The 72,089-nt window shown below is 35.4% G+C and overlaps 3 protein-coding genes across 3 annotated transcripts; 2 read left to right on the plus strand and 1 right to left on the minus strand.

The window, feature by feature from the left end:
- Positions 1-24,068: 24,068 nt before the first annotated feature.
- Positions 24,069-28,524, plus strand: LOC149164783 (expansin-A2-like). Its single transcript, XM_089429607.1, has 5 exons — positions 24,069-24,257; positions 24,405-24,455; positions 24,591-24,910; positions 25,039-25,280; positions 28,457-28,524. Exons 1-5 carry the CDS (start codon positions 24,069-24,071, stop codon positions 28,522-28,524), a joined length of 870 nt encoding a protein of 289 aa, XP_089285733.1.
- A 21,128-nt stretch (positions 28,525-49,652) lies between these two features.
- On the minus strand, positions 49,653-50,063 carry LOC149164784 (uncharacterized). Its single transcript, XM_089429608.1, has one exon. It carries the CDS (start codon positions 50,061-50,063, stop codon positions 49,653-49,655), a length of 411 nt encoding a protein of 136 aa, XP_089285734.1.
- Positions 50,064-63,247: 13,184 nt separating this feature from the next.
- Positions 63,248-64,839, plus strand: LOC149164785 (expansin-A2-like). Its single transcript, XM_089430983.1, has 4 exons — positions 63,248-63,284; positions 63,856-63,939; positions 64,084-64,402; positions 64,536-64,839. Exons 1-4 carry the CDS (start codon positions 63,263-63,265, stop codon positions 64,837-64,839), a joined length of 729 nt encoding a protein of 242 aa, XP_089287109.1. The 5' UTR covers positions 63,248-63,262.
- Positions 64,840-72,089: the final 7,250 nt, after the last annotated feature.

Raw genomic sequence — 72,089 nt, forward strand, 5'->3', positions numbered from 1 at the left:
ATTAATCTATCAAGCAAGAATTTCTATCCCTCTGTCTTTAGTCTTCTCAACAAAGGTCTCGTATTACCGATAAAGACACGACCAAATTAGTTGGCCTTTGCCTTACCTCCACTTTTTTTAGCTTTCAGGGTGAATTCTATGAACAAAATTGTGGTGTTGCGATGGGCTCCCTCCTCTCCCCACAAATTTCATCACAACTATTAAATAAACACAAATTTCATCACAATTATTAAATTAATAATTTTATTGATACATCCCCACAATCCTCCATAATCCTAATCCTCCTCCAACAGACAACTATACCTGCTGCTCCCATATGTTCATTGCTCGTCTATTCTATACAGCCATTACGATGGCATTAATTAATACATCCGCTCACAGTCCACCATTATCCTAGTACTCCTAAAACATACCACTACTCGCTGCTACCTATGTTTGTTGCTCGTTAATACTATACATCCATTAACGATCGGATATTTTAGTTAGGTTTTTCATCCCCTGCTCTACATTTATTCAAAATTTTGATCGTTGCAAAATTCGTCCTCTCACGAGCACCAATTCATTTATCTATCTATGTTGGAGCAAATTTCACATCATATAGTTACTTTATGTCCTCATCAAAAAACTTTCTTCCGCTTAGTACTCTCGCTTTATATTTCGACTTAGATGGGCTCTTTATCACCCCTGCTTTATCACCTCTTTATCACACGCTGAAATGACGTTTGAAACAATATACATTTCAGTAATGCTCGTCAAAATGTTCGATTATACCTCTAATCATTTATTTTCCTTTAAAACTAGAATATTTGCGGGCACAGTTTTGTCATGTAACAGGGATGGTTTGGTCAAGCAGCCATTTTGTACTCGGTGAACATAATTTACCCAACGCTAGACCATCGACAAGTTACACTCGTAGCCCACACTATATCGACCTTAACTGTGTTGACGGGTCCCTAAATTGAAAAGAAATGGTAGGAATGGCTTTAGTGTGATGTTTGTTTATGAATTTTAATCCATTAGAATTGAATTAGATGCAACTAATTTCTTGACCAATAAGAAAAGGCTCAGAACAAATCTATCCTGGATTTAACATAGATAGCGATATCCAGTCATTATGACGTAGCTGCTTGTTTTTGTTGGTAAACAACACTTCAACGTTGAGGACCGTTGAAACAGTTCACATATATGCTTTTGTATTTGCAAACACTGGCCGACTCCGTTAGATAAGAAAACAAATACCTCTACCTAGAAAAGAATACAATTTATAAAGACGATACGTAAATTCAAGCAATGATATGAATAAGCACATGAATTTTGTCATCAACGTACGTGAAACTAGCGTAAGATGAGAAGTATAAACCTTAATTGTCACCCACGGGCCACCGGCCTTTCCAGTAGTGTCGGTCATATTGTGGTCAGACTTTTGAAAATAAGAACCCCTAGTTCTAGTTCCAGTAGTGTCAGTCATATTTTGGTTAGACTTTTGAAAATAAGAAACCCTAGTTCTAGTAGTGTCGGTCATATTGTGGTCAGACTTTTGAAAATAAGAACCCCTTGGTCATCGCAATATTCTCCTGATTCTTGAATCCCGTGTGCAGATGTCATCGAAAGTTTGAATGAGCGGTGCATGGGCACGGCAAGTGCTATTTCAGGGACTATAGCATCATTAATGCACCAGATTGCCGTCACCCAGAGAGCCCATCGCATGCATGGATGCATGGATGCACATCTCATCACTCAGCTGCGGCAATGCCAGTTCCTGCCCGCGTCCGGCGCCGGTGTCCCTACCCGCCTCCGGGTGATATGCATGCGATCATCTTTCCGGTACGGTTCACAGTTTCAAATTCAGCGGTTCGATTTAATGTATCTGACCCACACAGCTCCATAATTCGTACTTCTATCACATCAGGTGTTATTACAGTTTGAATCTCAATGCCACCTAATCGTTTACGATTTCAAATTGGCAATGGTGCCCAATTTTTTGAAATTAATTGAAATCCTAAACGATTTCAATCTGGTGCGCAAATGTTTTGTTATCTCTGTTCTGGTATCTGCTCTCATAGCATCCTGGCCGAGGAGTGGAGCCTGTCTATACACAGAGGTTTCATCAACCACTTCCCCGGCAGAATTTTCTGCCTCTTGCTGAGATAGTCTGCATCAACTGGTTGGTGGATTAACTTCTGTTGATTTTCTCTCTGATTCTCGTCATTTTATTTTTGTTTGGGATAGTCGTAATTTGGTGGAGAAACGTAATGAATCGATACGCAACGCCCTTCACCAGGCCAAGACTCTGTACGCCCAGAGCCTGAATGGCGACTATAACATCTTGCACTACCTGCTCGGACGCACAGCTTCTACTCCGAGAGTTGCTGATTTCGTGGGTTATGTGGAGATCAAGATGACCAAAGACAACAGCGGCTGAGGACTCTACCCCACCCAAGAAATAAGAACCGAACAGCTCTTGCTGGTAAGCAACGTCTTATAAGAGCGTCACTATCGCCATGTTTCATGTGGACAATAGGCATAAAATGAACACCGTGTCTCAAGAAGATCTTGTGGTCGTCGTAGTCTATGATGTGAGGAAATCGCAGAGATTGCTCTGTCAAATTTATATTTTATTCGATTCCGCTATGCCTAGCAAGCTTCAAGTTCCTGCGATAGATCTGTTTAAGACGGACGATCAAATTCTTGCTGGCCAAAAAGTAAAAAATGAAATTTTGCAGGTGGATGTTAACCGTATTCAGGAAATTGTAAGACTGAACTCATTTGATGAAGGCGTAGAGACATTTGTTTCAAAATTGAAAATAAAAGAAGTCAGACTTGGCCTGCGAGAACGAAAATATACTAGACTCTGGTTGTCGCCATCCCTCGTTAACGATTCCTGCTTGCCGAACTTGAGCCAGCTGGTAGTCGAAAATGGAAATGCCATGTTTATACATGCTTCCAAGGACAAAAGACCATTGTTCCTTACTTTTGTACCTTCTTCCCCTGTTGTAGTGCCAAGCCAAGTGCAAGAACTGGGGTTTTAAGTGTAAGTGTAGGAGATGCATTCAGGAGCACTCTTTAAGGAAACCTTTGGACCCTATAATTACTGTAAGGTTTGAGCAATTGCATGAAAAAGAAAATGAATTGATTGTTGGAAGGTCTCATCAACTTTTGAACCACATGGGAACACGCAGAATTTGCAAATCTTTCCCCAAAAATAGAAGAGATCATCCAGAATTCCCATGTGTTGAAAATGGAAGAAGAGAAGCGGATTCTTGCATCATTTTCGTCTGCATAACTCCTATCCACAATGTTGAGAGGTTTATTTCCTTCCAGTGAGAAACTTATGGAGGCTATTCATAGCATCGTACTAAATATGGCCATGGCAGCAGGGAAGTTAAAGAATTTTTGGCGTTGGATGGCGGCTGAAAATGAAGCAATTAATGCACGAATTGCATCAGACCAAGCAAGGGAGGCATGCATTATTGTGTTTCGCAGAAAGAGTGAAGATGTTCTCAGTGCGCTCATCCGCATGCATTCAAACTGACTCGTGTTTTATGTTTTAGTAATAGTATACCCGCCATTGGCTTGCCACTGCAAGATCATTTTCCATGTGCAAGACGTACTACAGAGGCAGATTTTGTTTTTTGTATTCGAATTAATTTTAGTTAAACTATAAAGATATGCTAGTTAGTATTTGAGAAAGGTGAACAAAGTGCTTTTGTTGGCCGGAATATGAAAGCTCAATCGCATGAAAAAACTGGGGTCCAGAAGTAGTTTTGAATACAGCTAGAATGGTCTTAGACGTGTTCATCGTTGATGCCTGATTTTATATTGGAATTTTTTGGTATTGAAGCATCGACTTATATTGATTAATGACAAATTTCATTCGGTGTGTTTGCAGTGCAAACTCGCTCGCCCATCAATACATTCAAATCTTCTGGATTTCTTTAACATATCTAGCTTTCCAACTCACTACGTTAGTTATATATATATATATATATATATATATTTTTGCAATGAGGGGATAATTTTTAAATTTAAATGGTTATTGTAGAGTTTTTTTTCAAGGAATGAAAAAGTTTTTTTTTTTTTTAATGTACATGTTTGGTTAGGTTCAACTAGAGTCATTTATTTTATTTATTTATTTATTATTATTATTTTTTTAAGACAGAGATATTATTCGATGATAAAAAAGATAATAAAAAAAATTAGATATAACTGCGCATTCATAAAAATTACTTTGAGAAATTACATCAAGATCAGAAAATTAAGATAGACATATCCGATATCATTTGATGATAAAAAAAAAAAAATCACAGAAAAAATTAGATATGATTGTGCCTTCATAAAACTTATGTTGATAAATTACACCAAGATCAGAAAATTAAGTTAAATATATCCGATATTATTTGATGATAAAAAAAATAACATAAAAAATTAGATATGACTGTGCCTTCATGAAAATTACAATGAGAAATTACACCAAGATCAGGAAATTAAGATAGACAATCCTGCAATACAAACAGCATAGATATAACCAAAATCTACATCTTCATGTCAAAGCTTGGGTAATGGAGCCATCATAAATTTCTGAATGTTCCAACAGATAACTCTGAAACTTCTTTGGATAGTTTAACTATCGTTGGTTGAGTTCTTTGACAATGGATTTAAAAGACAGTAAATCAAAACAATGCATAGATTCTAAATGATTTGTAATAGTTTAAGTCAAATGCTCTCAATACTAATTTGAAAGATAGTCTATTTGGTTATTAGTTTAGAGTCACAAAAAAGGTGGACTTCCCTAATATTTTTTTCACTCCCTGCCTCCAGTAATGACCAAAGACCCAAATTTTCACCTTACTATTTAGAGTTAATAAGCAATTTCAAGTTTTTGGCCTTTAAGTTCACTTCACATTCCTTAGAATTTTTCAAAACCAATTATTATCTTGTAGTTATAAATATTATTGATGGAATTTTTTTCTATTTTGCAAATTTATTATTTCACGTGCCAATTTTAGATTAAATTTTAATAGTTTAATAATGTAAATAAGAAATTATTGGTATTTATAAATAAGAGTAAAAAAAATACCATTAATCAAATTCTTTCTTATTTTTCAGATTTATTATTTTTTGTAATGACTAATGTAAGTATGAATATGCAAATATATTTATATATCAAGAAAGAAATATATTTATATTTAAGAGTGAAAGAAATAAAAATGAAATGTATATAATTTAGATTTGAAGTTTGGCCTCCCACAGGACTCTATTATTGTATTTGACAATTCCATTTAAAATTGAAAGATTGGAAATGATATTTAGTCCAAATGAAATTGTAGTTTTCACCTGTGTATTTGGAAAAACTATCATATTTTGTTAAAAACATATATTAATATAGTCTTATAAATTAAATGATTGATAAATATTAATAGACATCAAACAACATAGACATAACCAAAATCTATATCTTGATGTCAAAAACTTCCGTTATAGAGCCATCACAAATTTCTCAATAACTGAATGTTCCAATAGGGAGCTCCAAAAAACACTGTATCTGAAAGATTTGTAAAAGAAGTCTAAGTCAAATGCTCTCAATATTGATTTGAAAGATAGTCCATTTCGTTATTAGTTGAAAGTCACCAAAAATCTAGACTTACCTAATATCTTTTCTTTTTTCTTTCACTACATCTAATAATGACCAAAGACCCGAAATTTCCACTTACTGTTAGTTGTTAGTTCCTCTCACATGAAGATCTCTCATCTGGATTAAACAAATTTTTCTTTAAAAATGGTATATCCTTAACAAACACCATCAAAGTACACCCAAAAACAACATGGTCTATATTCAAATATTCAAGATAACTCTCAATCTCGACTTTCTATATCTTACAATTAATAAGTAATTTGAGCTTTTCTGCCTTTAACTTCACTTCATATTCATATTCCTGGGTCATCTTGCAAAATGAATTATTATCTTATAAATATTATTGATGGGATTCTTTTCTATTTTTCAAATTTATTATTTTACTTAGTAATTTTAGATTAAATTTTAATTTTTTAATAATGTAAATAAAAATGCGGAAAAAGAAAGAGAGAAATATATTTATAATTAAAAGTAAAAATAAATATCATTAATTAAATTCTTTCATAATTTTGAGATTTATTATTTTACTTAGTGATTTTAGATTAAATTCTCATATTTTAATAATATAAATAAGAATGTGAAAATATATTTATATATCAGGACAAGAAGATATAAATGAAATGTATATAATTTAGATTTAAGTTTGGGGTCACACAACACTCTTATTGTATTTGAACATCAATCCATAATAAGTATTTAAAGATTTTATAATACATATCATGGTGTAAATTCATTTTAACTAAACATCTAGTAAGTAGGCTAGAAGGATCAAATCTCATGAGGCCCAAACCTCTTTTAGAGCACCCAATTTAAACATGCAATGCCAATAAATCTTTCTTGGAATTCACACTTCATTGTAATATCAACCTAGCATTGATTTTTTATAATACTTTTAATTAAAACTAATCAAATCTATTTTAATTTTTGTTTTTTTCATTTGGAGAATATTTTATTTTTATTTTAAAAGGAACATGTGCCAACTCTAGATTGAGCACTAAGGGAATTATACAATTGTTCATCTTGGCACAAAAATCATAAAAATGATTCTATTATTATTATTATTATTAAAGGAATTAACATATAACTTAAATATATATGCATTTAAATAAACAGGTAACAAAAACTTTTAAGGATTAAACCTCACTTTATCATGAAGATTTTTAATTTGTAAATAGATTTTGTTAGAATACTATGGACCAATACCATGGTTCATCAATATCATATCCCAAAAACCATAACTCATTTCATGACACTTGTTCACGTGACATTTTTATTTAATTAATCAATTCAATTAAAATGACAAAAATGCAATAATTTCTTTGAAGATCAATTTCAAATTTTGATTTGTGAACACTGCTAAGAATATTCTAGAATGTTTCATGGGGGTTAAATAATTATCATTTACCTAACAATTACTGATAATTAAAATGAAATTATGGAATACCTATTCCAAAATAATTTGAAGCATGGAGGTTAAATGTAGAAAATGAAGTCTTAGAAAACTAAAACTTAAGTGTTTCAAGTAATAGTTGAGATTTTAGGAGCTCTTTTTACTAATATAATTGATGAGTTTTGCAATTTTTTAATATTTACCATGTTAATAATTTTAGCTAGTGAACTATCTCATAGGATTTTGACGAGGAACACTGACTTCATTTAATAAATAATTGAGTTATATTTTTATTCAATAAAGATTTTATTATATAAATGAAGAATGATAGGAGAGGAGGGATAGTAGGTGGCTTCTGCTCCAACAATGGCCTCTGATGGCACCCACTAACTTGATCTTATAGGTCTCAGTACTGCCACTTTCTTCCATGTTTCAACGCAAGCCCCTACCTAACATACATCCATGTTTTGGTTCTCATTTCGAGGGAAGCATGGGTTAAGTATAACCCTCCCAATCAATGAATAATTAACCAAATCTAACCACATAGTATGATTAACAGACAAAGTTTAAGCTCCCTCGTAATGACCACACAATACAAGAGCCAATGCTACATGCATTTTATGGTAAATATTTTACTATGGAAGAAACACTAGGCGATTACATGGAGGACCCTCTAGAGGGTAAAACCATTTTCACCTCACCAACAACCAGTCCTCGAGGTAAGAAATAACCCCCCTAGTGGCTAGGAAATAATGGATTCATCGATGGCACACTTTTCTTTGAAAATCATGTTTTAGTGGATCCTGATATCCTCAGTCATGCAAGCCACCCCTTGATCTAGTCCTTTTCAGAAGATACACTGCTTGTGATTTTCTTTGCTCAGTCATCCCTATATCCCCTCTTCATCGACTCTAGAAATATCCCTTTAATGATTTCTTAAAATCACCCAAGTTCATTGGCTATTAGCAAAATTTGATGCATAACATAACAAGTGACCAACATATTTATCTAATCACCAACAAACCTACCGATAATGAATGAAATTTGATGAGTAGAATAATGTGCTAACCGAAATATTTCACCAACCACTGACAAGCCTATCAACATTAGGAAAAAATAAATGAGAAACATAATGTGCAACATAACATATTTCATCGATTTTTGACACCCCTATCAATAACTGGAGAAATTTGATGACTAGCAAAATATGTCACCCAAAATATTTCATTGAACTCCAACTGGCCTATCAGTGTTGAACGAAATTTGATGGGTAGCATAATGTGTGACACAATTCATTTCATCGATCACCAATAAGCCTATCAGTGTAGGTATCAGAGTATAGTTCCATGATGACTTCTCAGCACATCCTCTTAAAATTCGCTACAAAGAAATTTTAGGATACTACTTTGTTTTCTCAACTCCAACTTATTGTCCCATTTATACGCATATACGCAAGATGTGTGCATATACGGAAGATGTGCGCATATACGGAAACTGTGCATATACGGAAACTGGGCATATACGGAAGATGTGCGCATATACGGAAACTGGGCATATACGGAAGATGTGCGCATATACGGAAACTGTGCATATACGGAAACTGGGCATATACGGAAGATGTGCACATATACGGAAACTAGGCATATACGGAAGATGTGTGCATATACGGAAACTGGGCATATACGGAAGATGTGCGCATATACGGAAACTGTGCATATACGCAAGATGTGTGCATATACGGAAGATGTGCGCATATACAGAAACTGGGCATATACGGAAACTGGGCATATACGGAAGATGTGTGCATATACGGAAACTGGGCATATACGGAAGATGTGTGCATATACAGAAACTGGGCATATACGGAAGATGTGTGCATATTCGGAAGATGTGTGCATATACGGAAACTGGGCATCTACGGAAGATGTGTGCATATACGGAAACTGGGCATCTACGGAAGATGTGCGCATATACGGAAACTGGGCATATACGGAAGATGTGCGCATATACGGAAACTAGGCATATACGGAAGATGTGCGCATATACGGAAACTGGGCATATACGGAAGATGTGCATATACGGAAGATGTGTGCATATACGGAAGATGTGCGCATATACGGAAACTGGGCATATACGGAAGATGTGCGCATATACGGAAATTGGGCATATACGGAAGATGTGTGCATATACGGAAACTGGGCATATACGGAAACTGGGCATATACGGAAGATGTTTGCATATACGGAAACTAGGCATATACGGAAGATGTGCGCATATATGGAAACTGGGCATATACGGAAGATGTGCGCATATACGGAAATTGGGCATATACGGAAGATGTGCGCATATACGAAAACTGGGAAAATACGGAAGATGTGCGCATATACAGAAACTGTGCATATACGGAAACTGGGCATATACGGAAGATGTGTGCATATACAAAAACTGCACATATACGGAAACTGGGCATATACGGAAGATGTGCGCATATACGGAAACTGGGCATATACGGAAGATGTGCGCATATACGGAAACTGTGCATATACGGAAACTGGGCATATACGGAAGATGTGTGCATATACGGAAGATGTGCGCATATACGGAAACTGGGCATATACGGAAGATGTGCGCATATACGGAAACTGGGCATATACGGAAGATGTGCGCATATACGGAAACTGGGCATATACGGAAGATGTGTGCATATACGGAAACTGGGCATATACGGAAGATGTGTGCATATACAGAAACTGGGCATATACAGAAGATGTGCGCATATACGGAAACTGTGCATATACGCAAGATGTGTGCATATACGGAAGATGTGCGCATATATGGAAGATGTGCGCATATACGGAAACTGTGCATATACGGAAACTGGGCATATACGGAAGATGTGCGCATATACGGAAACTGTGCATATATGGAAACTGGGCATATACGGAAGATGTGCGCATATACAGAAACTGGGCATATACGGAAGATGTGTGCATATACGGAAACTGGGGATATACGGAAGATGTGTGCATATACGGAAACTGGGCACACCCTCTTTTGTCTCAGCTCCTTATAGGTTCCTTTTCACCATCCTTCTGGGGGTAGACACTAGTCCAAACTCGTCCCCCATTCTCGCTAATATTTTTGGGCTCCCCCTAATCCTGGGAGGGCTCTTTCCTTTGCTTTAACTTGCATTGTCCAAACATTAGTTTATTTTCAAAATCCTCTCTAGTTGGATATTCTCTTCCTAGAAGGATATCAATGGCTAAATATAAGCCCTCTATTAGTTATGTTCTTCAGGGTATCTGCAAAGGAGTACCACCCCTTTACTTTCACTAGTTCTCACTCCTGGGCATTCAAGTGTTTTTGTGTTATTTGAGTCTCCAAGATAGTCCTTGTAGATATCTCTTGATTGGCCTTTCATTTTTAGGTTCCTCAACCTCGTCATGGAGAGAGGATGACGAGATTGATGTTGGCGTGGTCGATGGGAGGGTCTAGGGGCCTCTACATCCCAAGCTAAATGAGCTACACAAAACTCAGCCTACATATATTATAGTTCCACTCCTTTATCTTCTCAGCAAGAGATTGAGAAATCAAACAAGGAGACCAAAATTGAAAGTAGGCTCATGATCAATGATGAAGTGTTAGTGCAGGTAGGAAAATGGATCCTTGAAACAAAAACCCCAAGTGAACTGGGCATCCCAATCTAAAATGAGATTATTGGGCATGCCATGTAATCTGAATATTTATTTCATAAAAACTTGATCCATTTCAATAGCTTTGTGGGTGGTAGCTATAAAGCCAACTTCCTTGCTCAATTTTTCAACTACCACCATAATGACATCATTTTGTTTGATGTCTTCAACAATCCCATGATGAATTCCATGGATATGGCTTCACCTTTCCACTCAGGTATTGGAATTGGCTATAGTAATCACACTGGATGTCTACATTCTACTTTGACTTGTTGGAATTCTAGGAAATGTCAGTATATTCAATTATTTCCTTCTTCATTCCTCACCAATAATATAATTTCATTATGGCTATTATAATTTCCTAGTAACTAGGATGGCCTATATAAGGTATTTGTGGAACTCATCCATTATTACTTTCATCAAGTCAGTCGCATAAGGTACATGTCGTCTAGATTTGAATAACAACATACCATCATCAGTTAGCTTTTAATTTTTTCTTATTTTTTCCTTTGTTTCTTTCTTTTAGCATTCCTTCACATACTTGAAATGTTCATCATGTAGCAATGCCTCTTTGATATTTTCTTTGATGTCAATTTCACAAGTGCTCATTGATTCCAAGTGAGCTACTTGTAGACTTATACGAAGTGCATATACTATCTAGTTTTTCTTGCCCTTAATATGCTTGATTTCAAAATCAGATTCGCTAATCAAATCCAACCATCTCTCTTGTCTAGTGTTTAACCTTGGTTATTCATAGAAGTATCTTTGTCCTCCATGATCTGACATCAACACAAACCTTCTCCCAAGCAAGTATTGCATGCACAATTGCTACTATATCCAAGTCATAAGTGACGTAGATCTTCTAATTCTCATTTAGTCTCCTTTATTCATAGAAAATTACATGTCCTTCTTGCATCAGGACTCCACCTAGGAATTCCTTGTCTATTCTGTCTATGAGCAGCAGTGGGGGATTGTACTGAGAGCTGGATAGCTTGTGAGCTAAAGCTTTGTGTAATCCTGAGATATTTCCACTTGTATGATAATACAGATAGTGGGGTTTTTCGCTGAGGCTTTCCCCAAAGTATTCTTCTGTGTTCATGTGTGATTGATTTCTTCTTCATTTGTTATATGTGTTCTATTTTCTCTTGCTCAAAATCGATTAAGCTTCCGCAAGTTTGTTTGTAGAAGTAGATCAAGTATTTTGCTTTAGTTACATTGCATTATCAGGTGATCTACAGTGATAATTTCTACATGGTATCAGAGCAAAGGTAATCAAAGCGGAGAATAGTATACAAAGAAGGGAAAAGTTCGAAGTTTTGAAGTTCTTGATTGTAGGTACAGAATCGATTTCTTATCACATCTCAAAATTCACCAATGGCATTCAATGGCTTGAGACTCGAATATGCCCTCGATGGAAGCTCGAATTACATAGCCTGGAAGGATCGCATGGAAGCGATATTAGAGGACAACGGGTTGAAGGACTTCATTGATCAAGAAGTCCCCAAGCCAGTAGCAACTAATGCCCAAGAATTGGCGGAATGGAATAAATGTGTGGCGAGAGCAAGGAGGATTCTTCTGGAGGGAGTTCAAGACCATATGTCTCGAGTCTCCATGGGAAGGAGACACCATTTTCAATGTGGAAGACATTGAAGGATCTATATTAGAACATCAGCGATCAGAGGAAGCTGGTGCTGAAAGAAAAGCTTCGGAAAATCAAGTGTGAAAAGGGCGACACTATCTCTACATATTTGAACAAGCTCACCACCTGCAGAGATGAGCTTGGAAGTGTAGGAATCACAATAGTCGATGATGACATGGTGAGTCTTGCTCTCCTCGGTCTTCCTAAGAGTTGGCATAGCTACCAAGTCTCAGTGAATGGAAGAGAGAAACTGCTAGATTGGGAACGACTGTGGTCGGTCTAATGCAGGAGGAGATCAGGAGAAGCACCAAAGATGGTTCTTCATCAAAGCATGATGATGAAGAAAATCTAGCCTTAGCAAGTAAGGCGAGGAAAGGGAAAGGGAAGGTTTCCCATTCCAAATCGAGTTCTTTCCATGGTGGGAAGAAGATTGACAAATCTAAAGTGCGATGCTTTAATTGTCATGAGGTGGGCCATTATGCAACAAATTGTCCACAGAAGAAATCCAAGAAGGGATCCTCGAAAGGATCAGATGGTGAGGCACTGGCCTCACAATTTGAATTGGATTTTACTCTCATCGCATGCTTGGTTTCATCGATGGTGGGTTGTGTTTGGTACCTGGACAGTGGAGCCTCATTCCACATGACCGACAATAAGAGTTTATTCAGTACCTTGGAGGAGAAGGACCTCCAGATGCGCATAGAGATGAGCGATGATGGAAAGTATCGTGTTTCAAGTGAAGGCACGGTTGTGTTTCAGAGGGAGCATGGAGCTCCTCTCACCCTAACTGATGTAAAGTATGTGCCTGGACTGAAGAAGAACTTGGTATCCATCACAATGTTGGAAGACAAAGGCTATGATGTAGTCTCTAGTAAAGGAAAGGTGTTCCTGAGGCACATCGCCACGGATCAGACCAAGAGGATTGGGATTCGAGTGAAGAATCTCTACAAGATGGAGGTAGAAGAATCTCTACATAAGCCTTAAAGGCCAACACGTTCTTTATGCATGGAATATGAGTGTTTGTAAGACTATTATGCAGATTATTGTATTTCATGTTTGCTTTCACATGTTCTAAGATAGTTGACCTATTTCGGTTATTTTAGTACTTATATTATTGAGAATGTTTGTAATGATTTTTATTGTTTTCCCATCCTTGTGTACTATTCAATGGGATATTAGGCATATCTTTCTCAATTGTTGGTTGTAACAACCGTCGCATCCCATGTGGACTATTTCGCTAGATGTTAGACGAATCCTTTGGTTCATGTGTGTCTCTTCTTGAGTGGTACTATTACCTCTCTCTTATAGGCTCACTTCTCTCCCCCTCTTCGCAGTAGAAGATTCTTGACACACTTACAATTGGACACTCACCAAGCACACCCCCCTTGCTTTTAGAGAGTACATTTGCACTCATCTCTCTTGTTGACAGTTAGAGCTAAGGCAGATCTTTAAGAATTTGGCAACCGAGCCTTTATTCTGGATGGGACTCCTACACTAAATGTTGTAAGGTCTAATTGGGACTTCATATCAGGGAGATCCCTTGAATGTTGGCGGGTCCAACATTGTCAACAAGTTCATATAGGCCACACAAGATTAGACAAGGGGTTCCATGGTATCAAACATAATCATAGGGATTGACACCCAAGATCATAGAGCATAAACTCAAGGTCACAAAGCTCTAAGTCTAGGTTGCAACATCAATAATTAGTTCTAGCACTGCTCAGTCAGTGATACCATGATCCACAACTACACATTACCCATAATCAACCTTAAAAACATTTTGATAGAAAGTGGAACCATTATGAGCTAGGGAGATAGAGAGGAAAGGAGAGTGAGATAGAGAAAAAAATCAAGTTTAAACATCTCTCATGTTCCTTCACTATTCATGTATACATAGGTAATCTACATCCATTTGTACAATTGGGAGAGCCCTACTTGTCTCTTTAGTGCATTTTCTCTAGAGCATTGCTTGCCTCATACTTGACTTTCTTGAAGGGTCATGCTTCCCCATTGTCTCCTTGATATATGAGAGGGGAAAATAATGGGTACCTCCCTCTGCTTGCATCACCCCAATCTAATATCTTAATGACTGGAAACAAACCAGTTCTTCTCTGGTCGTATCATACTAAAATCTTGCAGGTAATGGCTTTTCAAAATATGTCAGCAAGCACACTTCCCCTCATACTAAGTCTTTGTAAGGTTGTCTGACCTTTAGTTGTTTTAATTGGTTCATTTTAAATAATAATTGTTATATGTTTACATGGGGTTCAATCAATCGTGGTTCTCCACATTGGTGTTACAGTCACAATTTTTTTTTTGTGAAGTTGTTTGTGATCCTCCAAGCTTGACCTATGCCTTGAGAAACCATGACCCAGGGGCATCTAATCCATCAAAGTCACCCAGGGATCGCACCCAGCCCGGATCACACCAACCCTAAGATGACTAGATTTTTTAACATGTCTCCTCCCCCTACCATAGGCACAACCACCCCCGTGAGGTTTGATCCTAGGTAGCCTTCCTAATGAATCCCATCCTCAACCAATTGTGCTAGTGGGACTTAACCTTTAATATTGGGTCAACGTCTACTGATCTTTTTTCTTTTTGTAAGTAAGCACCCACAAGAGATTTGAACCGGTGACCTATCGTAAGGAGTGCCTTAACATTGCATCCATTCACTGTCAATGTAAATCTCTATGGGTGTTACAGTCACAACTATTATTGTAAGGAATAAGGTAGAATATGGGGATGTTACATTTTGTCTCCTTTCCACTAGCAAAATAAAACAATCCCAACATCGTATTTCTCATAGAAATTTACCATAAAATCATTATTCAATAATTCATTGGAATGAGAAAACTCACAGTACTTGCTTACATCTTGAGGTAGGAAGTTTTCCATGCATCCTCCCTTTTCACTAATGATCATACCACTTTTTATCTTTGTGTGATTGATAATCTATTTTATCAATTCTATCGTTGGAAACGCTAATGCCCTTCCCACTACCAAATGTAAAGTTGATTTCTTGATAACATTGAAAACAAAATCATCTACCTTTCATTGGTTTTAACTATATGGTGTGAATTTTGTGCGTTATTAGTTCTTGGACATAGTATACACGTTTTTCTAAGATAGAATCATCATAGACAATCATATGCTTTCTTTTCTATCCCCAAATCAAAGGATCCTCATATCCAAATTTCTCTTTGACGATGAAATAACATTTGATCATCTTCCTAATTTATGTTCTTCCTCATGTATCATCATAGGGATAGATGTTATGACTTCTTCCTTAGCCTTAATATTTGGATTCTTTGGATATTTTCACACTATAACTCTTTTTTGTATCATTTCTTTGTTTGACCTTACATGCAAAAAAAAATCCAATTTTTTATATAGGAAAAGAAAAGGGTTGGGAAATGTTTGGAAATTACCATGAATAAATCTAAACCAAGAATGATTTCACCTAATGGAAAATATGAAGGTTTCATCTCAAATAACTTAATCATAAAACAATAATCAAACATAACTAAGTGATCTCACCATGTATGGAAACAATAGTTGCTTCATTGTTTCACTTTTGTTTGAATTTTTTATGGAATGAAACATTACAAGAATCTAGGTGAATTTAAATCCATCTTGGCTTGACTTTTGTTTGAATTTTTTTATGGAATGAAACATTACAATATTCTAGGTGAACTTAAATCCAACTTGGCACCAAACCTATGTTATTTATGACAAAATTTCCAAATTGTCTAGTCCTAATGTAGTAATGTATGTTAGAATCGACATTGATGGCTGGTATGATGTTCCAAGCACATGAAACTACCATTTGGTGATTTCAAAAGGCTTTTGGATGCATTTGTCGGTGATTACCCATTAGTGGATGACATCATGGATCGATAATTAGTGTTATGTATTTCGGGTTTTGATGGTTTCCTTATGGTTACATTGATATTATACTAGGTAAATTCCATCAATTATTAATTTTTGACCATCACAAATAACATTTTCAAGTTAAATATTTGTTTATTATGTCAATGGTGACATGGAATTACATGGTTTGATGTCATTGGGCCTAATCTATGACAATATCGACTAACTCGATTCGAACTTCATATTTTAAATGAATGGATGAGAAATATTATTGGTGCCCTATTGAGTGATTTGGTTAACATTGACAATCAACATTAGGATTTCACTGATGTCCATTAAGTCATTGAATGTTGATGACCTTTTGGTGATGGATAAACTCTATGATATCAATGACATCCTCTAGGTAACACAATTTTCTAAACACTCAAGGGATTTGTTGGCCATCGATGAATTCTTTTGAGTTACATCATGTAACCAAAAATGTTTCATTGTCACTAATAGGCTTATTGGCGATCGATGAAATTCATTGTGCCACACATTATGTTACCCATCAAATCTCATTCAACACTGATAGGCTTGTTGGAGGTCAATGAAATATTTTGGGTGACACATTTTTCTACTCATCAAGTTTCTCTAATCATTGATATGGGTGTCAAAAATAGGTGAAATATGTTAAGTTGCACATTATGTTTCCCATTGAATTTTTGCTAATGCTAATAGGATTGGCAGTGGCTGGTGAAATATTTCGGGTGGCACATTATGCTACTCATCAAATTTCATTGATTGCCGGTAGGTTTGTTGGTGATCAGATAAATATGTTGGTCACATGTTATGCTATGCATCAAATTTTCCTAATATCCAATGAACTTGGGTTATTTTAAGCAATTATTAAATTTGATTGTATTTTCCCAAAATTTCTTGGATATTTTTCAAATGAATCTCAACAATAGAAAACATTATTCATCAAAATTTTCAACAAGATGATTACTTAGAAAACATAAATGGGACAATAAGTTGGAGTTGAGAAAACAAAGTAGTATCCTAAAATTTCTTTGTAGCGAATTTTAAGAGGATGTGCTGAGAAGTCATCATGGAACTATACTCTGATACCTACACTGATAGGCTTATTGGTGATCGATGAAATGAATTGTGTCACACATTATGCTACCCATCAAATTTCGTTCAACACTGATAGGCCAGTTGGAGTTCAATGAAATATTTTGGGTGACATATTTTGCTAGTCATCAAATTTCTCCAGTTATTGATAGGGGTGTCAAAAATCGATGAAATATGTTATGTTGCACATTATGTTTCTCATTTATTTTTTCCTAATGTTGATAGGCTTGTCAGTGGTTGGTGAAATATTTCGGTTAGCACATTATTCTACTCATCAAATTTCATTCATTATCGGTAGGTTTGTTGGTGATTAGATAAATATGTTGGTCACTTGTTATGTTATGCATCAAATTTTGCTAATAGCCAATGAACTTGGGTGATTTTAAGAAATCATTAAAGGGATATTTCTAGAGTCGATGAAGAGGGGATATAGGGATGACTGAGCAAAGAAAATCACAAGCAGTGTATCTTCTGAAAAGGACTAGATCAAGGGGTGGCTTGCATGACTGAGGATATCAGGATCCACTAAAACATGATTTTCAAAGAAAAGTGTGCCATCGATGAATCCATTATTTCCTAGCCACTAGGGGGGTTATTTCTTACCTCGAGGACTGGTTGTTGGTGAGGTGAAAATGGTTTTACCCTCTAGAGGGTCCTCCAAGTAATCGCCTAGTGTTTCTTCCATAGTAAAATATTTACCATAAAATGCATGTAGCATTGACTCTTGTATTGTGTGGTCATTACGAGGGAGCTTAAACTTTGTCTGTTAATCATACTATGTGGTTAGATTTGGTTAATTATTCATTGATTGGGAGGGTTATACTTAACCCATGCTTCCCTCGAAATGAGAACCAAAACATGGATGTATGTTAGGTAGGGGCTTGCGTTGAAACATGGAAGAAAGTGGCAGTACTGAGACCTATAAGATCAAGTTAGTGGGTGCCATCAGAGGCCATTGTTGGAGCAGAAGCCACCTACTATCCCTCCTCTCCTATCATTCTTCATTTATATAATAAAATCTTTATTGAATAAAAACATAACTCAATTATTTATTAAATGAAGTTAGTGTTCCTCGTCAAAATCCTATGAGATAGTTCACTAGCTAAAATTATTAACATGGTAAATATTAAAAAATTGCAAAACTCATCAATTATATCAGTAAAAAGAGCTCCTAAAATCTCAACTATTACTTGAAACACTTAAGTTTTAGTTTTCTAAGACTTCATTTTCTACATTTAACCTCCATGCTTCAAATTATTTTGGAATAGGTATTCCATAATTTCATTTTAATTATCAGTAATTGTTAGGTAAATGATAATTATTTAACCCCCATGAAACATTCTAGAATATTCTTAGCAGTGTTCACAAATCAAAATTTGAAATTGATCTTCAAAGAAATTATTGCATTTTTGTCATTTTAATCGAATTGATTAATTAAATAAAAATGTCACGTGAACAAGTGTCATGAAATGAGTTATGGTTTTTGGGATATGATATTGATGAACCATGGTATTGGTCCATAGTATTCTAACAAAATCTATTTACAAATTAAAAATCTTCATGATAAAGTGAGGTTTAATCCTTAAAAGTTTTTGTTACCTGTTTATTTAAATGCATATATATTTAAGTTATATGTTAATTCCTTTAATAATAATAATAATAATAGAATCATTTTTATGATTTTTGTGCCAAGATGAACAATTGTATAATTCCCTTAGTGCTCAATCTAGAGTTGGCACATGTTCCTTTTAAAATAAAAATAAAATATTCTCCAAATGAAAAAACAAAAATTAAAATAGATTTGATTAGTTTTAATTAAAAGTATTATAAAACATCAATGCTAGGTTGATATTACAATGAAGTGTGAATTCCAAGAAAGATTTATTGGCATTGCATGTTTAAATTGGGTGCTCTAAAAGAGGTTTGGGCCTCATGAGATTTGATCCTTCTAGCCTACTTACTAGATGTTTAGTTAAAATGAATTTACACCATGATATGTATTATAAAATCTTTAAATACTTATTATGGATTGATGTTCAAATACAATAAGAGTGTTGTGTGACCCCAAACTTCAAATCTAAATTATATACATTTCATTTATATCTTCTTGTCCTGATATATAAATATATTTTCACATTCTTATTTATATTATTAAAATATGAGAATTTAATCTAAAATCACTAAGTAAAATAATAAATCTCAAAATTATGAAAGAATTTAATTAATGATATTTATTTTTACTTTTAATTATAAATATATTTCTCTCTTTCTTTTTCCGCATTTTTATTTACATTATTAAAAAATTAAAATTTAATCTAAAATTACTAAGTAAAATAATAAATTTGAAAAATAGAAAAGAATCCCATCAATAATATTTATAAGATAATAATTCATTTTGCAAGATGACCCAGGAATATGAATATGAAGTGAAGTTAAAGGCCGAAAAGCTCAAATTACTTATTAATTGTAAGATATAGAAAGTCGAGATTGAGAGTTATCTTGAATATTTGAATATAGACCATGTTGTTTTTGGGTGTACTTCGATGGTGTTTGTTAAGGATATACCATTTTTAAAGCAAAATTTGTTTAATCCAGATGAGAGATCTTCATGCGAGAGGAACTAACAACTAACAGTAAGTGGAAATTTCGGGTCTTTGGTCATTATTAGATGTAGTGAAAGAAAAAAGAAAAGATATTAGGTAAGTCTAGATTTTTGGTGACTTTCAACTAATAACGAAATGGACTATCTTTCAAATCAATATTGAGAGCATTTGACTTAGACTTCTTTTACAAATCTTTCAGATACAGTGTTTTTTGGAGCTCCCTATTGGAACATTCAGTTATTGAGAAATTTGTGATGGCTCTATAACGGAAGTTTTTGACATCAAGATATAGATTTTGGTTATGTCTATGTTGTTTGATGTCTATTAATATTTATCAATCATTTAATTTATAAGACTATATTAATATATGTTTTTAACAAAATATGATAGTTTTTCCAAATACACAGGTGAAAACTACAATTTCATTTGGACTAAATATCATTTCCAATCTTTCAATTTTAAATGGAATTGTCAAATACAATAATAGAGTCCTGTGGGAGGCCAAACTTCAAATCTAAATTATATACATTTCATTTTTATTTCTTTCACTCTTAAATATAAATATATTTCTTTCATGATATATAAATATATTTGCATATTCATACTTACATTAGTCATTACAAAAAAAAAAAATCTGAAAAATAAGAAAGAATTTGATTAATGGTATTTTTTTACTCTTATTTATAAATACCAATATTTTCTTATTTACATTATTAAACTATTAAAATTTAATCTAAAATTGGCACGTGAAATAATAAATTTGCAAAATAGAAAAAAATTCCATCAATAATATTTATAACTACAAGATAATAATTGGTTTTGAAAAATTCTAAGGAATGTGAAGTGAACTTAAAGGCCAAAAACTTGAAATTGCTTATTAACTCTAAGATAATAGTAAGGTGAAAATTTTGGGTCTTTGGTCATTACTGGAGGCAGGGAGTGAAAAAAATATTAGGGAAGTCCACCTTTTTTGTGACTCTAAACTAATAACCAAATAGACTATCTTTCAAATTAGTATTGAGAGCATTTGACTTAAACTATTACAAATCATTTAGAATCTATGCATTGTTTTGATTTACTGTCTTTTAAATCCATTGTCAAAGAACTCAACCCACGATAGTTAAACTATCCAAAGAAGTTTCAGAGTTATCTGTTGGAACATTCGGAAATTTATGATGGCTCCATAACCCAAGCTTTGACATGAAGATGTAGATTTTGGTTATATCTATGCTGTTTGTATTGCAGGATTGTCTATCTTAATTTCCTGATCTTGGTGTAATTTCTCACTGTAATTTTCATGAAGGCACAGTCATATCTAATTTTTTATGTTATTTTTTTTATCATCAAATAATATCGGATATATTTAACTTAATTTTCTGATCTTGGTGTAATTTATCAACATAAGTTTTATGAAGGCACAATCATATCTAATTTTTTCTGTGATCTTTTTTTTTTTTATCATCAAATAATATCGGATATGTCTATCTTAATTTTCTGATCTTGATGTAATTTCTCAAAGTAATTTTTATGAATGCGCAGTTATATCTAATTTTTTTTATTATCTTTTTTATCATCGAATAATATCTCTGTCTTAAAAAAATAATAATAATAAATAAATAAATAAAATAAATGACTCTAGTTGAACCTAACCAAACATGTATATTAAAAAAAAAAAACTTTTTCATTCCTTGAAAAAAAACTCTACAATAACCATATATATATATATATATATATATATATATATATATATATATATATATATATATATATATATATATATATAACTAACGTAGTGAGTTGGAAAGCTAGATATGTTAAAGAAATCCAGAAGATTTGAATGTATTGATGGGCGAGCGAGTTTGCACTACAAACACACCGAATGAAATTTGTCATTAATCAATATAAGTCGATGCTTCAATACCAAAAAATTCCAATATAAAATCAGGCATCAATGATGAACACGTCTAAGACCATTCTAGCTGTATTCAAAACTACTTCTGGACCCCAGTTTTTTCATGCGATTGAGCTTTCATATTCCGGCCAACAAAAGCACTTTGTTCACCTTTCTCAAATACTAACTAGCATATCTTTATAGTTTAACTAAAATTAATTCGAATACAAAAAACAAAATCTGCCTCTGTAGTACGTCTTGCACATGGAAAATGATCTTGCAGTGGCAAGCCAATGGCGGGTATACTATTACTAAAACATAAAACACGAGTCAGTTTGAATGCATGCGGATGAGCGCACTGAGAACATCTTCACTCTGTCTGCGAAACACAATAATGCATGCCTCCCTTGCCTGGTCTGATGCAATTCGTGCATTAATTGCTTCATTTTTAGCCGCCATCCAACGCCAAAAATTCTTTAACTTCCCTGCTGCCATGGCCATATTTAGTACGATGCTATGAATAGCCTCCATAAGTTTCTCACTGGAAGGAAATAAACCTCTCAACATTGTGGATAGGAGTTATGCAGACGAAAATGATGCAAGAATCCAGAGCTTCTCTTCTTCCATTTTCAACACATGGGAATTCTGGATGATCTCTTCTATTTTTGGGGAAAGATTTGCAAATTCTGCGTGTTCCCATGTGGTTCAAAAGTTGATGAGACCTTCCAACAATCAATTCATTTTCTTTTTCATGCAATTGCTCAAACCTTACAGTAATTATAGGGTCCAAAGGTTTCCTTAAAGAGTGCTCCTGAATGCATCTCCTACACTTACACTTAAAACCCCAGTTCTTGCACTTGGCTTGGCACTACAACAGGGGAAGAAGGTACAAAAGTAAGGAACAGTGGTCTTTTGTCCTTGGAAGCATGTATAAACATGGCATTTCCATTTTCGACTACCAGCCGGCTCAAGTTCGGCAGGCAAGAATCGTTAACGAGGGATGGCGACAACCAGAGTCTAGTATATTTTCGTTCTCGCAGGCCAAGTCTGACTTCTTTTATTTTCAATTTTGAAACAAATGTCTCTACGCCTTCATCGAATGAGTTCAGTCTTACAATTTCCTGAATACGGTTAACATCCACCTGCAAAATTTCATTTTTTACTTTTTGGCCAGCAAGAATTTGATCGTCCGTCTTAAACAGATCTATCGCAGGAACTTGAAGCTTGCTAGGCATAGCGGAATCGAATAAAATATAAATTTGACAGAGCAATCTCTGCGATTTCCTCACATCATAGACTACGACGACCACAAGATCTTCTTGAGACACGGTGTTCATTTTATGCCTATTGTCCACATGAAACATGGCGATAGAGACGCTCTTATAAGACGTTGCTTACCAGCAAGAGCTGTCCGGTTCTTATTTCTTGGGTGGGGTAGAGTCCTCAGCCACTGTTGTCTTTGGTCATCTTGATCTCCACATAACCCACGAAATCAGCAACTCTCGGAGTAGAAGTTGTGCGTCCGAGCAGGTAGTGCAAGATGTTATAGTCGCCATTCAGGCTCTGGGCGTACAGAGTCTTGGCCTGGTGAAGGGCGTTGCGTATCGATTGATTACGTTTCTCCACCAAATTACGACTATCCCAAACAAAAATAAAATGACGAGAATCAGAGAGAAAATGAACAGAAGTTAATCCACCAACCAGTTGATGCAGACTATCTCAGCAAGAGGCAGAAAATTCTGCTGGGGAAGTGGCTGATGAAACCTTTGTGTATCGACAGGCTCCACTCCTCGGCCAGGATGCTATGAGAACAGATACCAGAACAGAGATAACAAAACATTTGCGCGCCAGATTGAAATCGTTTAGGATTTCAATTAATTTCAAAAAATTGGGCGCCATTGCCAATTTGAAATCGTAAACGATTAGTTGGCATTGAGATTCAAACTGTCATAACACCTGATGTGATAGAAGTACGAATTATGGAGCTGTGTGGGTCAAATACATTAAATCGAACCGCTGAATTTGAAACTGTGAACCGTACCGGAAAGATGATCGCATGCATATCACCCGGAGGCGGGCAGGGACACCGGCGCTGGATGCGGGCAGGAACAGGCATTGCCGCAGCTGAGTGATGAGATGTGCATCCATGCATCCATGCATGCGATGGGCTCTTCGGGTGACGGCAATCTGGTGCATTAATGATGCTATAGTCCATGAAATAGCACTTGCCGCATGTGCACTGTGCACCCAACGACTCTCCAACGGATATTAATATCTAGACAATATCCGCAAGTTGCGGTGGGTGCCGACGTTAGCGGAAGAAATTTCGATAACTTATCAACCTCCCGATTCTTTATATCTGTTGGAGTTCACCAATCAGCCATCGACTCAGATGATCGGTTCTACTTTCCATTCTACTTAGTTCTAGCGTTAAATATTCATTAAGAGGAAACCTATCTATCTTTAAGTGAGCATCTGTTTCGTTGTGAAATGGCTCCCGTAATACTGGCCACAACCTTCGGTTTCTTGTGGATAGCTGGTACAACCTATGCACTAGGTAGCGACTAGCAATCCGCACATGCTACGTTTTACGGTGGCAACGATGCGTCGGGCACGATGGGTAAGTTCAATCTTCCACAATCGACATCTGCATGGGTGTAGTACGTTCAATAATATTGCCTTCATTTTCAGCTTTAGATAATTATTTTATACCAAATGTTATTTAAGCAAATCGACCGTGAAATTAATTGGAATGGCGGTGCGTGCGGATACGGCAACCTATATAGCCAAGGCGATGGAACAAATGCTGCAGCTCCGAGCACGGCGCTTCTCAACAATGGAGCTGCCTATGGAGCCTGCTACAAAATGAAATGCAACCACCACTACGACCCTCAGTGGTGTCTACCAAGCACTGTGACAGTTACTGCGACTAACCTCTGCCCCCCTAACAATGCTCTTCCTAACGACAATGGAGGATGGTGCAATCCACCTCTCCAACACTTCGACATGGCTCAACCTGCTTTTCAACAGATCGCCATATACAGAAGTGGCATTATTCCAATCATATTCAGAAGGTGATTAATTGCTACCCTAATTAGTCTGATAACACTATAATCCTATTCTTCAACCTGAAGTTTTATTTCCAACTGGACTTTAATTAGGATGAAATCCTTAGCTGCAAGGTTAATATATATGCGTGCAGGGTGCCATGCGTGAGGAAGGGAGGAGTTCGATTCACGATCAATGGGCACTCCTACTTCAATTTGGTGCTCATTACCAATGTAGGAGGTGCAGGGGATGTGGAGGCGGTTTCCATCAAAGGCTCCAACACTAGTTGGAAAGCAATGTCCCGAAACTGGGGACAGAATTGGCAGAGCAACTCCTATTTAAATGGGCAGAGTCTGTCCTTCCAGGCAGAGTTGGAATTTGACGGGCATTTTGCCCGTCAGAGGTCATTTTGCCCGTAAAATACGTTGAAGTTTTTTAAATGAACGTCCAGCATGACGTGCTTGTAAGGCTGCAGAACTTATTTTTGATGTCCAGGTTCTTTTTGAAAACGTTATAATATTTTATTTAACGAACTGACATTTTTCCACTTCAACCTGGAACAGACACTCTAATAAGTCCATAATGATCTTATGGACCAGTAGACTTTAATTTCGAATCTTGGTCTGCAGATTTCAAAATCTTGGAATTCAAACCAAGTGCTACTAAGACACTTAATTTTGAAATCTGAAAAGCTTTCCTTATCCGATGTGACTTGCATTGTAATTTTATCTTCATAAATATAAGTATAGGAACTCCTAGTTATTCTAGTCTTGCGGTTATAACCATAAAATTTGTTGAGTTGTATAATGCGTATAGCCAGAGGACTCTTAGTATGGAAGACAACTCTGTGCGTTTTGGCATAAGCCCATGGCAACTTCCCGATCTTCGAATAGATTATAAGTCTCGACCCTGAAGAAAAAATAAGGATATGATTGTTTCTATACTTTGAGTAAGATTTGCTTTTGATCTTCAGTGAAGGTGATAATCTAACATTTGAAGTTGAAGCTCAGTTTTTATGATAAATAAACTCTTCCAACATTTTGAAGAGTAAACACCACTGTGATAAATTTCTATTTAAATCAATTCGTTTACATTTTATGTATTTTAAACAACACTCCTTTTGTAATGTATTTTACTTAATATTTATTAAAAGAATTAATTTTTTATTAATTTAATATTGGAAAAAGGGTTTTTTTTTTTAATATTAATTTTATAAAAATATTAGTTTTGATTTTTTAATTAATAGATATATTTATTATTATTTTGTTTTGTTTAGAAAATTTAAATTTAAAAAAACGTTTATTATATAAAATTTAAATTTTGTTATATATATATATATATATAAACAATTATTAATTTTTTTTTTTGGATTGGTATTAAGTATGGTATGTTTTAAAGAAGTTGTAGTTTTGTATGGTTTAAATTAAGTTTTTTTTAATGTATAAATTTGGGTTATTAATCTATTTCCTTACATTCCATGAAATCAAACTCTTAGCCAAACAAAAGTAATTTTAAGACATACTTTAGAACTATAAAAGGTAATTGTCAACAATTCCAATTTATAAACACAATTCTTTTATAAAATTTGTAAGAAATGTGTATATATTTAACTATTATTGTCGTTTATGTTTTACTCTATCTATCACCAACCACGGGTGTTACTTAAACACATACTTGTAATACTTTAAGTGGCTTAAGCATTCAAATAAACCAAAATCTAATTTGTTAATTGTACAATTTGACCATCAAAATGAAATGAATCTAAAACATTACTCGAAACTATTTATTAACTTATTAAAATTAATAAATGTAGAATCGTTGTTGAAGAACTCAATTGTAAACATGAAAATAATGTAGATATCTTGCCTTGGAGACCATTTTTGATAAAACCATCTAGAAACTACCTTTCTTTGGCTCTTTTATGTTTTAGGAATTATTACAAATAGAAACTATAGACTTATAGATAACAATTTTGCATATTTTTATTCCTAGGCTTCACATTCTTAGTCTTTCTCTATTTTCTTTTTGTGACATTAATATTGCAAGCTTTCAATTTTCCATGGGTAAATCTATTTAGGCCCCTTATCACCTTTGATTGATTTATTTTCTTGTTGATGGTGCATGTGAGTGGACCATGCCAACTGAAGAGAGCTCCCGAGTGAATTCTGATATGCACACACATAGAAAGAAAAACATATTTGTATTAAAGTAGGAATTAAGATACTTACAACTTCCACAAAAGCACCTATAGCCTAAGGAAAAACAACCATGGAAAATGGATATGAGACCATTCAAAAAAGGTTATTACCTAGTTTCCTTAAATATATATCTACAAAACTAAGTGATCAATAAGCATCTAGTCTACAGAGACTCTATATCAAATAATGGAATTCATATATATATATGCTCACAAAACAACAAATTTGGCTTGGTTTGAAATGTCTTGTTCATGATGAGATCTCATCAAATTCTCAATCTAGCATGATTGAATTCTCATAGGCGTCACCTAGAAGGGACAAGGGGTAGAAAACATATCTATTTCATACTCCTTAGAAGGAATGCCATTCAATAACTCAAAATTCGTTCATTTGATCAGGAGAAGTTGGATTAGAATCCATGTCCAAATAGTTTCCTTGAAAACCAATGAATACACATATATCTCTTATGAAAACAACATTAAAATTCCCACTTGAATGAGACAAACAACCAATCCATGAGTCTGTTAGTGCGTATCGAATCTACTTAGCTGAAAGAAAAAAAAACCTCTTCCTTGTCATAATAAATTTTGACCACCATCTTTCTTGTTGCCACTTTCTCTCCCTAAGTGTATTGGTCATCCACCTTTATTGGATTATTTGGGCCAGTGGCCTGACATAGTGTCACTGACTCACCACTCACTTATGAAAGTTACCATATGTCACAATGTCATCTGTGGAATAGTTGAAGTGTCACTCCGACTACAATCTACACCATATATCGAGACTCTCAACATATCACTTAAAATTTGTGAAAGATATGACTCATGAAGAACGACATCTACTGCCACTTATGAAATATTAAAACACTTTAATAAATTGCACTTTACTCACTACAAACTCTCTATGGTGGACACCCACATTGATTCCATGTGATTATGATCGTGGGGAGGATACAGAGGATAGTCCATCTTATAGTTTTACTTTGTTTGTCACCTTATACGTCCCATAAGATATCCTTAGTAATATCTCATATATACAAATTTTGTGGCATGTATGAGTAAGGGACACTTGATTTCAGAATTATGGAGATTTTATTGTGAGTGTTCCATACAATTTCCAAACAAAATTGAGAATTCAATAAGTTGTTTCTGTGTTATGGTCAATTTTATTTTTTATTATGATAGATATGTGTGTTTAATGAAACCTTTATTAGTGAAGGGTTAATTTATTATCAAAACATCACCCTTGAAGGGTAAAATTTTAAACATAATGTTTTTTGAAGGGCAACATAAAGACCTAAAACCTCAAAAAAAAAAATTGTATGACGGGTAAAGAAGAATCCAAATTCTAACCCTGCTTCCATGTCACCACCAGCCACTTCCTATAATATTGCTCCTGCAAATTGGCAATTTGGCCAGACGTTCGAAGGACTGCAATTTTAAGCCATTCTAATATGTATCAAGGCTAACTTGTGTAAGAGTAACGCTGAAGCGAAGAAGCGGAGGTGATCCGACAATATCACCCGCTTTTAAGTGGTTATTACTCTGAGAGTACTTCAGGAGGCTAGTATTCATAATGTTGAATAGGATACGCAAATTAGCCCCCGATTCTGATTGTTGCTGTAGCATAGAATTGATGTATGCATCGCGTATAGAGCTGTACTCCCAACTTGGGGTGGCGATATTTTGTATTAGTACCATATTTCTCCTCCATTGCATAATTGGGAGCCTCGATAGCTTAATTTTAATCGCTTATGGCAGTTGGCAGAGATTCTTATGACTTTTACAATGGCGTAATCTGAAATTGGTTCTGGTAGCCATCTTCTTTCGGCTTGATAAATTGAAGTAACCAGAGTTACGTCAGGACATAAATTCGGAACGATTTAAGCATGTTCCATTGATGGATGTATGGAGTAAAGTAGTATGTGTGTATTTTTTAAATGTTTTGAATAGATGAAATTTACCATTATGAGATTATAACTGTTTCAACTGAATCTAAACTAAACTTCCACCGAATATGACACAGAAAACGGGGAACTTAGATTTCGCATTGATCTTTAAGATGAGCTAAGTTTATAAATTACATTTTATTTTTTATTTTTTTCATAATAGTTACAAATATAGTATATAAATTATTAATTTAGACACATCTAGATCACAATTACAATTCATAGAAAACAACAACATATAGACTAATTTTTCTTTATTCATAATAACAACTACACATGACATGGAAGCATTACGTGGAACATTCTGCCTTAAGGTTTACATGTAACATGCATTACAATTCATAGGAAACAACAACATCTAGATTGATTGTTCTTTATTCATAATAACAACTACACATGACATAGAAGCATTGCATGGAACATTCTCCCTTAATGTTTACATGTAATATACATTACAACAATAAATGATTCTTTGTCACATTTCTCCGATACAGTCATCAATAGCTCTCATATCCATTTTGAAATCTCACTCTCTTTTCTTCACCACACTTTTGAGCTTCCCACATAAATGCTTCAAACCATCCTTGTTAGTCTCGATACTAAAACAGGTTAGTCTTGATACTAAAGCTTCTTATGGAATTGCCACCATCTATTGACTATATGATCTTCTGTTATAGATAACATTCTGGGTACAAAAGACATTGACAATTCTACAACTTGAACTTCTATAAAATAAATTATACTTCTCCAAAAAACAAATCACACCCACTTGACCTTATTAAAAACTACTTATAACTAATAAATGTCACATTAATTTATTCAATAATTAGTGTGTTATTTACGGATACCAATATTCTCTGACCTAACCTATCCTATCCATTTGTCAATTTTCATATACAATGTTCACACTCATATTTTGATTACCATTCCATCTAGTTCATCCCATTAAGCTATTTAAAGTGAAGCCTTCATAAATATACTTTATTATTGCATGTGTTACACAACCATGATCTTCTGCACATGAAGAGGACTTTATCACTTTCCATCAAACAGAAGCACTTCCCACTTGCCAATCGGAACATAAAATTGGCCAATCTTATAAATAGATCAGATCTGCATCCTCTGGCCATGGTGTAAGGCAGAAGCTACGCCACACAGATTCTTTAGCACTATATGATACACGTGTCGGAATTGCAGACTGTGGTTTAGAGTTATTGGTGATGGCACACATGTGTCAAGATACCCGAACGAGGACAAGAATAGGCTTTCCACAGATCACACCGATTTTTTCGGGACATACGCTTCGTGGATGGATTGCAGCGTTGAAGTCACCCATGGCAGTGATGGTGATGATGCTTCACTTTCTCAAGGCAGCTAGGAGGTGTTTGCGCATATCAAACCATGCCTGGCAGCTTGGATTTCTTTCAGATCTAATCAAACTGTCTGTATCTTAAGCTTCAACTACAACGAATGAGATTTGTTGCATTGTTGTTTGTATTGCTGGGGAATATGAAAAGAAATGGAAAGCATCATCCCAAATTCCACCACCGTGCAATGAAACATGGAGACATTTCAACCGTTCTCATTTACTCACCCCTTCAATGCTTTTCGGCTTCGAAACGCTTCTGCTGGTGATTATCATATATTCAAGATTAAGGGTTTGCCAGATCACGATTGAACCTGAAGCACTGAATTGAATGGTCCGTAAAATTTCTGAGCAACACACTTACAGATTTCAACAGGGAAACAAATCTACTCACCAAGGAACAAAAAATTTACTAACACAACCACTAGATAATACATTTTATTAAACTAATCTATATACAAAGAAGTATTATAGCTAAATTTGTATGATCTCAATGTTTCTAGTGAGAGAATCAAGTCTGAACCAGCTTTAATCTTATATTAAAAATAAAATTAAAAAACCATGTCACACACAAATTACGCTTCAATCTCTTTATTGATTATAATAATTATAAATTACGCTTCAATCTCTTTATTGATTATAATAATTATAAATATAGGATATAAATCACTAACTTCAACACATCTAAATCAATACTACACCTTATACATAAAATCAACTAACATCTAAAATAACTCCTTGTAATTCAACTGCACATGACTGCGAACACCCAACATCCCTCTAAGCATTCAGGATTTCAAAATTTCAAAAATAAAGTTTTTAAATTTATTAATAAATATGAGATGGGGATCGGTATTTAATCAAAATTAATATTATTCATTGACTTTTAAAAGATGGATATGAATATATTGACACCTGGTCTTTAAACTTATTATTTTCTCTTTTATAATATTTTAAATTTAAAATCTAAACATTTAAATGATTTGATTTCAGCGTCATAACTAGGTCACTGCTTCCTAGAACCAGATTTTGCCGATGTGGGCTAGTGGTAAAATGTGGCTGAACATTTCAGTATTTGGACGTTTCGGTTTACATGCAGCTTGAACGTTTATTTCATTGGCAAATCAACTTCGCTACATAACCACATTCGATTTCATCTTTTATTTGACGAGATTTCTTTGACTAAGTTCGATTTCAATTCAATTTCTCACGGGAATTCACTGACATTATAAGTCTTTAGTTAGAGTTGTTTATGGAGGTTGAGGAATTGCTCAGATGGTTAAAAGTGGCTAGAATTTTGGTAAAATAATTTCAAAAAATCTTGTAGAGGTAGTGTTTCAATCATGTTTTTGATGGTGGAAATAAATTCAACACCATCAAAAACTTTTAGGACACCTAAAATTATGAATTTTCACACCTTTTACTTGTTAGAATTAATGGAGAATAGGTTATTCTTGTTACGTAGTTATGCATTCTACTTTTCTTAGTCATTCAATTTCTATTATTCAGGGATATGATTTGTTGTCCCTAACAAATTATATCTATTTATTATTGGAGATTAATGTGAAGCTTGTGTGACATTTTGCTTGTAGGAGCTCCTGGTGATCCGCACTTGTGAGCTCCTCTTGTGTTGGTTTTTCATTTCACATCTTCCGTGTGCAACTCTTGACATGGTATCACAGCTGCAGGACTGTTAATCCTGTAAGCTGAATGAGGGCGCGACTGTAGCAGAGTCGTCGTGAAATTTGAGTGGACAAGTGCGACGACCGCACTGTAAAACTAAGCACATTTTCGTTTTTGAAACTCGGCGCGAGCTTTGGCTGGAGGGTCGGGACTCCGACATGTATTGCCGCGACTAGCTTTGTGACTTCCCTGTGGATAAAAGCGCCGACTATGCGAAAGGCTGCGTGGAGGCATTCGAAGGCTGAGTGCTGGGAGCTGCGTGGTTTTTTCTTCTCAACAAAAACACTAGTTTGAGTTGGTTGGTGCTCTACCATTTGCGCAGAGGAAGTGTTCAGACTAAGAAACCTCGGTGGCTTGTGGTAACTGTATGGTGACTGCATTGTTCTTTGTTTGTTGGCTACGAAAAATTGCCAATGTGGCCGCAAGAGTGTGAGGATTCCAACCTACTGGGAGGCTCACCCCGTCAAGGAGGTCGGATTGATAAGCGAGTTGCAGGTGATTATCATATTTTCAAGTTTTGGGTGGTGGCTACGCGATTCTGTTTCCTGAAGCACTGAATTGAATGGTCCGTAAAATTTCTGAGTTACAGATTTCAACAGTCTACTCACCAAGGAACAAAAAATTTACTAACACAACCACTAGAGAAGTATTATAGCTAAATTTGTATGATCTCAATGTTTCTAGTGAGAGAATCAAGTCTGAACCAGCTTTAATCTTATATTAAAAATAAAATTAAAAAACCATGTCACACACAAATTACGCTTCAATCTCTTTATTGATTATAATAATTATAAATATAGGATATAAATCACTAACTTCAACACATCTAAATCAATACTACACCTTATACATAAAATCAACTAACATCTAAAATAACTGCTTGTAATTCAACTGCACATGACTGCGAACACCCAACATCCCTCTAAGCATTCGGGATTTCAAAATTTCAAAAATAAAGTTTTTAAATTTATTAATAAATATGAGATGGGGATCGGTATTTAATCAAAATTAATATTATTCATTGACTTTTAAAAGATGGATACGAATATATTGACACCTGGTCTTTAAACTTATTATTTTCTCTTTTATAATATTTTAAATTTAAAATCTAAACATTTAAATGATTTTATTTCAGCGTCATAACTAGGTCACTGCTTCCTATAACCAGATTTTGCCGATGTGGGCTAGTGGTAAAATGTGGCTGAACATTTCAGTATTTGGACGTTTCGGTTTACATGCAGCTTGAACGTTTATTTCATTGGCAAATCAACCGCTACATAACCACATTCGATTTCATCTTTTATTTGACAAGATTTCTTTGACTAAGTTCGATTTCAATTCAATTTCTCACGGGAATTCACTGACATTATAAGTCTTTAGTTAGAGTTGTTTATGGAGGTTGAGGAATTGCTCAGATGGTTAAAAGTGGCTAGAATTTTGGTAAAATAATTTCAAAAAATCTTGTAGAGGTAGTGTTTCAATCATGTTTTTGATGGTGGAAATAAATTCAACACCATCAAAAACTTTTAGGACACCTAAAATTATGAATTTTCACACCTTTTACTTGTTAGAATTAATGGAGAATAGGTTATTCTTGTTACGTAGTTATGCATTCTACTTTTCTTAGTCATTCAATTTCTATTATTCAGGGATATGATTTGTTGTCCCTAACAGATTATATCTATTTATTATTGGAGATTAATGTGAAGCTTGTGTGACATTTTGCTTGTAGGAGCTCCTGGTGATCCGCACTTGTGAGCTCCTCTTGTGTTGGTTTTTCATTTCACATCTTCCGTGTGCAACTCTTGACATGGTATCATAGCTGCAGGACTGTTAATCCTGTAAGCTGAATGAGGGCGCGACTGTAGCAGAGTCGTCGTGAAATTTGAGTGGACAAGTGCGACGACCGCACTGTAAAACTAAGCACATTTTCGTTTTTGAAACTCGGCGCGAGCTTTGGCTGGAGGGTCGGGACTCCGACATGTATTGCCGCGACTAGCTTTGTGACTTCCCTGTGGATAAAAGCGCCGACTATGCGAAAGGCTGCGTGGAGGCATTCGAAGGCTGAGTGCTGGGAGCTGCGTGGTTTTTTCTTCTCAACAAAAACATTGCGTTTGAGTTGGTTGGTGCTCTACCATTTGCGCAGTGGAAGTGTGTTGACTGAGAGAACCTCGGTGGCTGTGGTAGCGTCGAATGATTCAGCCTGTGAAGTGGTGGAAAGAAACCAGAAGGTTGGTGTTGTAGCGTGAGGGCTCCTGGTAACTGTATGGTGACTGCGTGGTTCTTTGTTTGTTGGCTATGAAAAATTGCCAATGTGGCCGCAAGAGTGTGAGGATTCAAACCTACGTGGGAGGTTGCACCTCCGTCAAGGAGGTCGGATTGATAAGCAGAGTTGCAGGGATAGGTCGTCTTATTTTTTGTTTTGCCTGGTGGCTACGCGATTCTGTTTCTGGCTTGGAGAGTTCGTAGTCTGAAGGCAATCCGTGAGGTGGTTGCTGATCCACAAGTGGTAGTCAGCATAACGCCACGATCGAGGCCTTCCTACGACAATTGCCTTCCTACGACAATTGCTGGAGTGAGTGAAGATCTACTGTTGAATTTTTCAGAAGGAAAGATCGCTAAGGTGACAAAAACCACAGAGAGGAGTGTTGTTGTGCCAGAGTGGAGCATTGAATGTGGAATGTTGCTCAAATTGTAGGAGAGCGTTATCCATTGATTGTTGTCGTTTTTTCAATAATTGAAGTTTTTAATTAAAAAAGGGGAGTTTCTTTAATTAAAAGAAATGGCACTGTATTATTTTTAAAGGAATTATTATCTGATACTAAGGGGGCGTTTCTTTTCTTTTCAAAAATCTGAGGAATTTGGGGTTAGCATTTTTTTTTGTAAAGGAGATCTGGGGTTTGTTTATATTATTGAAGTTTTTTATTCAATATGAATGACCAAATATCTGAAGCTTATATCAATGAGAGTAATAAGCTTGATGGTTCCAATTACACTAATTGGAGGTTTAAGCTCTCGACTCTGCTTGAGGGATAGAATGCCTATGGCATTGCCACCGGTGATGAGGTCAAGCCGACTACTGCAACTTGTGGATCGAATACAACGATTCAAGATTGAGAGAAAAGGGAGATGAAGGCGAAGGTTCTCCTCAAGTTATCAGTCAAAGATTGCATCATCCCTCACATTCGGGATTGCAAAACAACGAATGACATATGGACGATTCTAAAGGAGTTTAAATATAAACTAACTGCTATCGATCAGACCGTGGCGAATGATGATTTGGTGACGATTACTATGAACGACATGACGGATGACTATCAGATGTTTATAACAGGATTGAATGCAAGAAAAAATCCTCGAGGCTTTGAAGAGCTCACTGGGATCTTGCTACAAGAAGAAGAAAGGAGGTTGTCTCTGAAACCTCACTCTCAAACCTCAAAATCCAGATCTTGCATTGATGACAAAGTTCAAGCCAAAGGGGAAAGCAGTGGCTGATCACAGGAAGGGCAGTGTATCACAAAAAAGGACACCACAAGGTATGACCTCGCATAAACTGACTCTGCTCCTAAATGCTTTTATTGTGGTAAGATAGGCCATATTGCTAAATTTTGCCATAAGAAAAAGGTAGATGGGGAGAGGTACAAGCAGAGAAGACATGCAGGTCATTTGGCTGATACAGATCAGAATCAGGATGTGAGATTATTTATGGCTAAGACTGTACTAGCCACTGAGGAGGATGAATCATATATTTGGTTCGTAGATTCTGGAGCCTCCTCACATATGACAGGTAAAAAGCAATGGTTCAATTTTTTTAAAGAATCCAACACTGGAGTAAAAGTATACCTTGGAGATAATGGAGGGTACCAAATCAAGGGACATGGAGATGTCCTTGTCACTCTGCCTGATGGAAAGATTAGGAATATATCTAATGTGTGGTATGTTCTTGGTATTAAGAAGAACCTGATTTCTGTATCAACAATTACAGATCAGCATCTCAAGATAGGAAACTTTAAATCTCATTGTATTATTAAAGATTTGTTGGACCAGATGAAGCCTATTGCTACAGGTATTCATATAGGAGGAATCTACAAACTGGATGTGAGGAGTGCACCACAACAACCATTGATATCATCGGATAAGTATGCTGAAAATTTGTGGCATCAGTGACTTGGGCACATCAATTTCAGTGAGCTTCTTCTTTTGCAGAACAAAGGCATGGTAGATGGTCTTCCTGTTTTGAAAAAATTGCATATTGATTGTGAAGCATGTGCATTCGGTAAACAACATAGAGATGAATTTCCTATTGTTAAAGATAGGAAACAGAGGGATACACTCGAACTTGTACACACTAATTTATGTGGCCCTATGCATACAACATCGTTAGGTGGGGCCTATTATTTTCTAGCCTTTGTTTATGATTGTACAAGATTCATATGGGTGTATTTTCTTATATAGAAGAGTCATGCCTTTGAGTATTTCAACCAGTTCAGGAACATGATTGAGAAGTAGACAGGAAAGTTCATCAGGATTCTTCGATCAGATCAAGGTGGAGAATTCAAGAAAGGGGATTTCAAAAAATACTGTAAAGAGCAGGGATACAACAGCAGTTTACAACACCTTACACTCCTCAACAGAATGGAGTAGCTGGGAGGAAAAACAGAACACTGGTGGAGTGTGCTTGCAGTATGTTGAAAGGTAAGAATATATCTAATGGCTTTTGGGTAGAAGCTATCAATACTGCAATATATTTGAAGAATAAGAGTCTCACTAAAAGTATTGATTATAAAACTCCTTTTGAAGTGTTATTTGGCTTCAAGCCTGCAGTAAGTCACCTTAGAGTATTTGGTTTTAAATCTTTTGCGCATGTTCCCAAAGAAAACAGAAAGAAGTTAGATTCAAAATCCATTAAATGTACCTTCATTGGATACTACACTGAGTATAAGGCTTATAAATTGTTTTATCCTTCTATTCACAAGGTGTTTGTTAGTAGAGCCATAGTATTTCATGAACAGGTTGATGATGAAAATCATATTGAAGGTAATGAAGAATGGCATGTACCATTACTTTCAGATGAGGATGTTGAAACATGGATCAGTCAACAACAATAGTAGCAACAACAACAACAACAACAGGATAAAGAGGAGGAAATTGAGTTCAGTCCACAAAGAGAAGAACAGAGCAAAATAGTTCACAGCGCACCACTCAGGAGATCTAGCAGGCCAAAATAGTTACCATCTCGATATAGGGATTGTGCACTCATGACTGGTATGTTAAACATTGTAGAACCTTGTAATTTTTATGAAGCAAGTAAGAGTTATGAATGGAAGGAAGAAATGAAGGAGAAATATGAATCTATTATTAAGAATAATCAGGGAAACTTTTAGGGGCTAATATTCGCCCATGGACTAATTTTCTATACTTTTTCCAAAAAAAAGATTCGCTAATTTCCAATTTTTTTGTAAAAATGATTGGCCCAAATTTTATAGAATGAAATTATATTACCCTAAAAATCGCCAAAAAATTACATATAGACTATATAAAAATATTATAAATTTGAATATTTTTACAAAAATATTTCCAAACATTTTATAGATTTCATATTATGGACTAGTAGGATTCGCCAAGGTTTCTAAACTTTAAGATAAATTTCCATCCTTAAAATTTTCCCCGAGAATAATACTTTGGATCTAGTAAAGCTTCCTCATGATAAACAATCCATAGGTTGCAGATGGTTATTTAAGTTGAAATTTAAGGCAGATGGGTCTATTGATAAGCATAAAGCAAGTTTGGTTGCAAAGGGGTATTCCTAGAAATAATGTATTGATTTTGAGGAAACATTTTCCCATGTTGCAAAATTAAATACCATTAGATTGATTATTGCTTTAGCCACTAAGCATCATTGGAAAATACATCAATTAGATGTTAAATATGCTTTCTTAAATGGTGATTTAAAAGAAGAAGTATACTTAGTGTAGCCTGAGGGGTTTGTTAAGAAGGGAGAAGAGCATTTAGTATATAGATTAAAAAAAGCTTTATATGATTTAAAGCATACTCCTATATCCTGGTACGAAAAATTTGATTCATTTTTCTTCATGCATGTTTATAAACGGAGAAAAAATGATCTTAATTTGTATACTGTGTTTAATGATGAGGGGCCGATAGTGTTGATTTCTTTATATGTAGATCTGATCATGATAGGGAGTGTAGACAATATCATTGAAGAAATCAAACAGCAGTTATCACAGAAATTTGACATGAAGGACCTTGGAGAAATGCATTACTGTTTGGGTCTAGAAGTTTGGAGAGATTCAAGCCAAAATTTCTTGTCCCAGGGTAAGTATGCTAAGAGTTTGTTGACTAAATTCAAAATGGATGAGTGCAAGGCTGAATTTGTGCCTTTACAGTAGAAAATAAAACTTCAAGTGAATGATGGTTCGAAATATGCATATGAAACATTGTACAGACAATTAGCTGGTAGTCTTATCTATTTGACTACAACGAGACTAGATCTAGCTTATGCAGTGAGTATTTTGAGTCAGTTCCTGACTCAACCTCATGAGAACCATTGGCTTGTAGCGAAAGGAGTACTGAGGTATCTGCAAGGAACTTTAGACTTTGGTAGTTTGTATTCTGACTCATTTGATGTTAGCTTGACAGGGTATACAAACTCTAATTGGACGGGAAATTTAGATGATAGAATATCAATTACAGGTTACACCTTTAGCATTGGTCCTGGGGTCATCTCTTGGTGCAGCAAGAAGCAACATACTGTAGCCTTATCCTTAGCAGAAGCAGAATACCAAGCTATGTGTGCAGCGACATGTGAGGCTGTTTGGTTGCGCAGACTTCTCGAAGATGCAGGAGAAGAACAGACAGAAGCTACAGTTATCAATTGTGATAATCAAATTTCCATCAAATTGGCTTACAATCCTGTGTTTCATAAAAACACTAAGCACATAGACACTCAATTTCATTTTGTTAAGGAAAAGGTGCACTCCAAAGAGATTTGTGTTGAATATTGTAATTCTTGTGATAATATGGCTGATATATTTACTAAGCCTCTGGGAAGACTGACATTTGAGTTGTTTAGGGACATATTAGGTGTGTTTAAGAACCCTTTCTCCATTAAGGGACAGTGTTAGAATTAATGGAGAATAGGTTATTCTTGTTATGTAGTTATGCATTCTAATTTTCTTAGTCATTCAGTTTCTATTATTCAGAGATATGATTTACTGTCCCTAACAAATTGTATCTATTTATTATTGGAGATAAATGTGAATCCTGTGTGGCGTTTTGCTTGTAGGAGTTCCTGGTGATCCACACCTGTGAGCTCCTCTTGTGTTGGTTTGTCATTTCACGCCTTCCCTATGCAACTCTTGACATTACCTAAATTTACAAAAATATCTGCCAGATTTTTTAAAATTATAACCCGAATTTTCATAACTTTCAAGAAAAAAAAACATAATTGTTAGACTAGGGGATAAGGAGGAGGATTGGGCAATGAACAATTGCTTGCCGTTTAGTTTTTCAGAGTGTGGGATGTTGGGTTGAACTTTTGCGATCACCATGTCAAAATTCATTGTGGGGATTTGGTTGTGCAAGTTAACTTTTCTCTTACTATGACAAATGCATAGGTGGTCTTTGTTTATTATAATTTCATTTTCAAGCTGAAAAAATATCCTCTATTTTCACCCTTTATTATAAATGGATTCGTATTTTATGCATAAATTTGATATAAATGAAATTTGCATAAGTTTTAAATAAAATTGAATTTCTATAATTTTAATATATATTATAAATTTGTAATTTATGCAAGTTCATATAATTTTTTAATAACCTTATTAATAAATTTGTTAGTGATATGTAATTTTTTAATAAATTTGTAATACAAATTTAATTCGAGTGATTCAATAAAACAATTTTTATTATTTTTATTTAAATTATATAAAAAAATGTTTAAATAAAAAAACTGGTTATTTTATGAGGTAAACGTAAACAATTGTTATTATGCCGGGTAAATTTTATGTGTTGAAATAAAATAACCATAATATTTTTGGGATTCAAAATGGATTTTATGTGTTAAAATAAAATCACCATAATGTTTTTTGGATTTGAATAAGTGATATTTTCACATAAAGTATCTAAATAACATATTTATTTGTTATGGATTTAAAATCTAGTGGACATGAAAATAATTGTTATTATTTAAATTTAAATTTAAAACTAATAATAATATTAAATCAATTTTTTTAAAAAGATATTTTTAATTTTTCTTAATAATTTTTAATTTATATAAATTTAATATAAACTTAGATATATATAATTTTAAATCTATATAGGTTTCACATGTGAATGCCTCCCCAGATATATCGTAGTTCTTGGAAGATTATTTCAAGGAATGGCTTAGTTTTCTTGATAGTGTCAAATAATAACAAAAATTATTTTCCTTAACTGTGAAGTGGTTTGAATGTGTAGTTTTACTTGAACTATAACAGGTTACATTATTGAGATCAAATAATACTTTAAAAAATAAAAAAAAAACAATAGAATTGAATATACAGATTCACTCGTACATGAATTATTTAATATTTCTCTTATTTTCTAACAACATATTATTTTAATTTACTTATATGTTTTGTTTATTTTACCTATAATATAGTAATATTTATCAAAATATTAAAAATACAAATTTTCAAACAACATATCATTTTAATTTGTTTAGATGTTTTGTTTCCCTACTTAATATTATAGTAATACTTATCAAAATTCAAAATATTAAAAATATTAAACCCATCCACACCTACTTAATATTATAGTAATACTTATCAAAATTCAAAATATTAAAAATATTAAACCCATCCACACCTCAAGGTAAAAAGAGACACTAAATTACTAGCAACTCATTGGCTTTGTCTTTTAGCTACTAAATTCTTTGTTTCATTTAGCTACTAAAATTCTTTCCTATTTCAACATTTTTTTCTTATGTAAAACAACCGGGGTATCTATTCAAATGACCAGGTTCCCCTTTCTCAGGTTCTCCAATTTTTTGTTATACCATGCACGATCATTTCAATTGCACACTAGGCATAATTAAAATCTCATTAAAAATAATTTAGAAAATAGTAGCTAATTTCTAAAATTTAAAATCAAGAAACATATAACTAGGGCACTCTATTTCTGCACCATAGAAGGGGTGGATCATATTAGTGCATATTTCTCTAACATATTTACTAGTAATGAATTTTAGTTTGTATACTATTAATCTATTTAGGGTGGGGTGTATATTCATTTCTTAACACTTTTTGATAGTAATTTTTAGTGTGTATACTGTCAATCTATCTATGGTGGGGTGTATATTCATTTCTTATTACTTTTTGATAGTAATTTTTTGTTGTTGCAATATGAGGTTGTGCCCAGGCCAAGGATAATCTATTTTTTTAGATGTAAGAATGATTTTCCTAATAGTGGAACATCATCATCACAATGGTGTCAGATTCTATTATGCTTGGAGACACCTTAATATATTGTACCTTCACCTTCAACTCTTTCCTATGAGATTTGAACCTACGAAAAATAATTCAAATAAATTGTTGAGATCCACCTCCATCTCCTCCCTATGAGATTTGGACCTAAGCATTAATAATTCAATTAACACTTGCCTTGTCAACGTTTCTTCTATGTAGAATGAAGTTTCTTTGATGTTGTGAATAGGTATTCAAAGTTTCCTCTATATAGAATGAATTTTCTTTGATTTTGTGAAAAGGTATTCAAACTATTAGAAAGTTTCTCTAGAAATAGGATCCTTGAGTAAAATAAAAAGTTATTTTTTTCATAACATTCATGTAATGATTTTGATATCTTTTACTGATTTGGCCCAACCTTTTTCTAAAATCCATGTGGCTTCCTCTCAACCTTTACCTTTCAAGTGAACTAGATATTCTTGAAGTCTTTCATATAACTCTCAAATAAACTATTTCTACAATTTCTTCTCCTGCTTGCTCCGAAATATACTATTTTGAATCAACGATTTGTTGAAGTATAGAACCCACATAATACTTTATTCACCTACACAATGAAATTGTTTAAGATCTCCAACACTTCTCACAATTTCAACACATAAGCATTATCATAAATTTCCTCTCATGATCTTTTGCAAGATCCAATTACTTCATTCTTATTTTTTTACATGTCCTTCGAAGATATTTTGTCTAGAATTTATAAAGACAAGATCTCCCGTCTAGAATTTCATCGCTCACCTTTTATTCTCATAACTTTGGTTCTACTTTTGGCTACTCCATTGTACTTGTTATTGAATTGGCATGTGCACCTTTAGAATATGCTTCACAAATGACTTTGTATTTGTACACCTCTTGTTTTCTTTGAGAAAACTTTGTCAAATTTGTAACTTATTGTGGTTCCCATCTATTCACTATTTGGAAAGGAACCTTTGATATAGCACTACCCATACAATTTTTGCATACAAACTCTCTTTACCTTAACATCAAGTATTACTATCTTGGTTTATCTATGACTAGATATTGTCCCAATATGTTCGTTTCTTTACATAGGAAATTTATTTGATTTCCAAGGTTTCTATTAACCACTTCAATTTTCCTATTAATATATAGATGTTGTGAATCACTAAAATTAAAATTCATGAAAGTTCCTTCCACAAAGTCTTTTAGAAATATGAAGTTACATTTCCTAAAAAAAAAGGTTTAAATGAGGAACTTATGTAACAAACCAAACAATTATGTTGGTTGTATTAGTAGGTTTTTATTCAAGGAATAAAATATATCATATTGAATAATTGATTTGGAATTATCAAGATAGAACCATGAGCATAATGAATCCTTGGAAACTCAAACGACCACTCGCTAATCCCCTATTGCAAATATTTTTACAATTATTTTTCAATAATAAAATAATTGATAATCGGGACATGGACTTCAGAGCTTGGGGAGAGATATTGGTTGAAAAATGGAAGATGTCTAGCTACTTTAATGACAACCATGGGATGATGATAAACATGTTTTGATGGGGCTTCCTGTGTTTTAAATTTGAGTGAAGAAGAAGGAAAAAGGACTATACTCCTCTCGCAAAAACTCACAAGCTAAGAGGACAAAAATCAAATGAGAAGGAGTTGCAAAGGTAGGAAGTGGGTCTAGAGACACATGACGAGGAGCATGATTGATTTCTTTACAACCGTGATGATGGGAAGAAAATGGGAGGGGAGACCAAGAATAACGTGGCAATAGCTATACAGGCTAGACTGAGTGCTGCAAAGCTCAAGAGGTATAGTCCTCTATATTTATCTATATATATGATAGACAACATTTTCTATTTATATATGTATGAAGCCACAAGATCATTCTAATTCATACTTAACATTGGCGCTAGCAGAGAGGGTCCACGCTACTAGGGGTTGTAACCATCACATTAAATCCTTGTCCCTGAAATTTTAAATAGGAGACCACATATGCCCAGAATAAAAACCCCCATGGAATTGACATCTCGAGGTATTCATGTGATGAGATGGAAATTATCTCAATAGTTAATGGAAACCTAAATCAATTGTGGAGGGATACACATCGATGGATACTGGAGATTCATTAGTGGATGCCCCCTTCTCATGCCAGTAAAGGGGGGGCGGAGGGGGGAGGTATCATGTTTTAATCACGATCGTTACAGATTGTGAATGCACTGAAGATGTCAGGTGAGGGCCTCGAAACGTTGAGGGGGAACCTTAATAGTAGACCACGCCCTCCACTTTCCATGTTAGCAAGACGACGTTTAAATCCAAATAATGGGAGTAATCAAACCTTTGTAGCTATTGGATTGAAGGAACCTCAAGGCTTTGGGTCGTCATTGGTTTTCTTGTTTGCACACTTAGAATTTCGGCTAGGAGCTAGTGGAAAACCATAGAATGCCAAAATTAATTATACTAAAAAAGTCACATTTTGACAGGGATCATAACCTTGGTGGGACTTAGGGAATGGTGATAGATGATGTGGATTAATGGTGACTTTCCCCAATTTTGGCATGACATGTTCCACCATGGTGTTTATTCTGAGCATGAAATTGGGCTTAGTTTCTTGAATATAATGGATGTGTTAATATTTGTGATAATATAAACCTAAAATCAGTCTAAATTGTCCAAATACTAAAAAGATTGGTAAATCATTGAATCAAAATTAATTTCATGGCATGCCTTGGTGAGCAATTGTAAAGCTCAATAGAGATAGCTCTCTCTCTCTCTCTCTCTCTCTCTCTCTCTCTCTCTCTCTCTCTCTCTCTCTCTCTCTCTCTCTCTCTCTGGTTGTTGTGAAGATCCCTCAACATCCTTCTCAACCAAACTGCTTGACACGTTGCTACTATTGCGGTAACATATTCTACCTCTGTTATTGACAATGAAACTTTGGGTTCCTTCTTGGAGGCCCATGAAATGGCTCTAAAACCCAAATGAAAAACATATCCTGATGTGCTCTTTCTGTCATCGACACTTCCTACGCAATCAATGTCAGTGTAACCAACCATCCTGAAATCACTTGCTGCGGTGTACAAAATTCCATACTATTTTGTCCCATTGTGATACCTTAGAATCATTTTTTGTTGCATGTCAATGTGTTTCCTTATTTGTTTCCATGAACCTCAACACCAAACTCACTGCATACATTATATCCGGCCTAGTGCCAGTCAGATACATCAAGCTTCCTATCATACTTTTGTATAATGTCAGATTGACATTGTTGCTGCAATCTTCCTTGCTTAACTTCAACCCCATGACAGTTGGAGTTGGTGTAGGCTTGTTGTTCTGCATCTTAAACCTCTCCAAAATGTCTGCACTTACTTTGATTGAGAGATAAAAATTCCATTTTTTGTTTGCTTCACTTCTATGCCTAAAAAATGCCGTAACAACCCCAAGTCAGTTATTTCAAATTCACTCTTCATGACTTCTATGAAATCAACGATGAGGAAAACATCACTGCCTATAAAAATCAAATCATCTACATATAAGACGACAATAAGAATCTTACCATCACTCTCTTTAATGTAGAGAGTATGCCCATCGTCACATTTTTCAAAACCATTGTCCAACAAGTAAGCATCTATCCTGCTATACAATGCATGTGGTGCTTGCTTCAGCCCATAAAGAGCTTACCTCAACCGAGAAACTTTGTCTTCTTGGCCTTCTACCTCATAACCAGGTGGTTGCGCAACATACACTTCCTCTTTCAGCACTCCATTTAAGAAAGTTTATTTTACGTCCATTTGATACACTTTCCATTTATGTTGATTGGAAATTGCCACAACTGTATGCATTGTCTCCATCCTTGCGACTGGTGCAAACGTCTCCGAATAATATCTTGCATTTTCCTACTTGTATCCTTTGACTTCTGGCCTTGCTTTGTGCCTTTCAATCTCACAGTCGACAATGTTGTTGGTCTTATAGACCCACTTCACTCCAATGACTTCTTTTCCTTATGGAAGGTTCATTAACTTCGATGTGTCATTCTTTTCTATCGCCTCTATTTCTTCCTCCATTCCCGCAACCCATTTTTCTTCTTTAATTGCATCTTGAAAATGGATTGGGTCATCTATATGACAAAATAATCCAAATAAGGCCTCTCCTTGATATTTCATTTGTGTGACAACTGCATCTTTTCTTCCATCCTCTTGTGAGTTCATTGATAGTTGTGTGTGCGCACCTTCTTCTTCCAAATCCGATCTTATGTTTAGGGGAAACATTCTATTGTTTGTCATCTGAACCTTTGCAATTAGCTGTTTGCTTGGAGGCCTATCCAAAATTGTGCACACATCATATTCGAAGAGGACATTGTAGCCCTTTTGCATGAGTTGTCCAACGCTTATGAGGTTATGCTTTAAAACAGGGACAAAGTAAACATCTCAGATGTACTTCTTCTCCTCCTTCTTTGTTACGATATTAACTCTTCCTTTTCCCATGACAGATACTTCTCTATCAGTCCCTAATGTCACTTTAGATTTCACACTTTCATCTAGATTGGAAAACATTTATGCTTTCCCTGACATGTGGTTGCTACATCCTGAATCTAGATACCATATATCACTTTGTTTTTCTTGTGCTACATTACAAGCTAAAAACATGCTATCATGGTTCTAATTTTCCTTTGTGAAATTTACACTTGGTTTGTTACTAATGTCATATTGCTTCTTTCTACATTCCTTTGCATAATGACCATACTTCGACATTGGACTTGAGATTTATCATACCCATGACTTTGTGCTTGATTTTTGCTTGGGCCTTGACTTGGAATTTGATTGTTTCCCCTTCCACTTCATCTTGAAGAGCTGCTTCTTCCACCTCTGTGTGGGCTTCTTCCTCTTCCTCTAGCATATGATCTTCCTTTGCCTCTACCTTGACCAAATGAAACTTGTGTCTTGAAGGAATGCTCCAATGAGGGGCTGGTTGCTCTATTCAGTCTATGTTCATGACAAGTCAGTGATGCATGAAGCTCATCCACTAAGAACTGTGAGAGATCCTTTGTCTCTTCTATGGCCACAACAATGGCATCAAACCTTGTTGGAAAACTTCTCAAAACTTTCTCAGCTATTCTGCTTTCCTGAATTGTCTCACCATGAGACCTGATTTGAGTAACCAACCCAATTCCATGTGTAAAAAACAAGTCTACATTCTCACACTCTTTCATACAAAGTGTTTCAAAATCTCTTCTCAACCTTTGCAGTTTTGTTGTCTCCACTTTTTCCATGCCTTGGTAGGTTGTCTTGAGGGTGGCCCATGCTTGCTTGGACTTAGTTGTTGCTGCAACCCTTGGGAAAACACTTTCATGAACCGCTTGAAAAATGTAGAAGATGGATTTTTCATCCTTCTTCCTGTTTTCCCTCAACAGATCCATTTATGCTTGAGACAAGGCATTGTATGCTTCTACATCTGCTGGTTCTTGAAAACCATTCTACACCAAATCCCAAATGTCTTGAGAAGAAAATAGGGCCTTCATTGTAATAGTCCAATAGTCATAACTTTTTTCATTATATTAGTCAAGCTTGTGCTTGATGTTTCCATTTCGGAGTGAGAAAAAAAACCATTCTACCTACTTGTAAATATGCTAAAAAAATCAATATGTCCTCAAAACAAATTTTAATTGCTAGTAAAAAAACTTGTTTTTACACCAACAATGTTTAACTCACTATGATACCATGTTAGAATATCAGAAAAAATTTCGTAGGGTCAGAGGAGATGAGTCTGGCTCAGAATTCAGCTGCGGCAAGGTAAGTCTTGTGTTGCAGCAATGATATCGCAACTACACAGAGGCTTAAATAATACACGAGACACGGGAAATAAGTCAGGAAAAAACAGAGTACAAACAAAAAGGTTGCGGTAAATTTACTCATGAAGGTTTAGAAACACATCGCGACATAATATACTTTGTATTATATTTCAAAACATAGGAAAACACATTCGCGTAATAAATGGAGTCTGCTAGGGTTGCGGGTAAATGTCTATGAAATCGGTTTTCATGCACCCACCAATATTTCCTCCACAGTTTTCTTCTCACTACCTCACATACTTTCAACCTCTCTCGCTCGCTCTAATATGCAAATGACTTTTACATTCACATTTATCTCAACATACCAACTTGACATTAATACATAACAGAGAAAATATTTAAAACACAACATGGTCAAATTTACATAATAAATGGTTTTCTCAACTTGTGTTATGGAGTGTGGGCCCAAAATTCATCAAATGTGTTAAACTCACTCTGTCCTGTTTTGCAGAATGGTCAGCGTTGTACTTATGTTCTAACTGGAATCCTTCCACGCTTCTGTTCTGACTTGTTCTGAGTTCAATCCTTTCGCGTGCAAACAAAATTGCATACAAGGTGAAACAAAATTGCATACGTGCAATAGTTAACAGTCAAGCATGGTGTTTGTCAGTGTTTTTAAGAAGGTGGTTGGGATTATTATTTCCAACGTCCCCATTTTATATAATGTGGGCACTAATAGCCCATGAGATGCAACAATATCACTCACTTCCAAATGATCTCTGGTGATATTAAAGGCCGTACTCTTAAAAAGTATTAAATTTTTTGTTAAAAAGTATCAAATTTATGGGACCTTTTTTGTTGGTTTGATTTAGCGATAATTTGAATGTTGAATCACAAGGTTTTCATAATACGTCATAACAGGACCAATGCACTAATTTATTTATTAGAGATTTAAATTTATATAATTTCAAAATTTATTTTAGATTTTAAAGTAAAATTGTCATTTTTTTTTTTTTTTTTTGTAAGCTTCGGTAGGACCCTCTCATTTTTCCAATTTTTTACAACCTCGCAGGATTCGAACTTGGGTGGGGGGTGTGAAAGCCATACGCCCCAGCCATTACATCATGCACGTCATGTGCCATTTTTTAATACTATCATCATTATCAAATTAAATAAAGAAAAAATAATTAAGAAAATTGTTATATGTTTTTTAATAATATATTTTTTTAAGTTATTATGTTTATTATGATGAGATATCTTATCTCTCATCAATAAGTATACATGACCATTTTTAATTTCTAAAGGTGGAAAACAAGACTAATAAAATTCAAGATGGCTACTAACTTATTTCAAAAATCATCATAACTTTGTATTAAAGTTCAACTAACTAAAGCATATAAAATTGTAACTTTTTTATCATAAACATTATTACAAATTTACATATAAAATCATAGCTTTTTGATCATAATTATTACTACAAGTTAGTCCCAACACTACAAAATGTTTTAAATATATACATAGGAAAACAAATCATTTTCAAAACACTATTTCTATTTAACATATGAATCTAAAATTTTGATTTTATGTTACCAATTGTAATTAATATGAAGAGTTAATATAAATCATTTTCAAAACACTATTTCTATTTTAACATATGAATCTAAAATTTTGATTTTATGTTACCAAGTGTAATTAATATGAAAAACTTAAAAATTGAAAAACTATTTCTCAACCAAAAAATTAACCAACAAAAAGGTTTTGATAGTAGTAAAATATATATTTTGATAATAGTAAAGTATCAAGTATTATTAAAATTTACTTTAGTTAATTTGATTGATGTTACCTGCTCCAAATTCCTTTCATAATAGAGAAACAATTTGATCTAAAAAAAATTAAATGTAATTTTCAAATCATTCATAAAAAAACACAGATTTTGAATTCATACCATATGTCAATAAGATTTTTTTAGGAAGAAAAAAGCAAGATTATATTATACTGGTCCTGTATAAACAGTGGCAGAAAGCACATATCTTGTATTTACATATATCATATTCCAGGGGAGAAACTTCTGTGCAAAAAACTACAAAATCTCAGATAAGAAAGATAAGACTTATGTAAAGACATCTCTAGCATCCCGCTAGGAGCATGTAACAAAGATGGATACTATCATTTGAGACCACCCATATTCAAGAGAAATTAAAAAAGGATATAGAAAGGAGAAGGACCATAAGAAAAAACATTTGAAACCATTGAAGATGATCAGAAACCCGGGATACAGAAGTCCTGTATGAAAAAATACTCCCCTTATGCCAAAACCTCCAGAGACCAGGTACCTGTACCGAGGAGAAGACCCTGCTTAGACAGACAATCCGCAACCTGATTCAGAGTCCTGTAGATGTACTGAATAGAGCTGCCAACCATGAGGTCCCAAAAAAACATGACTCCCTCCAACCAGCCAGCAAGATGTGGGCATCTGATGATGCATTTTCCATTAACATGATCTACCATGGACTTGGAGTCCCCGTAAATAGAGATGGAATGGATGTCAAAATAGATACAGAAAGCGAGCAGACCCGCAAGGGCCATCGCCTCTGCCACGTTGTTTGTCCCATTGCCAACATTCCAAGCTAGTCTGTAATGTAGATGCTCGCTTATGATTATGAAAACCCCACAGCCATAAGAATTTTGTTGGGCAGCTCCATCAAAAAAGGCCATCGGGGGCCTAAGGAGAGGATCAGGCAGCCCATTCCTGTTGGAATTTTTCATTTTTGGACTCTCTTTGTGGACAGAGCTAAGAAGGAAAGAAATGTTTTGTATAATGTCCATGAGAGACACCCTTGCATCATTAAAAATTTTATTGTTCCGCCAACTCCAGGCACACCATAAAGCAGTCACAAAGATCGGCCTCCACGATTCTCGCTGTCTACCCCACCAGACAAAAGCAGCAAGGGATGAAGACATTGGGTTATAATATGAAATGCCAAATAAGGTCACTCAATTATCTGTTAATGTATTTTATAATATATGAAATGCCAAAGAGCATAGACGAGAGTAACATAACACGACAAAGGCATTCGGTTATAATATTGAATGCCAAATAAGGTCACTCAATCATCTATTAATATATTTTATAATATATGAAATGCCAAGGAGCATAGACGGGAGTAAAATAACATAACACGACGGCATTAGCCATTCTCAAAACCAAAGGTTAATTGGTGAATTTAATAAATTATCCAAATCTATAGCAATGATTCAAAATGGTTTAATGCTTTGGTAACCTTACTGTAGTTTTATAGGACTGAACTTTCAGATATTTTTTTTGTAGTTGTCACAATCGCAAACATTCATGGGTTTGATTCGAGTACATTTGAACCATTAACTAATATGTGATTGAGAGGTTACTATAGAGAATGAAATAGACATTTTAAAAGTCCAAGAAACATTCCAAATAAAATTTGTATTTAAAGATTGTGGCCCCTTCGTAAACATTAACATCCTTTTTGCAACCTCTATTTGGCTTTCAATCATTAGAATTTTGTCTTTTAAATTATATATTATTAAGTATAAAAAAACACTCTTTATAAAAAAAATATAACCATTATAAAAAGGTAATTTATAACCGAACATTCAATACTCCCTATTCTATAACATTGTTACGAGATCATATCATAAATATTCATATGAATTATATATATATATATATATATATATATATACCTCATATTACATTTCTATTTTTTTTACCCCATATTAAATTTATTTCATGTCTTCATCTAACCATCTCACTATTGTTATCACGAAAAGTTCTTTCACTTAGTACTCAACTTACATTCGTCCTTATCACTCTTCCTTTACACTTCCACGTAGAAAGTGGACGTTTCCAATGTCAATTGATACAATTGACATCCATGTTTTTCATTTGCAAACGCTTGCTTCGCTTCCCACTTCATTGAAAAAATATATATATTATTTTCTATATATAATTTATAAAAAGTAATTCCTGAATTCCAGTGAAGACACGAATAACCATATACCTTTAGGCACTTATAAGTAGAGAGAAATTATACGCTTAATCGTCGCCCACCGACCGTGAAGGTTATAGGATGGTCATACCTTTGAATATAAGAAACGCCGGCCACCGTTTGTTTGAACGTGCCGCGTACGTCCACCAAATATCTTAACAGCGAATCATATCTCCGCACGCTGCGATGGGTACCGCCATCCGCGGAAGAAAATTTGATCCTCTGTCCACCTCCCAATTCTATTTATTGGGAAACCTCGGAGTCCAAGACTCAGTTGTGGATTGAGGCATTACTTCTCACCCCAGATATCAGTTCAGTTGAAGTCTACTTATATTAAGCAACCGTAAAATGGCGCTTGTAACACTGACCACGATGTTTAGTCTTGTTGAAATTATAATTTCAACTGCAGAGAACAGAACAGCAGCAGCTACTTTATTCATTTGTTGTGATCCGGCGCCCCACATTTTCTCCCGATCTTTTATGTCACCGCCATTACCATCTTTTCACTCTTTAATTATTTTTGTGTTTCCAGAAGGAAGAAGATCAGATCTAGCGCCACATCGTTACTTCTCAACAACCATATTAATGAGCAGAACGGCTGAAAGAGAAAAGAACCAGCCTCGAGCCGACGCAGCATTTATCAGTCTTGGGTTTCAGCACAACCGACTCAAGAAATACAGCAAAAGATCAAATCTGTTAATCATGAGCAGCAGAAACTTTATCAGCGAGTTAAGGCGGTGAAGACCCTTTCCCGCACTATAAAATGCAGACACAGCAGTGTAGAAATATAGAGAGGAAATAGATTGAAAGTCCTTTTGTAACACACAGCAGTGTAGAACAAGAGAGTTTTTTTTTGTATTGCACAGCAGTGCTGAAATTTTCTGACATAGTTGTTTTGTGGAACTGAAGCGTTCCTGTTGTAATCCCTCTGTCAAGAGGAAGATGCTCTTTAGCATAATATTTTGTGAAGATCCCTCTACGTGAGGAAGACTTAGTTTTATCTGTTGGTTTATTTTCATAAATAGAAATTTCTTTCTATGCGTTGCTGTTACACCAAAAGTTATTTTGTCAAAAATTTCCTGTTGCTGTTACACCGTAAGTCGAAAAATACTTGACGTCAAAAATTTACGTTGCTGCAACACCACGAACAGCAACTGAAAAAATTTACGTTGCTGCAACACCACGAACAGCGTTGCTGCAACACAAGTTACAGCAACTGAAAAAAAACTGTGTTGCTGCAACACCGTTTCCAGAGAACGAATTTTTCTATTTTTCTGAGTTAAAAACAGAGTATTTTTTTTGTGTCAAAGACAAAATATTATTTTGATCAGTTTTTGATCCTGAGGCAAAGTAGAGTATTATTTTATGCTCTGTTCTTGTGTTTTTGAATTATCAGAAAACAGAGTATTACTCTCTGTTCATATTTTTGTTGTTTCAGAATTTATCAGAAAATTCTCAACAGTGGAAACAGAGGATTTTTCCACTGTATTTTGTTTGGAATAACCAGAAATTCCCGACATGGTATCAGAGCTTGTCCAGGCTCTTTGAAGACATCAAAGAAGCTGAAAGAAGATTTGTTGCTGCAGCAAATTATCCAGCAGAGCGAAAAACGCTGTCAAGGTATTTTTCAGATTAGTTTTTTGTGTAGCTGCTGAAGACAATTAAGTGATTTTTTTTACAGTCAAGTATTGCAAGAATGGCCAGCACCAGCGTGGGTATGTTTAATACCCAGCTCCCACAGTTCAATGGGAAAAATTATGACTACTGGGCAATAACCATGAGAGCCGTGTTTGCCTCACATGATTTATGGGAACTTGTTGAATATGGATTTGAAGAGCGAGCAAATGAAGAAGAGTTTATTGGATTAACTCAGGCAGAGAAAGAGCTGTTGAAGAGCAATAAGAAGAAGGACTCAAAAGCCCTTGTATTCTTATATCAAGCAGTGCATGAGAGTGTGTTTCCGAGGATAGCAGCAGCCAATACATCCAGAGAAGCATGGCAAACTCTCAAGACAGCCTATCAAGGCATGGAGAAAGTGAAGACAACAAAACTACAGTTGCTGAGGAAAGATTTTGAGAACCTGCGTATGAAGGAGTCAGACAATATTGACTCATTCTTCACACAAGCAATTGGTTTGGTCACACAGATAAGGTCTCATGGAGAAACTCTTGAAGAAAGGAGGATTGTGGAGAAACTATTGAGGTGCCTACCCTCAAAGTTTGATGTGATTGTCACCACCATAGAAGAGACAAAGGATCTCTCAAATTTCTCAGTTGATGAACTTCATGCATCACTGATAACTCATGAGCAGAGGTTGAGTAGAAATGAAAACTCATCTCTAGAGCAAGCCTTCAAGACCCAGATGTCATTTGGAAGAGGAAGAGGTCAAGGCAGAGGAAACAAGAAAGGAAGAGGCAGAAGCCAAAACAGAGGCGGAAGAAACAGTTCAGCAAATGTTCAAGGAAGAGGCAGCAATCCAAATCAGAACCAAGGCCATGGCAACACCCAGCAAAGTGGACAACATCATGCTCAAGGACAAAGGTATGAAAAATCCAATGTCCAATGTTATTATTGTAAAAAATATGGGCACTATGCAAATGAATGTAAGAAAAAGCAGCATGATATGAGTAATAGATCTAGTGCAAATATCACTAGAGAAAATATCAGTCAAGATAATGTGTTGTTAGTTTGTAATATGGCTGAAACAAACAGTGAAGATATATGGTTTCTAGATTCTGGTTGCAGCAACCATATGACGGGAAACATAGCCCTGTTTTCTGCTTTAGATCAGAGTGTGCAGTCACAAGTCACACTTGGGACTGATAGTAAAATTTCTGTTATGGGAAAAGGAGAAGTTAAAATATTTACAAAGAAAGGTGAAAAGAAAACCATAGCAGATGTTTATTATGTTCCTGGAATGAAGTGTAATCTCTTGAGTATTGGACAGCTTGTTCAGAAGGGTTACAATGTTTTCTTTGAGAATGATGTATGCACCATCATGGACAGATTACCCAACAAACGTTGTATTGCTGAAGTGAAGATGACAAGGAACAGGATGTTCCCTCTCAGAATAAGGGCAGATCTGAAAAATAAAGAAGTAATTGCAGCAGTGACACAAGAGGCTCTCCAAAGCGTACCAAAGGATGAAAATTGGTTGTGGCATTTGAGATTTGGACATCTCAACTTTGGAGGTCTTAATTTGTTGAGTAGAAAAGGAATGGTAAGAGGATTACCACTGATAGAAAAGCCAGACAGCCTTTGTAAAGGTTGTATATTGGGGAAACAACACAGAGAAAGTTTTCCAACTGGGAAAAGCATAAGGGCAAAAGCACCCTTAGAAATTGTCCATTCAGATTTATGTGGACCGATGCAAGCTCCATCACTTGCAGACAGCCAATATTTTCTAACATTTATTGATGACTTTACCAGAAAGACTTGGGTTTATTTTCTGAAGAATAAGAGTGAAGTGTTTGAAAAATTCCAAAATTTCAAAGCACTTGTAGAAAATCAAAGTGGGCTGCGTATCAAGGTTTTGAGAACTGGCAGAGGAGGTGAGTATATTTCCAAAGAATTTTTACGTTTTTGCAGAGAAAATGGAATTCATAAGCAATTTACAGCAAGGTACACCCCGCAGCAAAATGGAGTTGCTGAAAGAAAAAACAGAACAATCATGGATATGGCGAGGAGCATGTTGAAGGCAAAGCATTTGCCAAATGATTATTGGGCTGAAGCTGTACATTGTGTAGTTATTTTGAATAGATGTCCTAAAAAAGCAGTGATGAACAAAGTGCCAGAAGAAGCATGGAGTAGGAGAAAGCAAGGAGTCACCCACATGAAAGTTTTTGGTTGTGTGGCTTATGCACACATTCCAGATCAGCTAAGGAAGAAATTGGACAACAAATGGGAGAAATGTATTTTCATTGGATACAGTGAAGAATCCAAAGCTTACAGATTATATATCCCATCCACCAAGAAGTTTTTTGTGAGCAGATATGTTCAATTTATTGAAGAGGAAGCTTGGGATGGAAGCATAGAGAAAACAATTAATGTTAAAAACTGTTTGTCTCATGATGATGATGATGAGGAGTTGGCTGAAACACATCCCCAAACAGCAGCGCCAACAACAGAACAGCAAAAGACACCCTTGAGGAGAAATGAGAGTGCTTCTCCAAGCACACCACAAGGAGGAAATTCAAGTGCATCTACAAGCACTTGCACACCGAATGAAAGAGGTAAGAAATTCAGAAATTTAAGTGATATTTATGATGAAGGAATGAATTCTTTGTTTGCTTTGTATTGTCATGTTGATGACCCTGTTCATTTCGAAGATGCAATTAAAGATAAGAAATGGATAGAAGCTATGGATGAGGAGATGAATGCCATAGAAAGAAATAAGACATGGGATTTAGTTGATCTACCAAAAGGTAAAGAAGTCATTGGAGTTAAATGTGTCTACAAGACCAAGAGTAATGCTGAAGGCAAGATAGAAAGGCATAAGGCAAGACTTGTTGTCAAGGGATACAAGCAGCAATATGGGAGAGATTATGAGGAGACTTTCGCACCAGTTGCAAGAATGGAAACAGTAAGAGCAGTGCTGTCCATAGCAGCACAAAACAAATGGAAAGTTTACCAAATGGATGTGAAGTCAGCATTCTTGAATGGAGTATTAATGGAAGAGGTTTACATTGAGCAACCTCTAGGCTATGAGAAGAAAGGCCAAGAGCACAAAGTCTGCAGATTGAAGAAAGCTCTTTATGGGCTGAAGCAAGCACCAAGAGCATGGTACAGTAGGATAGATTCCTATCTACTGGAGAACGGATTTGAGAAGTGTGAGGGAGAACCCACTGTTTACATCAAAGAAAAAGACTGTAAAATTTTAATTGTTGTGTTATATGTTGATGATGTGATTTTTACAGGTAATGATGACTACCTCATTGAAAATTTCAAATCAGTCATGAAAGAAGAATTTGAGATGACTGACATGGGTTTGCTGAGATACTTCTTAGGAATAGAAGTAGATCAAAATAAAAATGGAATTTTTATTTCACAGGCAAAATATGTAAATGAAGTGTTGAGCAGATTTAACATGCAGGACAGCAAGGCAGCAATCACTCCCACAGTGATGGGATTAAAACTCAGCAAAGAGGACAGCAGCAAAGATTTTGACCCTAGTGTGTACAAGAGCATAGTTGGCAGCCTCATGTATTTGACTGCAACTAGGCCAGACATAATGTATGCTGTTAGTTTAATTTCCAGATTCATGGAGAAGCCAAAAGAAACACATTGGCAGGCAGCAAAGAGAATTCTGAGGTATGTTAAAGGTACAAAAAGGTATGGCATATTTTATACTGTTTCAGAATGTTCAGATTTAGTTGGATACACAGATAGTGATTGGGCTGGAAGTGTAGATGACCGGAAAAGCACATCTGGTTACATTTTTCACATAGGTTCAGGAGCCATTTCATGGGCTTCCAAGAAACAGCCAATTGTGGCATTGTCTACAGCAGAAGCAGAGTATGTGGCAGCTACAGCAGCAGCATGTCAAGCAGTTTGGATGAGGAGAATGTTGAGAAGTCTATGCCAGGAGCAGGCAACAACAACAATTATTTTTTGTGACAATAGCTCAGCTATTGCATTATCCAAGAACTCTGTATTCCACAAAAGAACAAAACATATAGACACAAAGTTTCACTACATCAGAGAATTGGTGAACAATGGAGAAATCATTTTACAACATTGCAGGACTCAGGAACAGGTTGCAGATATTCTGACAAAGCCATTGGATCATAAAAGTTTTGAGTTTTTAAGGAAACTTCTGCGTATGACTGATAACCCAGCAGTTGAAATTAAAGGGGAGTGTTGAAATTATAATTTCAACTGCAGAGAACAGAACAACAGCAGCTACTTTATTCATTTGTCATGATCCGTCGCCCCACATTTTCTCCCGATCTTTTATGTCACCGCCATTACCATCTTTTCACTCTTTAATTATTTTTGTGTTTCCAGAAGGAAGAAGATCAGATCTAGCGCCACACCGTAACTTCTCAACAACCATATTAATGAGCAGAACGGCTGAAAGAGAAAAGAACCAGCCTCGAGCCGACGCAGCATTTATCAGTCTTGGGTTTCAGCACAACCGACTCAAGAAATACAGCAAAAGATCAAATCTGTTAATCATGAGCAGCAAAAACTTTATCAGCAAGTTAAGGCGGTGAAGACCCTTTCCCGCACTATAAAATGCAGACACAGCAGTGTAGAAATATAGAGAGGAAATAGATTGAAAGTCCTTTTGTAACACACAGCAGTGTAGAACAAGAGAGTTTTTTTTTGTATTGCACAGCAGTGCTGAAATTTTCTGAGATAGTTGTTTTGTGGAACTGAAGCGTTCCTGTTGTAATCCCTCTGTCAAGAGGAAGATGCTCTTTAGCATAATATTTTGTGAAGATCCCTCTACGTGAGGAAGACTTAGTTTTATCTGTTGGTTTATTTTCATAAATAGAAATTTCTTTCTGTGCGTTGCTGTTACACCAAAAGTTATTTTGTCAAAAATTTCCTGTTGCTGTTACACCGTAAGTCGAAAAATACTTGACGTCAAAAATTTACGTTGCTGCAACACCACGAACAACAACTGAAAAAATTTACGTTGCTGCAACACCACGAACAGCGTTGCTGCAACACAAGTTACAACAACTGAAAAAAACTGTGTTGCTGCAACACCGTTTCCAGAGAACGAATTTTTCTATTTTTCTGAGTTAAAAACAGAGTATTTTTTTGTGTCAAAGACAAAATATTATTTTGATCAGTTTTTGATCCTGAGGCAAAGTAGAGTATTATTTTATGCTCTGTTCTTGTGTTTTTGAATTATCAGAAAACAGAGTATTACTCTCTGTTCATATTTTTGTTGTTTCAGAATTTATCAGAAAATTCTCAACAGTGGAAACAGAGGATTTTTCCACTGTATTTTGTTTGGAATAACCAGAAATTCCCGACATGGTATCAGAGCTTGTCCAGGCTCTTTGAAGACATCAAAGAAGCTGAAAGAAGATTTGTTGCTGCAGCAAATTATCCAGCAGAGCGAAAAACGCTGTCAAGGTATTTTTCAGATTAGTTTTTTGTGTAGCTGCTGAAGACAATTAAGTGATTTTTTTTACAGTCAAGTATTGCAAGAATGGCCAGCACCAGCGTGGGTATGTTTAATACCCAGCTCCCACAGTTCAATGGGAAAAATTATGACTACTGGGCAATAACCATGAGAGCCGTGTTTGCCTCACATGATTTATGGGAACTTGTTGAATATGGATTTGAAGAGCCAGCAAATGAAGAAGAGTTTATTGGATTAACTCAGGCAGAGAAAGAGCTGTTGAAGAGCAATAAGAAGAAGGACTCAAAAGCCCTTGTATTCTTATATCAAGCAGTGCATGAGAGTGTGTTTCCGAGGATAGCAGCAGCCAATACATCCAGAGAAGCATGGCAAACTCTCAAGACAGCCTATCAAGGCATGGAGAAAGTGAAGACAGCAAAACTACAGTTGCTGAGGAAAGATTTTGAGAACCTGCGTATGAAGGAGTCAGACAATATTGACTCATTCTTCACACAAGCAATTGGTTTGGTCACACAGATAAGGTCTCATGGAGAAACTCTTGAAGAAAGGAGGATTGTGGAGAAACTATTGAGGTGCCTACCCTCAAAGTTTGATGTGATTGTCACCACCATAGAAGAGACAAAGGATCTCTCAAATTTCTCAGTTGATGAACTTCATGCATCACTGATAACTCATGAGCAGAGGTTGAGTAGAAATGAAAACTCATCTCTAGAGCAAGCCTTCAAGACCCAGATGTCATTTGGAAGAGGAAGAGGTCAAGGCAGAGGAAACAAGAAAGGAAGAGGCAGAAGCCAATACAGAGGCGGAAGAAACAGTTCAGCAAATGTTCAAGGAAGAGGCAGCAATCCAAATCAGAACCAAGGCCATGGCAGCACCCAGCAAAGTGGACAACATCATGCTCAAGGACAAAGGTATGAAAAATCCAATGTCCAATGTTATTATTGTAAAAAATATGGGCACTATGCAAATGAATGTAAGAAAAAGCAGCATGATATGAGTAATAGATCTAGTGCAAATATCACTAGAGAAAATATCAGTCAAGATAATGTGTTGTTAGTTTGTAATATGGCTGAAACAAACAGTGAAGATATATGGTTTCTAGATTCTGGTTGCAGCAACCATATGACGGGAAACATAGCCCTGTTTTCTGCTTTAGATCAGAGTGTGCAGTCACAAGTCACACTTGGGACTGATAGTAAAATTTCTGTTATGGGAAAAGGAGAAGTTAAAATATTTACAAAGAAAGGTGAAAAGAAAACCATAGCAGATGTTTATTATGTTCCTGGAATGAAGTGTAATCTCTTGAGTATTGGACAGCTTGTTCAGAAGGGTTACAATGTTTTCTTTGAGAATGATGTATGCACCATCATGGACAGATTACCCAGCAAACGTTGTATTGCTGAAGTGAAGATGACAAGGAACAGGATGTTCCCTCTCAGAATAAGGGCAGATCTGAAAAATAAAGAAGTAATTGCAGCAGTGACACAAGAGGCTCTCCAAAGCGTACCAAAGGATGAAAATTGGTTGTGGCATTTGAGATTTGGACATCTCAACTTTGGAGGTCTTAATTTGTTGAGTAGAAAAGGAATGGTAAGAGGATTACCACTGATAGAAAAGCCAGACAGCCTTTGTGAAGGTTGTATATTGGGGAAACAACACAGAGAAAGTTTTCCAACTGGGAAAAGCATAAGGGCAAAAGCACCCTTAGAAATTGTCCATTCATATTTATGTGGACCGATGCAAGCTCCATCACTTGCAGACAGCCAATATTTTCTAACATTTATTGATGACTTTACCAGAAAGACTTGGGTTTATTTTCTGAAGAATAAGAGTGAAGTGTTTGAAAAATTCCAAAATTTCAAAGCACTTGTAGAAAATCAAAGTGGGCTGCGTATCAAGGTTTTGAGAACTGACAGAGGAGGTGAGTATATTTCCAAAGAATTTTTACGTTTTTGCAGAGAAAATGGAATTCATAAGCAATTTACAGCAAGGTACACCCCGCAGCAAAATGGAGTTGCTGAAAGAAAAAACAGAACAATCATGGATATGGCGAGGAGCATGTTGAAGGCAAAGCATTTGCCAAATGATTATTGGGCTGAAGCTGTACACTGTGTAGTATATTTTGAATAGATGTCCTAAAAAAGCAGTGATGAACAAAGTGCCAGAAGAAGCATGGAGTAGGAGAAAGCAAGGAGTCACCCACATGAAAGTTTTTGGTTGTGTGGCTTATGCACACATTCCAGATCAGCTAAGGAAGAAATTGGACAGCAAAGGGGAGAAATGTATTTTCATTGGATACAGTGAAGAATCCAAAGCTTACAGATTATATATCCCATCCACCAAGAAGTTTTTTGTGAGCAGAGATGTTCAATTTATTGAAGAGGAAGCTTGGGATGGAAGCATAGAGAAAACAATTAATGTTAAAAACTGTTTGTCTCATGATGATGATGATGAGGAGTTGGCTGAAACACATCCCCAAACAGCAGCGCCAACAACAGAACAGCAAAAGACACCCTTGAGGAGAAATGAGAGTGCTTCTCCAAGCACACCACAAGGAGGAAATTCAAGTGCATCTACAAGCACTTGCACACCGAATGAAAGAGGTAAGAAATTCAGAAATTTAAGTGATATTTATGATGAAGGAATGAATTCTTTGTTTGCTTTGTATTGTCATGTTGATGACCCTGTTCATTTCGAAGATGCAATTAAAGATAAGAAATGGATAGAAGCTATGGATGAGGAGATGAATGCCATAGAAAGAAATAAGACATGGGATTTAGTTGATCTACCAAAAGGTAAAGAAGTCATTGGAGTTAAATGGGTCTACAAGACCAAGAGTAATGCTGAAGGCAAGATAGAAAGGCATAAGGCAAGACTTGTTGTCAAGGGATACAAGCAGCAATATGGGAGAGATTATGAGGAGACTTTCGCACCAGTTGCAAGAATGGAAACAGTAAGAGCAGTGCTGTCCATAGCAGCACAAAACAAATGGAAAGTTTACCAAATGGACGTGAAGTCAGCATTCTTGAATGGAGTATTAATGGAAGAGGTTTACATTGAGCAACCTCTAGGCTATGAGAAGAAAGGCCAAGAGCACAAAGTCTGCAGATTGAAGAAAGCTCTTTATGGGCTGAAGCAAGCACCAAGAGCATGGTACAGTAGGATAGATTCCTATCTACTGGAGAACGGATTTGAGAAGTGTGAGGGAGAACCCACTGTTTACATCAAAGAAAAAGACTGTAAAATTTTAATTGTTGTGTTATATGTTGATGATGTGATTTTTACAGGTAATGATGACTACCTCATTGAAAATTTCAAATCAGTCATGAAAGAAGAATTTGAGATGACTGACATGGGTTTGCTGAGATACTTCTTAGGAATAGAAGTAGATCAAAATAAAAATGGAATTTTTATTTCACAGGCAAAATATGTAAATGAAGTGTTGAGCAGATTTAACATGCAGGACAGCAAGGCAGCAATCACTCCCACAGTGATGGGATTAAAACTCAGCAAAGAGGACAGCAGCAAAGATTTTGACCCTAGTGTGTACAAGAGCATAGTTGGCAGCCTCATGTATTTGACTGCAACTAGGCCAGACATAATGTATGCTGTTAGTTTAATTTCCAGATTCATGGAGAAGCCAAAAGAAACACATTGGCAGGCAGCAAAGAGAATTCTGAGGTATGTTAAAGGTACAAAAAGGTATGGCATATTTTATACTGTTTCAGAATGTTCAGATTTAGTTGGATACACAGATAGTGATTGGGCTGGAAGTGTAGATGACCGGAAAAGCACATCTGGTTACATTTTTCACATAGGTTCAGGAGCCATTTCATGGGCTTCCAAGAAACAGCCAATTGTGGCATTGTCTACAGCAGAAGCAGAGTATGTGGCAGCTACAGCAGCAGCATGTCAAGCAGTTTGGATGAGGAGAATGTTGAGAAGTCTATGCCAGGAGCAGGCAACAGCAACAATTATTTTTTGTGACAATAGCTCAGCTATTGCATTATCCAAGAACTCTGTATTCCACAAAAGAACAAAACATATAGACACAAAGTTTCACTACATCAGAGAATTGGTGAACAATGGAGAAATCATTTTACAACATTGCAGGACTCAGGAACAGGTTGCAGATATTCTGACAAAGCCATTGGATCAGAAAAGTTTTGAGTTTTTAAGGAAACTTCTGCGTATGACTGATAACCCAGCAGTTGAAATTAAAGGGGAGTGTTGAAATTATAATTTCAACTGCAGAGAACAGAACAGCAGCAGCTACTTTATTCATTTGTCGTGATCCGGCGCCCCACATTTTCTCCCGATCTTTTATGTCACCGCCATTACCATCTTTTCACTCTTTAATTATTTTTGTGTTTCCAGAAGGAAGAAGATCAGATCTAGCGCCACACCGTAACTTCTCAACAACCATATTAATGAGCAGAACGGCTGAAAGAGAAAAGAACCAGCCTCGAGCCGACGCAGCATTTATCAGTCTTGGGTTTCAGCACAACCGACTCAAGAAATACAGCAAAAGATCAAATCTGTTAATCATGAGCAGCAGAAACTTTATCAGCAAGTTAAGGCGGTGAAGACCCTTTCCCGCACTATAAAATGCAGACACAGCAGTGTAGAAATATAGAGAGGAAATAGATTGAAAGTCCTTTTGTAACACACAACAGTGTAGAACAAGAGAGTTTTTTTTTGTATTGCACAACAGTGCTGAAATTTTCTGACATAGTTGTTTTGTGGAACTGAAGCGTTCCTGTTGTAATCCCTCTGTCAAGAGGAAGATGCTCTTTAGCATAATATTTTGTGAAGATCCCTCTACGTGAGGAAGACTTAGTTTTATCTGTTGGTTTATTTTCATAAATAGAAATTTCTTTCTGTGCGTTGCTGTTACACCAAAAGTTATTTTGTCAAAAATTTCCTGTTGCTGTTACACCGTAAGTCGAAAAATACTTGACGTCAAAAATTTACGTTGCTGCAACACCACGAACAGCAACTGAAAAAATTTACGTTGCTGCAACACCACGAACAGCGTTGCTGCAACACAAGTTACAGCAACTGAAAAAAAACTGTGTTGCTGCAACACCGTTTCCAGAGAACGAATTTTTCTGTTTTTCTGAGTTAAAAACAGAGTATTTTTTTTGTGTCAAAGACAAAATATTATTTTGATCAGTTTTTGATCCTGAGGCAAAGTAGAGTATTATTTTATGCTCTGTTCTTGTGTTTTTGAATTATCAGAAAACAGAGTATTACTCTCTGTTCATATTTTTGTTGTTTCAGAATTTATCAGAAAATTCTCAACAGTGGAAACAGAGGATTTTTCCACTGTATTTTGTTTGGAATAACCAGAAATTCCCGACAAGTCTCTTGTGGATAGCTGGTGCGGCTTTTGCACTAGATGGTGGCTGGCAATCTGCACATGCTACGTTTTACGGTGGCAGCGATGCGTCGGGCACAATGGGTAAGTTCATACCTCCACAAAACTCCAGCCCTGTGGACGTCTCGGAGGGCGCAGACACTATTCGCTTTGCAGTTTCAGCTTTAGATTAATAATTTAATACCATATGTTAGCTAAAGCAAATCGATGGTGAAATTAATTTGACAGGCGGTGCGTGCGGATACGGTAACCTATATAGCCAAGGCTATGGAACGAACACTGCAGCTCTGAGCACGGCGCTTTTCAACAATGGCGCTACTTCAGGAGCCTGTTACGAAATGAAATGCGACCACCACTCCGACCCTCAGTGGTGTCTACCGGGCACTGTGACAATTACTGCTACTAACCTCTGCCCCCCTAACTCTGCTCTTCCCAACGACAATGGAGGATGGTGCAATCCACCTCTCCAACACTTCGACATGGCTCAGCCTGCGTTTCAACAGATCGCCATATACAGAAGTGGCATTGTTCCAATCATCTTCAGAAGGTAATTAATTAATTATTACCCTAATTTGTCTGTCAACACTCCACTCCTATTCTTCAATCCTTAGAATTTATTCCCAACTTGACTTTAATTGGGATGAAATCCTAACCGGCAAGGTCAATATTTATGTATGCAGAGTACCATGCGTGAGGAAAGGTGGAGTTCGATTCACGATCAATGGCCACTCCTATTTCAATTTGGTACTCATTACCAACGTAGGAGGTGCAGGCGATGTGGAGGCGGTTTCCATCAAAGGTTCCAACACTGGCTGGCAAGCAATGTCCTGCAACTGGGGACAGAATTGGCAGAGCAACTCATATTTGAATGGGCAGACTCTCTCCTTCCAAGTCACCGTTAGCGATGGGAGAACCATCACATCCTATAACGTCGCTCCCGCAAATTGGCAATTCGGCCAGACATTTGAAGGACAACAATTTTAGCCCATTGTCATCTGCTTCAAAACTAACCTGTCCAAATAGAATAGTACAATAGGCAGTATTCCACACTAACCAAGGGTACGAGGATTGCTACCCACTTCTAATTGTTTCTGCTGTATAGAATTGATATACACGTCCTGTATATTGCTGCGCTGACTGGGGACGGTGATATATTGTATCAGTGACATGTTTCTCCTAAATTCTGTAAATTGGAGCTTTATGTTTTAATTGTTATCGTTGACGGCAATTATTGGAGATTTTGATTACCTCTACTCGCGCATTGTCGTGACTGAGTTAATTGATTTTGAAGCGAAGTGTTTTACGTAGTCATATATATTGGGAACGATACACCTTTCGGACTAATTAGTTGAAGCAAAGTGTTTTAAGCGATACGATCATTGTTACCTTGGTCGGCGAGCTTTTTTCTTAAATTTAGATGGAACTTTGACAAATTTATTTCACAGGTCAGTGAAAGCGCTGCACACATTCAAAGCCTCTCCGTTCATCTCGACTCCCCTCATACAATTCCTGTTTTTCTGGCCGGTGCTGCGAAATTGCGAATGTTATCTAATATTTTATTGCAACACATATTCCTGCTTCGCCGTCCCGCTAAATTGCGAAAACACGTTTGACTGGGGACTTCGCCATTGTTCAGACGTTTCTGTGGTTTGAAGCATAGTTACCAAGTTCGGCCGTCTTGGCAAAAGAGTTCGGAAATTCGCTGATTTAATACGTTAATTTCGATAAGATACGAAATTTTTGGTTAACGAAATCAATTAAGTTAATTCCTCCACTGCGGGTTGTTATTCTGAACAGCTGAGCAGAGGGTACAATGCTCTGCTGCGATATTTGAATTTCCTGTGATTAATAAGCAAGCAGCCATAGGGATATAATTTAATCATTGTTTCGCTTCTGTTCAGGAGCGATATTTGATTTTCCTATGGTCAATAATCAAGTAGCCATTATAATATATATAGAAACATCTATCTTACAGAACATTTATATATATAGAAACATCTATCTTACAGAACATTTACAGAACATTTATATGTATAGAAACATCTATCTTACAGAACATTTATATATATAGAAACATTTAACCAGCCATCGTAATATATATAGAACATTTATATATATAGAAACATCTAACCAACCATCGTAATATATAGAAACATTTATCTCAGAGGGGCATTTATACATATACAGAAACATCAATCCTCCAATACAAAAAATGGAAACATCCATTTTATCCGAGCATTCACAAGTATCACTGATAATTTATATATTAAAAAATATTATTGAAATTTTCAATTATAAAATAGTAAATTCTTTATTAAAAATGTTGCTTTTGTATTAAAAAATAAAAATAAAAAATAAAAAAATTAAGTTTTGTATTTTAAAAACTGTAAAAATTTCAAAATATAGTTTTAGATAACAGTAGTTATCTAAATAGGTTATTAGAGTTATAATTTGAAGTTCAATTAGAGTGTTTATTTTTTGTGATTGATCACAAAAATTAATCTACCAAGTTATTATTGAATAAATTTGGATTTTAATGAGAACTAGTAATCTTTTTGGTTTGTGGAGATTATTTAAATATCCAATATTTCATTTTTTACATTCAAAATCAATTGAGAGTTTTTGTTATTTATATTAATATATTTTATTTACATGTTTTCTCAATTGGCAATACAAATAATAGATTATCTTAAATAGATTAAAAAAAATAGAAAGAAAAAATTAATAATTTATTATTTAGATTATAAAATTACCATGATAAATACATTTAAAAAATTTATTTTAAATTAATAAATATATTATTTTGAAATTAATTGAATTTAAATTAAGATTTAACTTAATATGTGATTTAACGTATTTCTATAAATCAAATGAATAGTAAATAAAGATGCATCTTATATTGCCAAACAAAAAAAAACATAAAAATTAACTAAACCTGTGCAATGAAATTAGTAAGTAATTTTATGCTTATAATGATATCTAATGGCATATGAAAGTTGGAGAAAGATGTCGATCAAGTATACCAACCACTTAATTGATCGGGTTGTCATAGTTGTAGATACCAATACTTAATGACTCTTGCTCTTACAAATTATACATTCAAATCTTAATTTATTATGGTAAAAACTGAGATTAAAATAGCCAATACAAAACATTTTAAATTTGTTTAACACAACCATTTTGTAATGTTACATCTACAACACCATATCCTTTGATTTGATGTGAGTGATCATCCACAAGATATATATTACCACATTCTTGAATTCATAATACGTTTTTTCTCCTTTATCAACAAAATTTCCAATATTCCCTTTATTTCTATGTCTGGACTCACGTAAATTCAACAAAATTTCCAATATTCCCTTTATTTCTATGTCTGGACTCACGTAAATTCATTTTGAATAACATTGAAACTTGTGACAATAAGAACATGCATCATTCTTTTTAATATTAACATCGAAATTTCGTTGGGTAATAGCTTGATGTGGCTTTGCACATGGTGGATTTACATATCTTTTACATCCTTCTCCTTATTTGCTTCCCATGGATTTCTTCTAGAACAATGCTTTCCTTTTGCTATCAACGCAAAGCCTAAATAATGAGACCTACAATTAATATTTTTCCTTCGTTGTTCTTCTTCTTGCCAAAGAATACAGTGAGGTCATCAAATATAGGTGAGGTTTCTCATGTTACAAAGAGACCTGTAACAAAACATACAATATTATTCTAAAATATCGTTCAACGTCATAGTTACCATATCTTTGCTTGAGATTTTTTCACCAATATCACCTAGTTTTTCTTTCAAATATCTGATTCTATAAATAAAACTATCACATTCTCATTCTCCTCTATTTCAATTGAAAGAAATTGATTTTTTGAGATCTAAAATCGATTTGCATTGGTTGTTTTATACAAACCTTTAAGGGTATTCTATCTCTCCTTGAATTTCTTGTAGTCTCTGATATGAAAATTAATATTGTCCTTCACGAACATTTTTAGAATCAACTTTTCTTTTCTCTCATGGGGCTCCCAATTATGAACCTTTGCGAGGACTTCAAGTTTGGATTCATGTCTATATACATTGGGCCAAACATTTGTCCCTTCCATCAACGTATGAATATTGAACATACAATTCATATAATTGGACTTGTCTAACTTGTTTGGTTCAGTTAAATAAGGATTTTCCAAAGACTTATTCATTAAGCACACCTTTAATAAGAAATAATTCCCACAAAAAATTACCTTCTCGAGGCCCTAGGATGTTGCCACCTCCTTTGTTGTTGATAAGATCAATAAAAGATATGTGGATGAATACCTGCCCATCATCAATTTCAAAAGCAGTTGATCCAGTCTATTTCGATCACACTGACAACAAGAAAAATATAATACCTTCTACATAATTCACAATTCCAGTTAACCATATAAGATTCTTCCCCATATCCAAATTTGACTTCAAAATATATGAGTTTCAGCTATGAAAATAATTTTCCAAATCTAAATATTTTGAATGGGATAGAATCATCAAGAGAGAAATCTTCTTTAAGTATAACTCTCTTGTAACTCACTCAAGATACATATCAATCGAATCCTTTTCCATTCATGCAACTTACAACACCTCAACACAGTCTCAAATGCAGTAATCTCATAGCTTTCATGACTTGAACAATCCTTAGCTAACTCAATTTAGACGCATGTAGCTTACATAGAATCCCACACAACAGTATTTCTTAGTGTAACATTCTTGATAGTCTGATGCTCGTTCACATTGCAACATCTCCAACATTCTTGTATTGACAACAACTTCAATACAACAGTCCACACATTTTTCAATAGACAATAATTGACATAATATACGACTCTTTATTTTTTGATCTTGCTGCCAATTAAGAGGGTATCGTAGATTTGGAGACCTTGAGTGCTCAAAAATCCAACCTGAATTCGAAGTGATACAACATGACCCACTGTTCACACAAGTTTGTACACAGATTGGCTACAATAGACAACAATTTCAACATGGTTCATTATAATGTTGCATAGATCCATGTGTAATCACACTAACTTCCATCTCCACTTCCTCACAAAACAACAAGACCATTTCACATACACACCACACACCTCTCAATCAATCCTCTAATTTTTCTTACCTCCCACTCTAATACCAAGACAAAATATTAAAGGCAATAAATGGAAATGATGATGCAGCTCATAGGTGAGATAATAGTCACACTAAGAGGTTTCCCACACTCTCACATCACCCAATCAACATCCTCTTACTTTTATAAGTGACACAAAACAATTTTTGGGTCTACGTATTTCAAACTTTGATGGCTCTTGAATTTTGTGAGCATAAGTGCTCACCTTTGGAATCCTATGGGTTATGGGCCCATGGAACTGTATTCTATACAAAAATGGAGCTCCTAAACCTTACTTCCACTCATATCAGGCTTGCTTGTAAACTCATGTTGGGAACAAGATCCCCCAAGGACAATTTTGGGGTTAAAAGACCATGTTTTGGGTCGAATTTTGTGATGTGGCTCAACCTGGCAGGAAGAGTGACACTGATTAAGGCACTTCTCTCGACCTTGCCTATATATCAGTATGCAATCATTATGGCTCCGGCAAGCGGCCACAAGCAAATGGAACTGATAATTAGAAGCTTCCTCTGGCAAGGAGGAGAACAAGATAATAAAAAATTTAGCCTTGTTAAATGGGAGCAAGTTACTCTTCCCTATGAAAAAGGAGGTATAGCAATATGACTGCGAGGACTAAGGAACATTTCCCTGGGGACAAAAATTATCTGGAGAATGATAAATGGGAACGGCCACTGGTGGGAAAAAGTACTAACAATGAAATACTTGAATGGTCATAGAGCAAAGATGATCACTAATACTATTCCAGACAGGCCATGCACCCAAATCTGGAAATTGGTTAAAAGGATAATTCCTCTTATTAGAGATCAAATATCAACAAATCCAGGGAATGGCAAAACAATTTCTATCTGGGAGGATAGAATAATGGGAAAAGACCACCTTAAACCAGCAACAAAATTTAAGGGGCCTTCAGAGATGGATGGAAGAGCAAAGTTTTAACACACTTTATTCTATTTCGGATTAGGATTAGAATAACTGGGTTACATGGAAAAAGATGGCCACTCCATCAAGACTTAAAAGTCAGTGGGAAATTTTAAAATTCCATTTGGTTGGGGCTGCGCCCATCAACATAGAAGAGCAAGGTGACTTTGTTTGGGACCCAAATGGAGGGGATTACACAGCGAAATTTGGGTACAACCTCCTCCAAAATCTTCACAATCAAAATGACTAGAGTCTTTAGAAGGCAGCTTGGAATTCAGAGACTCTGCCCAAAATTAAATTCTTCACCTGGACCCTTCTCAAAGGTAAAATTATTACCTCTAAAAATCAAAATAAAAAGGAATACAAGGGCCCTCAAAATGTGTCATGTGTCAAAAGGAGGAAGAAACTATCCAACACCTATTCGTTAACTGTATGGTGGCGAGAGTGTGCTGGAAATAGGCAACAAGTCCTTTGGAAATAAACATAAATCCAACAATCCAGTTGACAATTCTTCATAAAAACTGGGATAAAAGCTACCCATATACAAAGAAAAAAAAGGCAACAATAAAAAGGATATGGAAATGTCTCCCTTCAATCCTATTTTGGCAAATTTGGTTAGCCCGAAACAAATGCATTTTCAAAGAACAAAAGCCAAATCTAGGCAAGATCTTAGGAAAAACTTGGAGCCAAGTTGTAGAGATAATCAATACAAATGGAATCTCAAAAATGGATCAGAATAATTTACAACAAGAAGAGAAAGACTGGTACATTAAATCAATGTTAGAAAACAACGCAAAAGCAAGAGTTACAGCAAATAATAAAGAATCCCACACAAACAAGAATTGGAAATTAACATTGGAGGACAAAGAATTTGCAGAAAGGATAAAAGAACAGAAGAGACACATTCTCTTTTTTGACGAAGCTGCAAAAAATAACCTAGGCAAAGCAGGGGCAGGAGGAGTTATAATAGATCCGAATCGACAAAAAATAATAACCTATGAATGGAGCCTGGGAGAAATGACAAACAACAGGGCTGAAGCATACAGCCTTCTCCTAGGCACAAGGATTTTAAACAAAAACGCATTCAAAAACCCTATAATAATAGGGGACTTTTCTATCATAATAGGCGCTCTGGATGCCAATAGGGACTTCAAAAGCATAGCCATCAATAAAATCTATATAAGGATCAGAGCAAGTTTTGAAAGTCTGGGAAATATAACCTTAAAGCACATCCTGAGAAACCAAAATAAGGACGCGGATAGCCATGCCAACAAAGCAATTGACAGACCAGTTGGCATAGTCAAAGAGAACAATGAAGTTTATGGAGAAAGTATCCCCTGACCCCCTCTCCCAGTATAAAGAATGAGAATGTATACCATGATCCACATGTATCAGTGCAGGCTCCCAAGTAATATTTGAGCACATTTGGTGATGGTGATCCTCTTGAGGTGTCATTTTCCACACTAGTAGATGCAGATCTTGGATTGAATATTAAGGAGGATGAGGTGTAAGAGGATGGAGGAGAGAGTAGTGGAAAGGGTGTTGATTTTGATGATTCTAAAATGGAATAGGACTATTGATAATGATGATCTATGAGATTATCCCATATATGGTTCTAGTATATATTATCCTATTTTGTACTTATCATTAGCATTCCTACCTATAGTGTTTGTGACACTATATATATACACACATATATATTATGATTACATATATATTAGATATTCTAATTTATTATGTGTTTGATAATCATCACTGTAGTAACTACTTGTATCAACATTTTATAGACATTGTGCTTTATTAAAATATTGGACATGTCTCTCTACCTTTCATTTTTGTATTTGAAATTTGAAATTTGATATATATAAAGTGTTAAAAGTGTATTTTTTTTGGGTCAGTGTATCCACTATTGGATACTCATGTCCATGTTTCCTCCATGTCCTATGTCATATTGTCACGTGACTTACAATTCCAGAAAGAATATGATCCCTTTATGAATCATACCATTCCCCTTGAACCATGCCCTTTACAGAGACACATGGGAAGATAACCTAGAATCCAGAATTCATACTTTCTCTTGGAAATTCGATATGAAGAATCTTGCTACAAGATAACAAATTCCTTCCTTGTTTCAAAATACAATAGGATTCCTTCCATGTTCCA

Source organism: Pinus tabuliformis, chromosome 5_1 (genome assembly GCF_031772625.1).
Source record: "Pinus tabuliformis cultivar Carrire ecotype Pingquan chromosome 5_1, CPIR1, whole genome shotgun sequence".
NCBI classification, from domain to species: Eukaryota; Viridiplantae; Streptophyta; class Pinopsida; order Pinales; family Pinaceae; genus Pinus; species Pinus tabuliformis.

Excerpts from the sequence above, each read along its gene's own strand:
- LOC149164783 (XM_089429607.1), top strand. The coding sequence starts at position 24,069 with ATGTGCACTGTGCACCCAACGACTCTCCAACGGATATTAATATCTAGA. Across the intron at positions 24,258-24,404 it reads TCTACTTTCCATTCTACTTA|CAATCCGCACATGCTACGTT; the intron begins GTTCTAGCGTTA and ends GGTAGCGACTAG. Across the intron at positions 25,281-28,456 it reads ATTTGACGGGCATTTTGCCC|CCACTTCCTATAATATTGCT; the intron begins GTCAGAGGTCAT and ends TGTCACCACCAG.
- LOC149164784 (XM_089429608.1), bottom strand. The coding sequence starts at position 50,063 with ATGGCCTTTTTTGATGGAGCTGCCCAACAAAATTCTTATGGCTGTGGG.
- LOC149164785 (XM_089430983.1), top strand. The coding sequence starts at position 63,263 with ATGCTCTTTAGCATAATATTTT. Across the intron at positions 63,285-63,855 it reads GCTCTTTAGCATAATATTTT|CTGGTGCGGCTTTTGCACTA; the intron begins GTGAAGATCCCT and ends TCTTGTGGATAG. Across the intron at positions 63,940-64,083 it reads CGATGCGTCGGGCACAATGG|GCGGTGCGTGCGGATACGGT; the intron begins GTAAGTTCATAC and ends TTAATTTGACAG.